The sequence below is a fragment of the Lygodium microphyllum genome, chromosome 28 (assembly GCF_053477565.2).
Source record: "Lygodium microphyllum isolate KBCC chromosome 28, Lygodium_microphyllum_v1.1.10, whole genome shotgun sequence".
Classification (NCBI taxonomy): Eukaryota; Viridiplantae; Streptophyta; class Polypodiopsida; order Schizaeales; family Lygodiaceae; genus Lygodium; species Lygodium microphyllum.
In genome coordinates this window covers 31,685,671-31,757,759 of record NC_141162.1, presented here as the reverse complement: position 1 = coordinate 31,757,759, position 72,089 = coordinate 31,685,671, and the positions used below count along the sequence as shown (strand labels likewise).

The 72,089-nt window shown below is 42.0% G+C and overlaps 1 protein-coding gene across 2 annotated transcripts; it reads left to right on the top strand.

Moving 5' to 3' along the window:
* The first annotated feature begins 22,076 nt into the window (after positions 1 to 22,076).
* Positions 22,077 to 49,830, top strand: LOC148011316 (uncharacterized). 2 transcript variants are annotated; one of them, XM_087670462.1, is made up of 8 exons: positions 22,673 to 22,839; positions 22,947 to 23,052; positions 23,216 to 23,298; positions 47,020 to 47,118; positions 47,205 to 47,303; positions 48,764 to 48,862; positions 48,958 to 49,056; positions 49,142 to 49,830. In XM_087670462.1, the coding sequence occupies exons 1-8, from the start codon at positions 22,813 to 22,815 to the stop codon at positions 49,262 to 49,264; spliced, it is 735 nt and encodes a 244-aa protein (XP_087526588.1). In that variant the 5' UTR covers positions 22,673 to 22,812; the 3' UTR covers positions 49,265 to 49,830. The 2 variants fall into 2 exon arrangements, with proteins under 2 accessions (XP_087526587.1, XP_087526588.1); XM_087670461.1 differs by having other exon boundaries at positions 22,077 to 23,052; positions 49,142 to 49,782.
* The last annotated feature ends 22,259 nt before the right edge of the window (positions 49,831 to 72,089 follow it).

Genomic DNA, 72,089 nt, shown 5'->3' with positions numbered 1-72,089 from the left:
AAGAAATACTATTCTCCCACTCATCCTTTGCATGAACCACCAATGTTGGAACCACCAGTCAACGTCCGAGTAGCCACCATCACCAAAATCGATAACGAGGATGAGGAAATCGTGGAACCTGCATACCTGCACATCACGGTCACTGCCGTCTACAATGCCTTAGTTGACGAGGGAGCGGACTTCAATGTCTTGACTCACGATCATTGGACCCAACTTGGCAAACCACCACTACAACCCACTAACACCAGATTAAATCCATATGGGGGCCGCTTCTATGCACTTCTCGGTAAGTGCAGGGCCGCCGTTTCTATCGAGTCTGAAACTTTACCAATGATCTTTTGTGTGCTGCCAAACACCAAGGACGCAGGCACGGAGATGCTACTAGGGCGAACCTTCAAGAAGCAAACTCGTTGCCACGTTGATTATGAGTTGCAGCGCATTCACCTCGCCATAGGCAACATCCACATTGATACACCTGTCGGTAAGGGTTGCTCGAAGGAACAATCCGCACGGCCACCAATAGAACTATTAGCATCCAAATCTAAGGAGAAAGGTAGTGCTCGGCCACCACCCACCACTCTCAAGAACCACTGCTCGTGGTAACAGAAACTAAGGCTCAACAACCTAGTTTCCAATGGAGGCCTAAACAGCCGCAACCGCCGCCTAGGAGTCGTTGCACACGACCTCATAAGACTCAAAGCTCTAAACCTAGGACACCAAGGCGCAGTTACAGAAATCAATGCATGATCAGGTGAAGGTGGGTCCCTAAAGCCCTCCTGCACGTGCAAAGCTACTATGAGGGGAATGCCTGGCTATGAATCCCTAAAGCCCACACGGCCAAGACCACCACTCGTATGCTACCCCCAAGCCTGATCACCCCCAGCCCCATAAAGCCTCAAAACCATAAACTGCAGTGCTCCCCAGCCCCACATCCATCAAGCCCATCCACACATATGCCCGAGAGAGTCGAACAAGCCTACCGGCCCAAACGACAGACATCATTGCGTGACCCATCACCCACTAGAGCCCATCTGACTACAATGATCCACTCTGAAGGCAGCAGTTCATCAAAAGTAGCTGCTGCTTCCCCAGCCCTAAGCCAAGAAGCCCAATCGCAACCTAAGGCACACCCGCAACCACAACTATCCACTGTCAAAGGCTCTAGTGCTCTCAAACCCCAACCACCAACACGTCTTAAACCCTCCTACGAGTGAAAATCATTTTTGACATTGGCCTCAGATCTAGCTGAAGATACAGAGGATGACATGGTTGATTGCATTAGACGGCTCGATGCCACCTTCAGAGAGCTAGCTCTGAGCTATGACTACTTGGAGTTAGGCTTGTTGCCCGAGCCTTTTGCAATCGAAATTTGTACGATGCCTTGTTCTTGGGAGACGTTTGAACTTGTCTTCGCAAAGGCAACAAACTCCGCTCTACTGTATTGCTCAACAACGAGGTCTCTAAAGAGTAAGCTCTCAAATATCGCCTCATAACGTCATACAATCAGTGAACCACTTCTGCCATCACCGACCAAGAAATTGCAGAATTATCCAAACTCGCTGGGAGGACTGAATCCCCATTCTTGTCGCACTGGTGCACTCTTAGGTTGCAATGGGAAGTAGTGGGATGCCGAGTCATGACCAATGCGGAGCAGTGCCGCACAATCAAAACAACGGAGTACGACCCTACTTATTGAAAGGTGAGAAGGATCGAAGCTTGCACGCGAGCTATGGCGGGAGAGCAAGAGCAAGAAAGAGAGAGACAATAAATGGGAACTCCAACAGTCACAATGTGTGACCGGGCCTTCCTTTATTCAAACTGTCACTAAAAGAATAAAGAATAAAGTGACGTGACGGGCGCCCGCCACCTGCAGTGTGCAGTGGTGGGTACTGTCAGTGTAGTAATACACGGGGCGGCACGGCGGAGGCGCCTTTATCCCGAACAACCTCCCACTTAAAGGCGAATCTGCCCTAGTGAGAGAGAAAATAAAAAAGAAAAGACAGTACAAATGTACATAGGTACAAGGGATGAGGAAAGGCGACATCTTATCCAATGCCCATCAACCTCCTGAGGAAGGCAAAGCGCTCAGTAGTGAGGCTCTTCATGAGCAGATCTACAGGATTCTCGTCAGTGGAGATCTTGACAAGGTCAATAGACCTGTCCTCCATGACACCACGTATGAAGTGATACCTCACCTCAATGTGTTTCGTCTTCGCATGGAAGACCGGATTCTTAGCCAACTGAATAGCACTCATAGAATCCGAATGCAGTGTAGGTGTAGCATCAATCCCAAGGTCAGCAACTAGACGGCCTAACCATATGGCCTCCTTGCAAGCCTCAGTGGCTGCAATATACTCGGCCTCAGTGGTAGACAAAGCCGTACACTTCTGAACCCTGGACATCCAAGAGACAGCCCCTCCAGCATAGGTGAATACATAGCCAGAAGTGGACTTCCTACTATCTGCATGTCCTGCATAATCGGAGTCAGTGTACCCCACGACCCCTGTATCCTGGCTGCCATAGCAAATACACATATCTGCTGTGCCCTTCAGGTACCTCATCATACCCTTCACGGCATCCCAATGTCTGCTGCCAGGTGTAGCCATATAGCGTGCCACAACACCAACTGCATGCGCAATATCTGGACGAGTGGCTATCATGGCATACATCAAACTGCCCACGGCTGAAGCATAAGGGATCTTGGCCATCTCGGCCCTCTGCTTATCTGTCTGCGGACAATCGGCCTATGATACCTTCACATAAGAAGGTAATGGACAGCCAATAGGCTTTACGTCCTGCATGCGGAAGCGCTCAAGGACTTTATGAATGTACTCCCGCTGTGAGAGATACAAAAGCCCTTGATGCCTATCACGCTTAATGCGCATCCCAAGTATATATGAGGCATGTCCCAAATCCTTCATCTCAAAGCTCTTCTTCAGCTGAGATTTAAGAGCATCTAGCTTATCATGAGCTTTCCCTGCTATCAGCATATCATCAACATAGAGTACCAAGATAAGCAAACTGCCATCACGGGCTTTCTTCGTGTAAAGACACGGATCCATAGCACTCCTGCTGTAGCCCTGTGACTGCATAAAGGCATCAAACTTATGATACCATTCCCTAGGTGCCTACTTCAAGCCATACAAGCTCTTCTTCAACTTGCACACTAGGTGCTCCCTGCCAGGTTCTGCAAAGCCCTTAGCCTGATCCATATAGATCTCATCATGCAAGTCCCCATGTAGAAAAGCCGTCTTGACATCCATCTGATATAGATCTAAGTCAAGCTGTGCAACCAAAGCCAAAACTAAGCGCAGGGTGGTCATCTTAACCACATGAGAGAAGACCTCATCAAAGTCCACACCATGTTCCTGCTTAAAACCCTTTGCTACCAATCTAGCCTTGTATGCCGGCTTGGGGTGTCCAGGGGTACTTTTCAGCTTGTACACCCACTTTCATGGCAAAGCCTTCTTGCCCTTAGGCAAGGCAACCAAATCCCAAGTCTCATTCTTATGCAGAGAGTCTATCTCAGACTGCATAGCCCTCTCCCAGGAGTGACTGTCACCCCTGCGCATAGCCTCATCATAAGTGAAAGGCTCTCCTGCATCTGTAACCAAAACATAATGCATAGAGGGCTGAAATCTGCCAGGTGGACGTCTGTCTCTAGCAGACCGTCTCACCGTAGGCTCTGCTGCCTGTCTAACTGCCTGTCCAACACCCTGGCCCTGTGGAGGAACTGCTGCAGGCTGTACTACTGGCTGTGCTGGAGCTCTAGGCTCCTCCTGAAAGATCACTCTACGGATCTCAACCACCTTCTCAGGCTGCCTGTGCATCTTGTCTTCATGGAAGACAACATCATGCTGCGTACTATTTTCCGCGCCTGCAGATCCCATAGGCGATAGCCCATCTCTCCTGACTCACCATAGCCAAGGAATATGCATTTAATGCTCTTTGGATCCAATTTACTCCTCTCACCCTTGTGCACATGGCAGAATGCCTCACATCCAAAGACACGGAGATGCGCATAAGAGGGTGGCTTACCAGCCCAAACTTCCTCTACAACCTGGAAATCCAATCCACTGGAAGGCGATCGGTTTATGACATGCATTGCCGTACTAACTGCCTCAGCCCAAAAGCTCTGTGGTAGGCCTGCATGGCTAAGCATAGAGCGGACACGCTCCTGAATAGTCCTGTTCATGCGCTCAGCCAAACCATTCTGGGTGGGGGTGTAAGGGGCGGTCAACTGACGCTTAATACCCCTGTCATCACAAAACTGCTCAAAAGCACGTGAGACATATTCTCCCCCATTGTCAGTCCTAAGGCATTTCAGCCTATACCCAGTCTGGTTCTCAACAAGAGTAAGCCAACGCTGAAAGACTGCCAAGACATCAGACTTTTGCTTTATGGGATAAGCCCACACTTTCCTAGAAAAATCATCAATGAAGGTAACAAAGTACTTCGCGCCACCCATAGACATACACGGCATGGGCCCACAAACATCTGAATGCACCAAAGCCAAGGGCTCATTCATGCATGGCCTACCCGATTTCTTATGCGTAGACCTATTCTGCTTACCATAAAGACAATGATCACACGAGTCAAAACGTGCATAGTCCAAAGGCGGAAGATATTGCAAACCAGATAACATTTTCATTCCCTTCAAAGACATATGCCCCAAACGGGCATGCCAAAGTGATACATGTGGGATAGAGCCCACTGCCAAAACATGGTCTACAGAAGACCCAGATACAACAAGAGGATAGAGGCTGCCAGCCTTGGCGCCTCTAGCAAGCACAAGTCTGCCTTTGGTAATCTTCCAGGCAGAATCCCCAAAACAGACATGAAACCCTGCATCATCCAACTGTCCTACAGACATAAGACTGCACATAAGCGCAGGTACATGACGTACATCCCTAAGCAAAAAGGAACTGCCAGTGGAAAACTGCAACTGAATATCTCCACAGCCCACAATATCAAGAGACCTATCATCTCCAAGTCTAACTGATCCAGATACAGTACGATAAGAGTGAAACCACTCACGGTAAGGTGTCACATGGAAGGACGCACCTAAATCCAATAACCAGCACTGTGCATACATACTAGGTGTCTCAGTCAAGTGTGAAGCATCAGAAGAACTAGCTGCAAGTATGAACTCATCACTACCATCGGAATCCTTGGTCTGCATGACATTAATTTCTTCAATCTTGATGCTGGACTTCGCAGGTACTATGTTGCGATCAGAGGACTTCTCCTGCACTTTCTCTTTGCCCTTATCCTTGCGCTTCTCATTGCGCAACTCATGACACTGTGGTCTGGTATGGCCCTTTTTCCCACAATGATGACAAGTGATATTAGCGTTGCGCCCACGCGACTTACTATGTGACTTTCCACGAGATTTAGACCGACCCTTTTGCGAGTCACGGCCTCGGCCATTACCACGGTCATACCTGTCATTCCTGCCTCTAACTGTCAAAGCATGACTACCACGAGAGGCATCCAAGTTTTTGCGATTCACCTCTTCCTGAAGAAGAGCACTCTCAACATCTACCAATTTTAGAGTAGCACTAGAGGCACATAGGGCAGTGCGGAATACATCCCATGACTCATTCAAAGTCCCAAGCAAGAAAAGAGGAGTTACTTTTTCTCCAAAGGTAATATCCTGCGAAGTCAGGTTCTTCAGTATAGCATGGAACTGGCTCAAGTGAGCAGACATAGTCGCATTATTCTTCATGCGCAGATCCATAAGCTGCTTCAACCAGTACATCTGACTTGCTGGACTTTTCTTATCATAAAGATTCTTGATCTTATTCCATAGATCCCATGCACTCTGTGCTTCCTCAAATACATTATAATGTACATGTTCAGTGAGAGACAATACAATCGTGGACTTGCATAGCTCATCAAGTTCAAGCCAGTTGTCATTGTCCATAGTTTCAGGCTGCTCCCCACTCAATCGAAGTGGCTTAATCTGAGATTTCTGAACCAAGACCTGCCAAATTTGACTCTTCCAATAAGAGTAGTTGGTACCATCCAACTTTGTAATGTTAAAGATGGCACTATCATGCGAAGATGACGCCATTATGCAGGCTGGAAATGCCCAAACAGTCCAAAACTGCTTGCTGTTTTACTGCAGAAACTGCCCAAAAATGACCAAAACGGGGTCCAAAGGGCGAGCAAAGTGTGCCAAAAGTTGCTGCCCACTTAGTACTAGGTGCGCTACACCAAATTAGGATATTTCAGCATGAAAAGTACACCTTAGTCCACCAATAGCTGCTTGCTATAATAAATTGCAGGTATGCAGTCTATAGAGCAAATTGTCCCAAAATAGGATCTAATGTCAAGCAAACAATGCTAGGTCCAAAGCCGGCATGAAACGGACATAAGCAAGGCCAATGACAGTGAAAAGAACATGAGCTCAACACTGAAGCATGTCAAAATAACATCTGCCAGTGAAAGGCACACCCCCAGACACTCTAGGCAAAGTGTTCCTGTAACTGCCAAAACCTGACACAAATAGGTGTTTGCTCAAAGAGAAAGATCCAAATATGAGACTCAGCTCATAAGCATCCTGTGAACCAAGAGTACATCAATGCATATCCATAAAAATTGGAGTATGATCCCAAAGTCTCAATGCGTATGTAGTTGCTCAAGACATAAACTGCTCCAAATACATGTAAGTGCTCCAATAGCATGCAACTGTCAAAGGTCAAGCAAGCATGTAAAATGCTCCCACTGGCACAAAAGGCATACAAAGCGAGCTCAGAAGCTCAAACAACCCAAGAGAAAGCACTAGTGATAAGTGACCCTGTCAATGCATCAAGCGCATCCAAGAGAGCATGACATACATGAAGCACCGGTCGTATTAACCATGAAGCAATACATAAGCCCAAATAAGCTCTCGGTCAACTCAATGACATCCAAATAGCAACCAAGATCAGTGATCAAGTAAGCCGGGAATGCTCAAATACATCCAAATCCAAGCTCCAAATGTCGATATGGCATACACGAACCAAATAGCATATGTCACGAACCAAAGCATGTAATGCAAAAGCCTAACTGTCAAGCAGAGACATGAGGCATAGGCGGTCCACGAGCATGCCAAGTCGGTCCAAATGCCAGTGAAGACGGAGCTAATGCAAAGCTCAAAAGCATTCCATAATCTCATACATATGCTCCAAGCCGTCCCCAAATGTCAGAGACATCATGCCAAAGCTCAAAGCATACATCCGGTATCGGTAGGTAAGTGCCAAAGCATGTAAAGTACCTTCAGCCCACTATTATTCCAGCATGTATTTACTGTTCTAAACAGTAGATTTCAGCCCCGAATTCAAGGCAAAATCATGGTCAAAGCAAATGCATACATCCCCAATACATCCGGGTAGGAAGTAGACCGCATACGGGCATCAAATAAGGTAACCGGAGTAGAGTATAAGCATCAAATGCCAATGCCAAGTGTGGCTGCCCTGTTTCCAGCACTGTATAACAGTAAATAACAGTCCCAAATCAGCCAATATTTCAAGCCAAAATCATGGCATAATCATGTGCATACATTCCCAAGGCACTAGGCATCATGTAGACCGTATACGGGCATCAAATAGCACAACCGGAATGGAGTATAAGCAACAAATGCTAATACCAATGGTGCTGCCCTGTTTTCAGCCTGTTATGACAGTTTATGACAGTCCCAAATCTGAAGAAATCAGCCCCGAATGATCAAGACCAATGCCCAAAGCTTGAATGACATCAAACATGAAGTCTATAGCCCTCTTGATCAAGGTAGAGAGCAAGAAGCAATGGCCAAGTGTGGAGCTAAAGTAGATGAGTACTCACAGCCTGGAAAAAAATGATGCAATCTGCCCTGTTGGTGCTGAACTTGCTGCTGCTCCACATGGGCTGAAAAGGGGGTAATGGGGGGCTCAAGAAGGGCCTATCAAAGGCCTATGACAAGCCTCTTTGAGCCTTGATAGGTGTAAGGCACAATATGAGGGGAATAAGCTTCAAGGGTTTGAAGCCATGGCTGCCCTTGCTGTTTGTAACCTGTAGACTGAAATAAAACCCTAAAAGAATGATCAAATACCTCAGTATCAATACCTTGAAGGTGCCTCAATAGGCTGGGAAGGTGCTCGGGAAGCCGGGGAGTGACGGGAGCTCGGGGAGATCGGATATGGCTGCCGGGATGGAGATCCAATGCGTGAAGCGAGTCGATGCGAAGGTCGGGAAGCACCGAGTCGAGCTCGAGCAAGAGAATGCCAAGCTCTGATACCAGTTGAAAGGTGAGAAGGATCGAAGCTTGCACGCGAGCTATGGCGGGAGAGCAAGAGCAAGAAAGAGAGAGACAAGAAATGGGAACTCCAACAGTCACAATGTGTGACCGGGCCTTCCTTTATTCAAACTGTCACTAAAAGAATAAAGAATAAAGTGACGTGACGGGCGCCTGCCACCTGCAGTGTGCAGTGGCGGGTACTGTCAGTGTAGTAATACACGGGGTGGCACGGCGGAGGCGCCTTTATCCCCAACACTTATATCGTGCCAACCTCGTATAGAGTGTTAACCACTCTTCGCGACCGCCCTCTAGAAGAGCACATCAAGGGACACCCTTACCTTGATCGCCTACTAACTGAGGAGGAGCTACACATTGTTAGCCGTGTTGCCTTCGGTGACTTCCTAACAGATGTTCTCACTTACATAACACACGTTGGCACTCGCCGTTTTGATCTCGATCACGCAGCTCAGTTAGTGTACAACCCCGATTTCTACACTTGGTTCCTACACCGGTAACTCCTAAGACCCATTGCCAAAGGTCCTCAACCTCCAAATCCTTCAATCCTAGTAAAGATTATTCTCAAGCTGGGAAGGGAAGGGGAGTGAGGCAAATCAAGAGATCAATTAAAACCAATGAAAATCAAGCAAAGTGCATAAGCACGTAGACAACGAGCGAGGTAGGAAAATGTCAAGAGAACTTTGAAATAAAGGGCAAAAAGTTAAAGCTGAAAGGGAAGACTCCACATTGGATAGGATTTTAATGCTTTCATTCAATAAACACATAGAGTCTTTCTTTTTTAGTCTATGACTTTTCTTGCAAATTGTTAATTTGAAAGCACTAATGGAAACTGGGGTTTATGACAGGAACAAAAGATGTCGCAACAAGACCGTGCCCACCGACTTTCGCTCACGGAAGAGAAAAAGCGCAGTACAGCATCACTCTTGAGTGCCGCGCCTACAACCAGCTAAAGTTCTGAACCATTCACAACATAGAGGGTTTGGTGGCTAAGGAGGAAGCGGCCAGGAGAGTCATTGAAAAATGCAACTTCACCAAGTACCTTGAAAATTTTGCGCAAGAACCTGACCACACAAAGTGTGTGGAGTTTCTCAGGTCTTACAACCCCAACAATGAGTGCGACACTATCACGATAGAAAGGGGTCAAAACACCAAACAGGTGCATGTTCGCTTGACCCCTGCCTTGGTGGAGAAGGCGTTGGGACTGGAGCCAAAAATAGAGAAGAAGCAGAAGAGGGATGTGTACGCCATGCTAAAGATGAGAAAGGAGGACATGCTGACAAATGACGGCATCAGCATCCAGGACATCCTTGATGCGGAAACCAGATTGCAGGCAAAACTAGTACACGCGCTTTTCTCCAGTTAGCGCTACAACACCTTGATGCACCGAATCAGTGTGCCTGTGCTGGAGAATGTAGCGGCTCACACCCTGCAAGAAGTAGACTAGAACGGCTATGTGCACAAAACTATTGACCAAGTGGCTAAAGCACTGGCTTTAGGAAGCACACCCACCCCGCAGGAGGAGAGTCTCCAGCTTGTAGGGCTACGGAAAGAAAGAAGGCCTCGTCCAAGGCCTCGTTCATTGCCTATGGAAGCATTTTGACCGCGCTCATCCAGGAGGCAGTAAAAGAGACGCAAGATGCAGATGAAGGGGAAGGAGAAATGCCCGACAGTTCACCCCCTCATCAGGACCAAGAGAGGTTCACAATAGGACCGAGACTGATAAGGAAGGGCAGGGGCAAGAAGAGCAATCAAGCAAAAAGCAGGCCAAGGAACCCAAGAAGAAGACAGTGCAGAAGAAAAAGAAGCTCTCGATTTCTTCAATGTGGCTCTCGATTCTCTTCATCCATTTTTCTCCATTCAAATGTCCTTGATAATATAGCATTTTCATTCTATTAGGTTGTAATGCCTACATATTATCTTAATGTTTAACCCATTCTTTGAAGCCTCTTCAAAACCTCTGCCTCTCAAACAAATGGCCTCTACTTTGTATGTGGTAAATATGAGTAAATTCCTTGTATTTCTTATATAACATTTGAACCTTATTAATCTATAGTATTTTTTACATTTAATAATGTTCTAGTACCCCCTAACAACTTCAGGATGATTATCCTTACATCCTTTAAGAACAAATTCAATAGTCACTCACACATTCCTCATCAAAGTGTTAGTCATGATGTCACAAATTGAGGTCTCACTAGTGTCTACCTATTCACATTCATACACGTATATCAATAGTTACCCAATGTATATGCTAGGTAGATCATGCATTAGATTTGCATGGGCTTTTAAAGCAAAGCCCTTGAATTTATGAGTTAAACAATACATGTGTGCTCTTGTAGTACTTAACATTGCAAATGTTAGAATCCACCATGAATTGCATGAAATACTAAGTAAGAATCATGAAAGGAGGCCACCCAATAATAAAGAGAGATGACCAACAACAAATAGAAAATATAAAGCCCAAAAACAAACCATAATTCAACACAAGTTTCAACAAAGACTAGGGGCATAAAAAGTTGTGCCATGCAAGCAAATGGATGTTTAGGTTGCTCTCTCTAGTTTAATAAAACACGTTTGAATAGACAATACATGTGTGCTCTCATAATACTTAGCATTGCAAATGTTAGAATGAACCATGAATTGCATAAAATGTTGAACAAGATTCATGAAATGGACTCCGGCCAACAATAAAGGGTGACTAGCAACAATAAATAGAAAATGCAACGCACACTAAACACAAGTTTCAACAAAGATGAGGGGCATAAAAGGTAATGCCATGCAAATAGATGGACCTTTAGGCTACTCTTTGTAGTCTAATAAAACATGTTCGAATAAATCATTGCAATGGTTTTAACTTCAACCAACTACTCATATAATCCCTTCTTTGTTTTCCATGGTATTGCACAACTACTAACTCTAAATCTATTTTTTAATTTTGTTATTGAGTACTAGTCTTGAAAAGATCTAATATTTGTAAAGGACCCTAAATTTATTCATTTGAGTATCAAACTAACTTTATTGCTTGTCCATGTTCAATGATGGGTAGATTTTCTATCATATCATATTTGCTAGCTTCACACTACCAAAGGATAAATACAATCTTGAGATGCTCTACCTTGGTTGAAGGTTAGGAATTGTTTTTGGAATTGTATTGTTCATACTTCTTATTGTAGAATTTAATATAATTGAATAGTATATATCCTTCTTAAAAGCATATGGGGGAATGACACTTTCTCCCTTGATTAGAAAAAACAAAGAGACTTATCCCAACTCTTTGCCATGCTATTTTGTAGCACAATTGTGTGCATGTATTTATTGTTGTACTCTTACAATGTTGCAATGCAAAGAGACTTGATTAAAAAAAACAAAGAGACTTATCCCAACTCTTTGCCATGCTATTTTGTAGCACAATTGTGTGCATGTATTTATTGTTGTACTCTTACAATATTGCAATACATTACTAGTTTTAAATTTTAAACTATAAGGTCAATTTAGTTCAAGAATAAAATGCAACTGGCTTCACTTTTGAAGAATTTCATTAACTAAACTACTAGCGTTCCGCGCGCGGAATGCTAGGCCTCTTCGCGGCAGCTTCGCTGCCTCGAAGTGGCGAGCGAAGTAGCTGTACTATCACACGGCAACTTCACTCAACAATCTATTCCTCATCTTTCTCTTTCCTCTTTTTCCTCTCTCTCTCTCCCCCTCCAAATTCCCTATGTCTAACTCTCTCTCTCTATTCTCTCCCCTCTCCTCTTTTTTCCTTTTTTCTTCTTCTTCTTCTCTCTCTCTCTCTTCATTCTCTTTTTAAAATTTTTATATTCTCTCTCTCCTCTCTTTCTCCTCTATTTTATATTTTTTCTCTCTATAATTCTCTCTACATGTTCTTGCTCTCTCTCTCCTTGCTTCATCCACCCCGCCCCACCCCCTCTTCTTTCACTTTCTTCCCCCCCTCAGTCTCTCTTAAAATATGTAAATTTTATATTTTTCCTATATATAATTCTCTCATTATGTTTATATTCTCTCTCTTCTTCTCCTCTCTCTCTCTCTCTCTCTTCCCCTCTTTCCTTCTTTCTCCCTTCCTCTCTTTCTCAAAAAATATTTAAAATTTAAAAAGACTTTTCTCTTTTCTCTTTTTTCCCCATCTCTCTTCCTCTTTCTTATTCTTATTTTTATTCTCTCTCTCTCTCTCTTCCCCCTCTCCTCTCTTTTCTTTCTCTCTCATATTTTTTCCTTTTTTTTCTCTTTAAATTTTTTCTTTTCTCTTTCTTTTAAATTTTATATTTTTTCTCTCTATAATTCTCTCTCTGTGTTCAAATTCTCTCTCCTCTTCTTCTTATTTTCTCTCTCATTTTCTTCTCTATCTCTCTTCCCCCTCTCTCTCCCTCCCTCTCCTCTTCTTTCTTTTTTGCTCTTTGTATATATATATATATATATCTCTCTCTCTCTCTATTTTAATTTAAAAAAAGTTTCTCTTTTTTTCTCTTTAATTTTTTTCTTTTCTATTTATTTTAATTTTTATCTTTGCTCTCTCTATAATTCTCTCTCTATTTTCAAATTCTTTCTCTTGTTATTGTCTCTCTCTCATTTTTTTCTCTCTATCTCTCTCCCTCCCTCTCTCCTCTCTTTTACTTTTTTCTTTTCCTCTCTCTCTTAAATTTTATATTTTATCTCTCTATAATTCTCTTTCTTTCTTTTAAATTTAATATTTTCTCTCTTTATAATTCACTCAATGTGTTCAAATTCTTTCTCTTCTTACTCTCTCTCTCTCTCTCTCTCTCTCTCTCTCTCTCTCTCTCTCTCTCTCTCTACAAGGATATCAGGCCATAGCAACGACAAATAGCGGCGTCGCTATTGCGATGCTATTAGCGCCGCTAATAGCGATGGTACCCAGAGAAAAAAAAAGTGAGCCGAAACCCGAGCGCGTTTCATTTCGCGCATTCACGAAAGATTTTGAGAGGGAGAGCGAGAGAGAGAGCTGAGAGAGAGAGAGAGAGAGAGAGAGAGAGAGAGAGAGAGAGAGAGAGAGAGAGAGAGAGAGAGAGAGAGAGAGAGAGAGAGAGAGAGAGAAAGAAGGCTTCTCATCGCCACCACCGCCACTGTCGTCGTTCGAGAATAAGAGGAGGTATACGGAGGGCGAAGAGGAGCCGCCAAACCCTTTTTCGAGTCTTTACGGTGAGTGCATTCTCTCTCTCTTTTACTTGTTTTTTGTATAATTTGTGTATATTGAGAGACACAGAGAGAGAGAGAGAGAGAGAGAGAGAGAGAGAGAGAGAGAGAGAGAGAGAGAGAGAGAGAGAGAGAGAGAGAGAGAGGAAATGAGAGAAAGAGAGGGAGCGGGAAAGGGAGAGGGAGAGGGAGAGGGAGAGGGAGGGAGAGAGAGAGAGAGAAAGAGAGGAAGAGGGAGGGGGAGGGGGAGGGGGAGGGGGGGAAAATGAGAGAGGGAGAGGGAGGGAGAGTGCATTCTCTCTCTCTTTTACTTGTTTTTTGTATAACTTGTGTATATTGAGAGAGGGAGAGGAAATGAGAGAGAAAGAGAGGGAGAGGGAGGGAGAGGGAGAGAAAGAGAAAGAGAGAAAGAGGGAGAGGGGGAGGGGGAGAAAATGGGAAAAGAAGAGGGAGGGAGACATTAAACATAATAGGAAAATGAGAGAGAGGGAGAGAGAGAGAGAAAGTGAGGGAGAGGAAGAGGGGGAGGAAATAGGAAAGGGAGAGGGAGGGAGAGAGAAAGAGAGGGGGAGGGAAAGGGAGGGAGAGGAAATGAGAGAGGGAGAGGGAGACATTAAACATAATAGGGAAATGAGAGAGGGAGAGGGAGGGAGAAGAAATGAGAAAGGGAGAGGAAGAGAGCAAAAGGAAATGAGAGAGGGAGAGGAGAGAGAGAAAAATGAGAGAATGAGAGAGGAGAGAGAAAATATCTTAAACATAATAGGGAAAGAGAGAAAGAGAGGGTGAGGGTGAGGGAGGGAGAGGAAGAGAGAAAAGGAAATGAGAGAGGGAGAGGAGAGAGAAAAATCATTAAACCTAATAGGGAAAGAGAAACAAAGGGTGAGGGTGAGGGAGGGAGAGGAAATGAGAGAGGGAGAGAAAGAGAGAAAAGGAAATAAGACCTTACAATAAGCTCATCCTAAGCTCATAGGGATTAGGCCGATCCTCAACAAACCTAAGGGATATATGGCTAGAGAACCCTAGCACACTTGTGCCTCCTAGCATAATGTTCTTCCTGCAAAGAGACCTCTCATACATGGGGCTTGTCCTAGCCTTCACCACGCAAGTATACAACAAAGGCAATCAGCCTATCAATTAGAAAAACATTCATTTTTCATAACGTAAATCCAAAAATAACTTTGGATATTCCATAAAAATCAATGTCTTCTTAAAAAGACAAATACAAAAAACTAAAACAACATCATTCATATGCTTCACAAAACTAAAACAACATCACCACAAGATCTCTTAGGAAACTCATCTTCAACTATCAATTTTAATAAAAAATATAATATAAAATCACTTGCAAGGAAGGACACTCTTTTATCATTAACCCTCTTTCTTCCTTAGAATAGTCTTAGGAATAAATTTTTGCTCTAACAAGCATATATTTGAGCATAATAACTATTTTAAGGTTTATTCCATGAGTAGTAGTAGTATATATGCAACCATCAAGCTAGAGATCATGCTTTGGTATCTGTGGAGATCCCAATCCCATGCCCTCATAGAGATTGTAGTGTGCAATAGTGTGGAGAGAAGGTAGGTGAGTTGTAAATGGTAAAGGAGATTTCTATTGATGATGGAGAGAAGATGAGGTGAATCGCCAGTTCTATTCTTAATGAGTGCAACCTACCCATAGTATGGCATCCATGACCGATTGAAATCAGTAAGACTTTGAAATCCTACCTCGAGTATTATAACTATTGTTTTGTGGTGGATTTTCTTGCCATAATTCAATGTCAACTTGTGCTTGTGTTTTCCACGATGTGTTGACTATGGGTGTCAAATGCTCTAGTCGGATCTCTCTCTCTTTCTCCTCTCTCTTCTCTCAACCCTTCTCTCTCCCTCAATCTTCCCTCTTTCTCTCTTCCTATACTCTCCCTAAATCCTTCTATCTTCCCCTATCTCTTTTCTCTCTCTATCTCTCTTTCTATTTCTACCTCTCTTACTTCTCTCCTCTTCTTCTCTAATTTTACTCTCTCCCTAACTCTTGTCTCTCTCTTCATCTCTATATAAGTAGTCGTAGTCGTGGTCGTGGTCGTGGTCGTGGTCGTGGTCGTAGTCGTGGTCATAGTCGTGGTCATCGTGGTGGTCGTGGTCGTAGTCGTTGTGGTCGTAGTCGTGGTCGTGGTCATGGTCGTAGTCGTGGTCGTAGTCGTGGTGGTCGTGGTCGTGGTCGTGGTCGTGGTCGTAGTCGTGGTCATCGTGGTGGTCGTGGTTGTAGTCGTTGTGGCCGTAGTCGTAGTCATGGTCATAGTCTTAATTATGGTCGTGGTCGTGGTCGTGGTCATGGTCATGGTGGGCGTGGTTGTCGTGGTCGTGGTCGTGGTCATGGTCATAGTTGTGGTCATAGTCGTAGTCGTGGTCGTGGTCGTGGTGTAGAAAAAGAGAGAGAGATGGAAGGAGAGGATAACAATTTAAGAAAGAAAAAAAAAGAGAGAGATGGAAGGAGATGAGAACAATTTAAAAAAGAAAAAAAGAATGATAACAAAAACAAATTGTTTGTCATAACGTAGACAAAATGGAAAACGATGAAGGTCCTGTTGTTCAAGATCACGAGGCGTATCTTAATCAGCGTGTCCCATATCCTTGCTCTCAATGCAAGCTGGCAATTAGACGAAAACGTCGATTGTCTATAGAACACGTACGACGATTTAGCGAGTTTCAATTTGAGATTATTGATCAGGCGATTGCGGATTTTCAACAAACGGTAAGAAAAGTTAATATCAATCATGCATTGTACTCGCAAGCTAATTGAATACCATATACAATAAGATTGGGTATGGCTGGTAAATTTTCTACCCAGGGAGGTGACGTCTCGTCCCAAGGAGGAGTGCACCCTTTGCAGCCAATTAGAAGAATTCGTGGGTGTGCGATGGATGGAGTGCATGAGCCAATCCACCACTTGCAAGGCCAATCTATACCGTCAATGCCAGACGAAACAAGAAACCTTCCAGACCTACCTACAATCTTGGAGCCTGAGATGGAGGCAATGATCAATGCATTGATTCCCATGGATGTCGAGACTTCTGATCCGCTTAGAGAGGAAGCATCCATACCATTATATGACGGGTGCCAAGTATCTCGCCTGAAGACACTGCTTGCACTCTTTAAGTGTGCAAGCAAATACGGGTGGAGCGATACGTGTGTGACCGAGTTGTTTAGGTACCTTGTACATACGCTTCGTTGATTTCTTTTCAGCACTATTATTAAAAACATTTGTGTTTTTTCAAGGTGTTTTATAATTTTTTTCAAGTTATTAAAATATCATATATTACCACCTGCAAATACCATGCCTGAGTCTCGTGATGATGCATGACATGTTTTACGAAAGCTTGGCATGGACTACAACAACATCCATGCATATATCAACGATTGCATACTATTTCGAGAAGAATACGAGACTGGAGACATATCCAAAGTGTGGTGCTCACAGGTATCAATAAGACTTGCAAGGGCAAACCATCCCTCAAAAAGTTCTCAGACACTTTTCGTTTATCCCCCACATAAACCACATGTTTCGTACGTCCGGCATGGCGAGCTTGACAACGTGGCATGTGCAGAATAGGTCCACGGATGGAGTTCAATGAATATCGACGGATTCACGCGCATGGAGCCACATTGACTCTACCTTCCCGAGAGCCAAGGAATCTTCGGCTCGGCCTTGCAATGGATGGCGTGAACCCATTCGGTCTGCGCTTAACTTCTTACAGTGTGTGGTCTATAGTCCTTATCAACTACAATATCCCTCCATGGCTTTCTACGAAGAAAGGACATCTCATCCTTAGCTTACTCGTCCCCGGCCGCTACAAAGCAAAAAATATGGACGTATATCTTCGTCCATTAGTCGATGAGCCTAAGATTTTGTGGAAGGAGGGGGTCATCGCGCAAGATATGAGCAAGCGCGATGGTCGACGGTCCGCCAATATTCAAGCCATTCTCATGTGGACGATGCATGACTTTCTGGGATTTGGCAGGTAAATAGGTTTCCATTCTCTTTGGTAATATCTATATTTTATCTCGTTCAAGCTTGTATTCACTGGGTCGTGTTGTTGGAACAGGTCTGGTTACCTCAGGTCATCATGCATGTCCATTGTGCGGGCCACAGTTAGACTCCCGAAGGTCACAAACCATGAAGAAGATGGTATATCAAGGACACGCCACTTTTTGCATCATGAGGAGTTTCCGATTCCAACCTTAGTAGATAGATTTTCTACGGGCTTGATGATGGACTGCATGTGTGCATATATGTCACACAAACAATCGGACGCATGCAAGGCACTCAAGAGTAGGGCTGTAAAGCCCGAGTGGCTAGACGCGGATGACTAGCACCAACTGAGGGAGAAGGCTACAGATTCTCTAGGATGTTGGAGTCAGTAGCGCGAGGCGACGAGGGCATGACTAGAGGCCGGAGTGGTCCATCATCTTGGGAGTGGCGGCCACAGGACATATTTGGAGGACTTTGTAAGTTTTTCTTTTGTTTTGCTTGTTTATTTTTTTGCAATATCCTTTGTACTGACAATCATGTTTCTAACAATTAGTATTTTGTTTTCTTTGCAGCACTCCATTACAAATCGCGATCCGACCGGCCTTGAGACTCGATATGCAGAGAGGCACCGTCTCACTACATTGATTGACCGATTGTATAGACGCGGCGGCCCTGTAAGTCACTCATCTTTCTTGTCCGTAGTTACCATGTTTAATTAGAATGCATCATTGTATGGTGGACTAATGTGTTGTTGTTTCTTTTTTTGCAGAGTCCGTTCGATGCTCCTTTGCGGAGAGATGAGCTTTCGGATGGTGAGGATATATAGCTCGCCCTTGGATCCTTGGAGCTCACACACCTTTCTTTTTTGGTCACCTAATCTGTGTAGACATTTCTATGTAGTAGTGATATCTTGTCATGATTGTACTAGTCGCTTTCATTATGTGATCATGCATTTATTTCATGTATCAGTGTTATGATTTCAGCATACTTTGTTTTTGTTTACACGAGCATTGTACACAGTTCAGAAACTATTTTGTATGGCCTAAATAAAGCACACAATGCTATATGTGGTAGGGTAGCTTGCTGCCCTGCCACAAAATTTTGTTCCCCTGTTACCGTCACTAATTTACTGCTCACGTCGTTATTAGCGTCAGTATCAACGTCATTATTGACGTCGCAGAGCGTCGGTATCGACATTTTGCAACGCTGATACTGACGCCAATAACGATGCTGATATCGACTGTTCTATGGCATCGCCAATAACGATACTTTTTGCGACGACGGGAGCAAATTTTGTTATTTACATTTTCGTTGCTTTTAACGTCAGTATAAGGCCTATATCTTGTAGTGTTTTTCTTTTTTCTTTTCCTCTCTCTCTCTCTCTCTTAAATTTTATATTTCTTCTCTATAACTCTCTTTCTCCCTCCCTCCCTCTTCTCTTCTTTTTTTTTTGCCCTTTGTGTGTGTGTGTGTGTGTGTGTGATAAAACTTTTAAATGTAAAATTTTTGTTTAATTAAGAGAGAGAGAGAGAGAGAGAGAGAGAGAAAGAGAGAGAATTTAGGCCTTGCACATGAGCGAGAGAGGGGGGAGGAATTTAATTAAAAAGGGGAGGGGGAAAAGAAAGAGAGATATTATAAGTGAAAGAGATGGGCGGGGGTTTTAATTTAAATAAGGGAGGGGAGGGGGGGGGGGAGGGGAGGCTTTAATGAAAAAAGGGAGGGGGAAGAGAAAATTAGATATTACACATGAGAAAGAGAGAAGGGGAAGGGGAGGGAGGTTTGGAAAAGGGGGTAGGTTCAGGAAGTCCTCTGGAGGTTCGGGGCTTTCCGAACCTAGCTAAAATAATATAGTAGTAAGATACATGTCCTATTGTCCCCAAAGTGATGGTCTAGTAATAAAGCTTGTGATTAATAGCCACCCAAGGTGCATCATGGGTGGGGACATCCATGCCCCTAATTGGCTTGGCTAGAGGATTATCCTTTGTCAATATGAGATGCCTAAATTGTCCTCATGGCTAATATTTGAAAGGGGGTTATTTGCTTAGAGTGTGGATTATCCTTGGTGTCCACACAATATGCCTAAATTGTTTCATGGCTAACATTTGGAAGGGAAGTACCCTCTTTTTGTGAGTGGGGTGTGTGGGTCTAATGGAAAAATAAAACTATATATGTCTTACTACTTTTGAATTTCAAAGTATAGGGTCGATTTAGTCCTAATACATGACAAAAAACGCACACAATATTTTTTAAAAACTCCAAATTGTCAAGGTTGATGGTTTTTCTATGGATTTTTGAGAGTGTTCTCCATGAACTTTGCTCCACCTTCTCTATTTGACCTTGTTAAGTGTCAAGTTTAGTAAAGATAAGGGCAATGTCTCCCTCCATGGTTAGTGTCAAGTTTACCGAATGAGGGCAATGTCTCCCTCCATGATAAGTGTCAAGTTCAACATAGATGAGGGTAGTGCCAAGTTTAGCAAAGATGAGGATAGAATCCCCCTCCATGGTTAGTGTCAATTTTAGTAGATATGAGGGCAATGTCTCCCTCCATGGAGTGGTGTAACCTCTCTCCTCGTCCCTTTTGATAAGAATGATCACTTTTTACACCTCAATGTTCACAAAAAAATGAGGTTGAATATCAAGTGAACTATTGGATTTGAAAAAAAGAGCCTAAATTTTTTGAATGTATAAATTGTAAGATATAATGTCAATTTAGTTATAATATACTAGAGTTCCATGACCCACTTTGCTAGGTCTAGACTCTAGAGGAGAATGGTTGTTTCTAAGGTTGGCTCATTGCCTACCATAATTCTTCTTCTATTTTTTGATAAGACAAGACACTCAACAATAATACTTTTAATTGCTAGACATTAATAAAATCACACCTATAATGCACTCAAATGTTTGAGAATATGCTTGCACTATGCAAAAATGAGAATATTGAAAAGGACAAAAGAGATAACTCATTGTTCAAGATCTAACTCTTCTTCATATCGACCTTATATAAAAACACAGAGACTATGATGTCTCTAAGATAACATAACAAGTAACATTAACATGCATGCCATGTTTGAATTCCTTGTGTTCTTAAAATTGAGTACTTATAAGGGTTTAACTTGGACAATAATATAGATGATAGAATTATTATCATAAGATGAATTGTTATCTGGCCCATTGCAATTCCATATGCAAGGATATTAAACTAATTGTAATAAACAAATGAACGACTGTTTACATAGCATTAGGATAATGAGTTGCTTTTCCTTATAATGTTGTAGTTAACTCTGCCTATTTGCCATGCCTACTAGCAAGGCTTGACTATGCAACTATGTGGGTTAATGGGCAGGCAAGCCTACTATCATCTAGCCATGCACACTGTCACTACTGAAGAATCTACATGGACACTTGCTGTTGGTGGACACATCTTGAATTGCATGGTTTCTTTTAGAGGTGGGGTGGGTTTTGGAGATTGTCGAGGTTGCTAAGGTCAAGCAAGACGGAGACTTGAAGCTCTACCTACTTCTATTTTTACGAATGACGGTCGAGGTTGCAAGGTTAAGTGAGATGAAGACTTGAAGCTCTACGTGCTTCCATCTTCACCAATGGGAGAGAAGGAGAGAGATAAGAGCTATAGCCATCGATTATATCAATCTAATGTCATACCATCTACCTCTCTTGTGAGGCGTAGCCACCATTGAGAGGGAAGGAGCACTAACATTCGATCAAGGAGAGGGTTTGGAAGGATAATTACCTAGGCAACAAAGTAAGGCTTTTGTGACAACCACATGTGTGGTGGGAGAGTGGTCCCTGTAGTCAGAATACGAGGGAGGGTAGCTAATGATCAACAACATCAATGATCCCCTCGACATCATCTTTAAGCACCCTAAGAGGCATTGTCTTCAAGCATTGTGGGAGATTGGGATGTATACTCATAGGGTGTTGATTCAACATACACGGTAGGGAATCCCACAAGCAGCAAATTAACATGGCTTGAGCACTAGCACTTAGGCCTCCCACGCCAATGCTCTAGTCACAACAAGCTTCTATGATTGGAATGGAGTCTCCCTTGTCAATGCTTCATTTTGCACCTGCTAATAAAAAGGTTGTTGATTATAGCAATCAATAGGTAGATTCGTGAAGAGTCTTGAGTGGGAGTTGCCATTTACAGCATGGTGAGGGCCATTTGTCCATGTTCTTGGTAGAGTCATAAATGGTCACATATTGTGAGAGAGAGAGAGAGAGAGAGAGAGAGAGAGAGAGAGAGAGAGAGAGAGAGAGAGAGACCCATACAGGACCGCATATAGTGAGTTTTATAAATTATTTGATCATCTGGTTTATTGTTAAGTACTTGTGATATCGTGGATCAACAAAGCGACGCTTGATATGTTGTTGGGTGTTCATGTGGTTTTGAATGTAGAGCTTGAATATATGCGTGTGTAGTTTGGTGTGGTTAGTTGAATTTATCTCATTGGTTTTTTGAAGGTTCTGGGTAATACTTTTTGTGTTGTCTATCGTTCTTTATCTCTAAGAACGAGAGAAAAGTTATCTTGTTAGTTACTAGTATGTCCAAAATGATATATATCAAAAGTCCTCATTAGGTGTACGTGTAAAAATCCTCCAAATTGTCAGGCGCACCTCCTCCCGTCTTCGCCATGCGACTGGGAGTCTCGATTCGACTCTAGAGTCTGTATTCCGTGACAAGTTAGTTCAACAGGGACGATGACGGCGCTGCCTCCCTCCATGGAGCAGCTCAGCCCCCCTACCCATCCCTGTCCTGCCTTCCCGAATACGCTCTTCCTTCTCAGAAACGCCCATGGTGCCCTGTCTGCCTCCCGGCTACCCTGTCCCAGGGCTTACCGCAGGCCGCCCAGTCGTACCGCAATCCCCCTGTCAAAGCAGAAGACAAGGAAGCAGCCTTTCAAGAGGATAGCCTTTGAAGACGGCATTTTCGAAGACATACGCAGTGATGACGGACAGGACGACGATGGCGAAGAAGGAGGAGGAGGAGGAGAAGAAGAGGATTCTGAAGAGGAAGACTCTCAGAAGAAGACTTTTGACAGCGCGAGTCGTGCTGAGATTGACCTGGAAGATGGCTTGGTACCTCGGGAATGGAAGCCTCTGCAGATGGAGCTGTACATATCGAGGACCGACAAGAAGAGGGAGATACGCATGCTTGAAATCGCGAATAGGAGGCGCAATGCCAGACTAGCTGAGCAGAAAAGGGAGAATATCAGAATTATACAGGATGGCTTTGGACAGGCACATATCGATAATTGGACTGTCGGTTCTGACGGGAAACCGGGATATACTTTGATTCAGGGGAGAGAGGAGGTCATAGTCAAGGATGATGTTGTACACCGAACATATCCAGGTGCAAATACAATCAGAGAGGAGGAGAAAGAAGTTAGAGATGAACAGGCTAGTGCCAGCTTATCTTCTGGCTCAGAGATAGATAAATTCCAGACGTTGTCTTTGCAGGAAAAGAAGGATACAGTCACACAGTTACCTTACAGTGTGGCAGCATTGCTTTTTGAAAAGAAAGCTCAAGCAGACAAGGCTCACGCTGACTGGAAATCTGAACCTGGTATGACAACCATGCCAGCAAGTATTAATACAAATGGGAGGCTTGCAACATTGTAGATCAAAACTGGAACACAGAACCATATTTTCAATGATGAAGTTTCTTTTCGATTGTTGGTTGTTTGAAATCTTTCACTCTAAATTCTGGCTTGTCGTGTCATAGGTAGACTCAGGTCTGGATCTGCTCTTCACAGAGGAGGAAAAGTTGCGGCTAAAGGAGGCTATGCCAGATCTCAGCAAACTGCTTAGTGTAAATTCTCGTATTTTGTACTTGTCTACATATCAAATTGACATAATCTAAATAAAATATTTGTGGGAGTAACACTGCTTGTTGATCAACCATTGGATGGTTAGTTGGCTTTTTCTTTCAGTGATTGACATGCTGTGGGTTGCACACATGTAGGGACCTTATTTCAACAATTAAACTTCTATTTTTGGGAAATTCGAAGCAAGTTTTTTGTCATGTGCACATTCTAATATGGTGTGCCTAAACATCTAAATGTTTTGAGTAATCGAAACCTTTTAGGTGTTTAATATGGAGACCATGGGGTTTGATTTTCCTAGGGTGGTTCACAGAGCATGATGGGCTGCACCTTGATTTAGAGTATTGAACACTACCCAATTGTAAGCCATATTTGAAACCAGAAAACCACTCAATGAGTCCACAAGTTACTAGTCGAGGTAAGTGTGTTAGCCCCTTTGATATAGGGGACCGAGTGATAACTACAGCTTTGAGATGTTGGCATGCAACTTTGAGTGCTACATGCACCAGTCTCTTGGTCATGCATTTATGATGGTTCATTATTTTGGCTGTATAAAAGAATAGCATATGCTAGCATCTGTTCTATCTTGGGTTCATCATGATTTGTGGTAAAACTCTTAGCGAGTCTGCTCTTAGCACATGCTAACACTTAATATATTCATTGGCTCTATTGCTGGGATGTGAGCTCCCATATGCTGGCATGGCTTGTGTCATGTCCTGTATATAGATTGGATCTATGTGAGCATTCCATCAGCACCACAGCAGAAATTTCTCTCTACCATGTGTTGGCAAAATTGGATGAAACCACAGGATGTTCATGGAACCATGATGGTCCAACCCAATGGGTGCCTACTCCACTCCTGAATAGAATTTGTATGGGTTGTTACTAGTAGTAGGAGGCGGCATGGGGGTGCATGCTAGTAGGTGGTAAGGATTCTGAGATTCTTTTGGTTGATGCTGGCTGTCAGTGGTCATGTGGTGGTGATACTAATTAGAATGCATGCAGAATTCCTCTTTATCTCATGTGTGAAGGTGGCTTGGTGGGATTGCCACTCTAAGTCTGTGGCAGAACTTTCACACAACTTTCAATGAGGCTTTGCCTTTCCTTTCTCTCGTTTGAGTAGGCCCCATCTCAGGCCAGGCTTGAAATGTGTACTCCTTGATGGCCATAGGCCCAAGGGCAGCCCAAAGGCTGAGGGTAGTGCTGCCACCAATAGTCTCAAGAATCACATGGCTTGGGCAAGAACCCTTGTGGTGGCCTGAGGGTCACATGCCCCAAGGTGGTGTAATTTAAGGGTTGCCTAGGGGTCATCGAGTCTAGGGTAGTGTCATGAAGGGTTGTGTGAGGGTCATGGACCCTAAGGTAATATTCTCATGTGCCCCAAGTTGGTGTGACATGGGGTAGCTAGGATGCCGTGAGACCAAGGTTAGCACTTTGTTGGGCAAATCGAGGACCACGTTGTTGATTAGTTTGAAACCCATGTGCTCTTTATTACATGCAAAAGGTTGATAGGCAATTCGAGTGTCCCTAGTGGACTTAGTTACTTTGCTTACAAGTACACCTTAGAATGGCAAAACTAAAAATAAAATTAGTAGGGATATGAGAGTTTCTTGGAACATTGCAAGGAGTCCTAACTCTTGATGATTAAACACCCCTCTCCCCCCAAAACAAAAAAACAAGAAATGAAATGGAAAAAGGGGGAAAAATACCCTCTCCTCCACGCGCCATGTGTACTAGTTTCTTTGTGTGTATTGGTTTTTTTAACTTCTTGCAATATTAGTCACAATGACATTATTAGTATTTTTGCTAGATTGGATGGTAATTGGCATGAATCCTCTGTCTTGAGCTTGAGGAGTGTTGGAACACAATTTGCAGCTGACGTGGGATTGTGGCAATGTAAGGAGTGTCAATTAATGAAAAATTAGGGCTTATGTATTTATTAAGTTTCAATTAACTTATTCACTTTTTGTATAAGCCAAAAAAGACCAAGTAATTATTTCTTTTATTTAAGTTTTGGTTGGAGAGAATTCCTAGAAAACTCAAAAGAGTCCAAGGGGGAACAATGACCTAATGGTCCATGGCATTCAAAGTTGTAAGGTCCCCAATAGGAGGAGAAGCCATTTGCGAGTTGTCATAGGGCTGTGATTTATCTTTGGAACTCTCTCTTTGGCGGATCTAGGACAGTGCATGAGTTGTGTTGGACATGGGTAGGTCCATTAGTAATCAAGGTTTTGTGAGTAAAAACAAAGTTAATTTATATGTAGGTTTTGTGCACATATTAATTTATTTGATTGGAATGAACCTTAATAAAAGTTCCAATTAATTGATTAAGTTTGGTATGGGCTAGAGTTTTGGATTGTGATAAGTCACTTTAATGAGTTAAAGGCTGAAAAATTAAATTTTATCATGTAATTTAATTATTCTTGTGAGAAATTGTCTAAATATAGGAAAAGCTAGAAAATTCTATGAAAGGTTAAAAGACAAGGTGTGGGTGCTTGGAATCAGTTCATCACTTGCAATTGCTGGTGGTTGATCCTTCTTTGCTGTTTGTGCCAGATTTGGCCAGGGCGAAGTTGTCCTAAACTAGTTGTGGCTATTTGTGTCAGAATGACAAAAGGCAGAAGTGGAACACAAATCCAAGAGCATACTGATGAAGCACAAAACACATGAAATAATAAAAAACAAATGAGAGGAATGGAACTGAATCTAGAAGTGTGCAACCAAAGCAAGTACAACAACCATCACTATAGTGAGGAGAAAGCAAGAACACAATAGCCTCTCTCCATATCCAAGAGCAAGGATCTCAAGCCCAAGGATATCTACAATGGATCATAGAAGTATAATTGATCCCCCAAAGGGGAAAGGACACATATATATAGGCACAATCCAAGTATGGATGCTACACAAAAAGGACACAAGTGGCCGACAAGAGTGGTTGTCCAGTCCTCCTAAGGTTGACACACGAGGTGCAATCATAACTTCTAAGAGTTTGAAGGCTGGGTAGAACAGTCCAAGGTTGGGTAGAGCTGTCTAGGACTAGATGAAGTTGTGCCAGGGCTGGGCGGATATTGCTAGAGTGAGAAATGTAAAATAGCTTTTAATGACTTGACAATCACCTAATATTGCTCATTAGAAAAAGATCTAAATCTGCTGTTGTTTCCACTCTCACGTGGTATCATGATTCACCACCTTGCAATCATTGTGAGCAAGCTACACATATTTGCCAGCTCTCTCCCTCTTTCATCATAGTCGCACTTTCAGCTGCAGCTCTTCAAGATGTTCCAGCTTTTTGCCCAGCTTCTCCAGCCCTTTGCCCTGCTGTTCCAGCCATGTTTCACCTATCCTCAGCATTAAGATCTTGCCTAACACAGTTTCCCATGGTTCATGACTGCTGGTCACCCCTGTTTGAGTTTTCTGCTGATGTGGAGTTCTGTCCAGACCTGCGTTTTGCTGTTCGACTTCCTGCCAGTCATCTCTTGGAGGTTGAGAAGGTCTGCATTTTGATGCTGGACTGCTCGGGGGACATCTGTCAAAGGCTGGAGGTTTGTGTCTGTTTCATTCTGGACAGGCTGCTGGGTGCTGCATTTTGGTTTGGAGTGCTGGTTGCTATGCTTCCATGGACAGCAGTCGGGGGACTGAAGATCTTGTCGCTGGTCTTCATCCATCTTTCCATTTTCGATGATTCACTCTTGTGCGAAATTGAAGGAATATTTCTGAAGTTTTTCCATCATGGATCTTTTTGATGTGTTGTCTTCTCCTCCTACTATGATTCTAACTATTCCTTGTGGAAGGTTAAGGCCTGTTGGATTCTTAACACTCTTGAGACATGGATATTGATCTCCCAGCCTATTCCTTGTGAGAGTGCGCAATGGAAGAGAAACATGAACATGGAGAGAAAGGAGATGCTCTTGCTGTCAAGTACATCCCTGATAAAATGATGCTTCACTTATATGTGCTCTGTCTTTGTATGAAAGATAGGATTTCGTGCTAGCATTATAGCACTCTAACTATCATAGTGAAGGATAGGAACCTCCGTAATACCAAGCTCTCTCACTAGACGTGAAAGCCATAAAGTCTCCTTGCATGTCTCAATGGCAGCCACATACTCTGCCTCTATAGTAGACAATGCAACACACTTCTATAGCTTTGATATCCAAGGGACTGCTCCCCTTGTGAACGTGAACTCATATCCTAAACTAGACTTCGTGCAGTTAGGATGACTAGCATAGTCTGCATCCGTGAAGCCAACAATAGATGACTTCTGCTTTCCAAAGCAGATACGCAAGTCCTTTGTGTCTTTAAGGTATCTCATGATACCCTTCATTGCTTCCCAATGCTTTTTGCCAGGATATGCCATGTACTTACTAACCACTCCCACCGCAAATGCAATGTCAAGACTGTTGAGAAACTCTTCACCCTTCACCCGCAGTTTGTGTTTTTGCATTTTTGCGTTTTGCGTTTAGGGTTTGCAGCCCCAAAAAGGGGCGCTATCCTAGACTGACAGTGCCTATTTATAGGTCACTTTCTCATTCATTCCTCACAGCTGATTCATTCAGTCCGTCACCTCTTCTCTCCAGCCTTTCCACTACCCTCACACCCCTTCAGGAGGACATTGCGGTTCGTGGTTCATGGCTGTCTTCATCATTTTCCTTGTGCTACGGCACCCTTGTTTCCTTGTATCACATTTACTCCATGATTTGGAACTTCATCATTCCATTCATCAGAGTTTATTCTCTCTTCTCTTCTCTTCTCCATGTTTGCCGAGTTCACTCTGTGTTCCTCTCCGCAAACCCTACTGTCTCGCTGGTATGTTATCTTTTGACATGGTATCAAAGCTGGATTTGCTCAAACAGTGGCAAAGATCCTCCACTCTAGTGAAGGCAAAGACCGGTGGCGGGTTCGACATCCACTTCTCTTCTTCTTCTGCTGCATCAAAATCTCGTTTTTGCAGATTTCAGGTGTTTCAGCTTGTTGCCCACTCCCCGTTCGCGGAGGACATCTCAGCCGAAGCTGTCTATTGCTGTCTCCATCAGTTGGCGCCTGATTTCTAGCCCTCTTCACGTAGTTTGGAGTTGATTCTAGCCAAGCGACTGCTGTTCCTGTGCAGACCTATTGCTTTACAACTTGCCACGCCATCACAGTCTTGCTGCTTGCGTTTTCAGTCTTTCTCTCTCCTGCAGGCTATCTTGCGTGCGTTTTAGTCTTTCTCTCTCCTGTTGCCTGCGTTTTTAGTCTTTCTCTCTCCTGCAGGCTGTTCTGCCTGCGTTTTTAGTCTTTCTTTCGTTTGCTGCTTGTGTTTTTAGACTTTCTCTCTTCTCACCTGTGTTTTTTTACTGGTTGCAACCTCTTATTGCTGGTAGCATCCTCCTCCCACTAGCAGCTCCCTTCCACTACCCTCCCACCCCTTGAGGTGGACATTGTGGTTCGTGGTTCACCTTGCCCTCACACCCCTTGAGGCGGACATTGCGGTTCGTGGTTCATTGTGACTGGTCTCTTCCTTCTTCAGCAAGGCACACTGCTATCCATGGCTTCTTTACCAATAGATGATCGGACTACTGGGTGCTCCTATTGTGGCATCACCAGACACACCACCAATGCTTTGCTGACTTTGACCTTTACTCCCTACCCCCTCGGAGTATATGCGTCTTCCACCAGGCACTCCTTGTGCCACCTCTCCTTTCTGGGCCACAGAAAACGTTCTGCATCGACTATCAGAGTACTATGCTCAAGGCAATAAGACGCATCCGATGCGCACTAAGTCCTTTCGAGCACATGGAGGATCGATTGGTACTACGACCTCCTGGAGATCGTCGCAATGCCAACAACAATCTTCTCCCACTTCTTTTCAGGTACAGTGGTTTCCAGGACCTACGGATCTGCAGTCCGCTCCATCGAGAGACAGTGATTGCTTGATACTGTCTCCTCATCAGTCCGCTCCTTCAAGAGACAGTGGCTGCTCGACTCCTTCCTCTTCTTTGGCTACCCAGTCTACTCCACTAAGAGACAGCGACTGTTGCCCACCTCTTGCTCATTTTGAGCCCCACCCTTCCCCACCCTCGACTACTTAGGTTTGAGTGGCTACCTTTGGGAGCTCTTTGGCACCCTAGATACCTTCTTTGGTACCACCGGCGGCACTTCCTTCGTCATTAGACATTTTGGTGTCCGTGATCCATGCGTTTTTGGATTCCCTATCTACTTCAGAGAGGGATGTTATTTCTTTGCCCTCAGAGGAGGCATCTACTTCTTTGACTTCAGCGGGGGCCCTCCACCTCCCACCTTAGAGGGGGAACGAAACCAGCCTTTCTTCTTGTCCACCTCCCACCTTAGAGGGGGAACGAAACCAGCCTTTCTTCTTGGAATGGGTGGTGATAACCTAATTTAGGAGTTATTTACAGCAATAAATAAATGCACATAAAATGAAATACACACTTTACCATAACATTCTTGGACAGTAGACTCCTTGTTGGCCCCAAAACTGGCGTCCCTTGCGGTATTTCTTTAGCTTTCATTCAATTGGAAGGAGTACAACTTGAGATTCTTCAATCCCCTCCTACTAACCAATTGCTCTTGCTGTCATAAATGACCAGCAAGCCTTTTGGGTCATTTGCCCCTTGATTCACTCACGACTTCTTCTCCAATTTGACCCTTGGCTGGCCAAATGCTGCCCCAAATCAATTCGGGATGGGCTGGCTCCTGAAATCCCTTGATAATCTTTAATTATCAGCTGCTGATTTCAGCCCCTTGAGCCTTCAATCTTAGGCACAGATCCCAAGGTGGGTGCTAAACCCTAATTTTTGCTGTAAATTAGGGTTTAGTGCAGAAATTACAGATCAGCCCACCAGAAATGACTGAGATCTCATCCTAGTCTGACTGTGCCTATTTATAGGTCACTCTCTCATTCATTCCTCACAGCTGATTCATTCAGCCCGTCACCTCTTCTCTCTAGCCTCTCCACTATCCTCACATCCCTTCAGGAGGACATTGTGGTTCGTGGTTCGTGGTTCGTGGCTGTCTTCATCATCTTCCTTATGCTACGGCACCCTTGTTCCCTTGTATCACATTCACTCCATGATTGGGAACTTCATCATTCCATTCATCAGAGTTTCTTTTCTCTTCTCTCCTCTTCTCCATGTTTGCCGAGTTCACTTTGTGTTCCTCCCCGCAAACCCTATTGTCTCGCTGGTATGTCATCTTTTGACAAGGACGTGTAGCAACCATAGCATACATGAATCTACTTCCATGTTTTTGCTTATACCCTTTAGCAACCAGTCGTGCCTTGTACCTTGGCAAAGAACTAGAAGCGACTTTCATTTCGTAAAACCATTTGCATGGTAGCACTTTGGGGTGGATTGTGAGGGGCGGTGAGCTCCCTTTTAATCCCTTTGCTATCAAAAATTCTTGAAAGGCTTTGGACACATACTCCCTACCATTGCTAGAGCGAAAACACTTTAATGTCTTGTTGGTCTGATTTTCAGCAACTGCCAATAATTTTTTAAATTTATCCAAGGCCTCGTCTTTATGACTTATTGGATAAATCCATACTTTGCGTGTGGCATCATCAACAAAGTAATGAAATGCTTATTTTCCCCTAGAGATAACCCTGGCATCTAACATACATCTGAATGCACCAACTGTAAGGGTGAAGACTTTAGAGAGAGATTTTTAATGTGATGCTTGAGCATGCTTACCATAAATACAATGATCACAATGTTTAAAATCAGCATACCTCAAAGACGGCAAATAACCCAAATGTGAAGATTCTTTCATTTCAGTTTGACTCATGTGTCCCAATGGCTATGCCACAAAGAAACACTTGGTTGCTCGGTTATAGTGACTATATGTTCACACATGCTAGATACATGCCTTTCTGTAGCCTTGCTCTGAAGATTACAACACTGAGATCGCCAGAGGCCGAGGAATTTGAGATATCTCTGCTGTAAACCATAATTTGCAAAGTAGAAATTAAGGTTTAGTAGCGGCCTCGAGAAGTGTGTCAGAAATTGGAAGCTCCAAGACTTGGATTCAACACGGCTGAAGCTGTTTTCAGTTAAATTCAAGTGGAGGGACTAGCAAATCATGGGAAGACCTCGCGATTAAGGTTGTGAGTTTGTAAAGCCCATCCTTTTGTGATCCTGTCCAAAGAACGGTACCTATAGAAGCATCCTCCATTGTCACTGCCTTCTGTGTAAATACCATGTGGGTACCAAGCCGTGTAAGACCATGAACAAACAATAGGTTAAAACCTAAATCTGGTACGTAGAAAACTTTGGTTGAAGAAGACTGCTTGTTTGGCAATAGAGAAATAGTCTTCACTCCTTCAATAGGAATGATAGAGTTGTCACCAATGATGATTATGTCCCCTTTGGCACTCAGATCTTGAAGCCAATCTGGTTTGTAGGTCATGTGAGAAGAGGCCCCATTGTCAACGAACCAAGGCTTCTCCTAAGAAGAAAAAGCAAGAGTTGTATCCTCCTCAGCTAATATTTGCACAAAGACAGACTCGGTCATTGTTGGGGCAGCCTTTGTATCCTTTGAATCCTTCTCCTTTGGCTTCAAATGAATGTACTTTTGCTTCCCTCCACATGTACTTGTAGTAAATGCCTTGGTGGAGCTTGAACCAGTGGCCCTAACCTCTTTGAGTTTGCTCCGAGACAAGCGATGAAAGCTCTTTTCATAAGAGTATCTCGTGGGTCCTCGATGTGATAAGGCTGGTGTATAAGACATCGAACTGAGGAGATGGCAACCGAGCCAGAAGGATCATAGCCATGTCTTCAGAGGATATCATCTGATCAAGACAGGCAAGCTCACCTCTCACGTTCTCCATCTTCGTGATGTGCTCCTCTACAGAGGAGGAATCATTAAGCCTGAGCATCTACAACTTCTTCTCAAGGGAAATCTTGTGGGCAAATGTCTTTTGTTGATACAAAGACTCTAGCTTCTTCCACACTTCTACCGTAATCTTCAACCTGTGAACATGCACAAGGATAGAATCCTACAAACTCATAAAGAGAAAGGATCGGCTCGAGAGTTGAGCCGATCCCACAAGGCTGCTTGGTCCATAGAAGTCCATCTGTTGGATTCTTCTTAGGATAGGGGATGGAATTTGAAACAAGAGCCCAAAGATCGAAGGTGCCAAGTATGCACTCCACCTTACATGACCACAACGAATAGTTTGAACCATTGAGTTTGTCTTCTTTGGGTAATGAAGGTAAGACATGCACCTGTATTGAGGGTATTAAGGACGGCATTTTCACTTCAGACGGAGCCTTCTGTGATAGATGAATAGAAGGGGAACGACTGTGAATAGGAGACTCCTCTTGCCAACTATAATTGCGATAATCACGTCCCCGCTCAAGAGTGTCTGGAAAGAAGCTCCTCCTTTAAGTCATCAAAGCTCGTGAATTGGTAAGACATCTTCGATCCTAGAATCACCTAGAAATCTATGTTTTTTATGAAGATAGCGAGAAAGATAGAAGGCAATCAACTATAGAGACTGTAGATGTGTCGTTTGTCACGGAAAAGCTGTTGCCTGCACCAAGATGTGGTCACTTGCAAAGCACAAATTTGTGTTTTCTGCAAAACACAGAAATAGATGGCGCTTGGTGCCTGAATGTTGTCACTTGGTTGCCATGAAGATCAAATACGTAGTGGACCACCTCTACAAGCACTGAATGTAGCAAGCATAGGCTGATAATCTGCGTTTTGAAGATTTGGGCTGCTCCTCCATGATGAAAACCTACTCTTTTGCAAGAAATCTCCAAATTGTGTCCTCACTTAGGCAATGATACCATGTGAGAGTGCAATAGAAGAGAAACACAAATACAGAGAGTAGTCGAGAGAGAGAAAGAGAGGAAGTAGAAGATGAAGGAAGAATACTGCACGGACTAAAGAAGAATGTTGATACAATGATGATGGATTGACCAATCCCTGCACGCCTCAAGTGTTAGTGAGGGCACCAGATCGGGCTTATGAGGATGGCAGCACCAAGCACGGAGAGTCCAAGTGTTGGAGTGTGCACGTGCAAAGGGAAGATTAAAGTGTGTGTGTGTTTGCCAAGTGGGGGAGGGGGGTTGGCTATAAATAGCCATTAATGGCCAAGTCTGGCTGACCTACAGTACTAGGTGCCAAAAAAGCTGGCCGACCAGCATTTAATGTTGGCCACTGAAGAAAAATGCTAGAAAAAATAGGGGTGACCCTAGAAAAATCCCGGATGACAATGACAATGTATGGGAGGTGTAGACAGACTGCACTTGGGTTGTTGCATATGGGCATTACGGTGGTGTATTATTGAAGTGGGAGTTGTCTTTTATGCATACTTAAATACATTTTGTGCATGTATATGCTGTAGTCAGCCTATTTGGACTGAAATTGCAGCAAATTATTTGCTTCTCAAGCACCTTGGAAGTGCATTTTGTGTACTTGCTGTTATATTCAGCAACCTTGCTATTGACCGACAGTATTCAGCATTTTATTGCAGAAATTTATTGCTGAAAATGGCTGGCAGTGCATCCACTTTTGACACAAAGAATCTTTTTGAGATTCGGAAATTTGATGGCAACGGCTTTGATCTTTGAAAAGATTGTATGCAAGCTATCCTGTTTTTGAAGGATTGTGATAATGCTTTGGAACAAGAAAAGCCTATTGCTTTGTCAGATGAGGAATGGGCTAAGGTGAATAAGAAGGCTATTGCTTACATCAAAATGGCAATCATAGATGATACCTTGGTTGATATCAAGAGACTCTCCATTGCATGTGAAGTTTGGATGAAACTCAAAGCTTCATGTGGAAGTTGGTTAACTTGGAGCTTGATGAGTCCAAGCCCGCCTTAGAGCATTTGAATGCATTTATTGGGATTTTGAGCTAGTTACAAGATACAGGCTTACCGCCTTTTGATCCCAAGTTGACAGCTATCTTCTTGCTCATGGCTTTACCAGATTCATGGGAAGCATTGGTTCTCTTTGAGCAACAACCCCAACTTGACTTTTGATGGTGTGTGTGGTTCTATTCACAATGAGAAGATTAGATGCAAGGCAAGTGGGGGCAACACTGGATCGGCCTATAATGTAAGAGGAAGGATTGAATAGAAGTCAAATGCTACAAATAAACACAAAAATCGCAGCAAAAGCAGGGAAAGACAGCAAGATGTCACTTGCTACTGTCAGAGTGCAGCGGTGCGGAAGCGTAGGACTGAGAGAGAGAGAACGCAGAGAGAAAAGGGAGAGAAAGAGACAGTGTACAATGAAGATCTGCTGTATAAAGAATGCTGAATACAAAGATATACACTGGCGCAGTGCGCTGGACTGCGTGTCTCCACCTCGACGATGCGACCTGCTGTCCACCTCGAAGTCTGCTGCAGTCTGCACTATCTGCTGTCTGAAATCTGTGAACAGAGACAGAAATCTGCACGGCACCGGTCTGTAATCTGCGACAGAGAATAGTGGCCAGACTGCTGAAAACGTCAGCAATAAATAGGCGAAAAACCACCTAGAACGGGGCGCCAAAATAGGGCGCAGCCAGGAATAAAATGGCTGCAGGCAGTCGGACTGCCACGTGGCAGTTCGACTGCTGCAGGTCCGACTGCAGCAGTCCGACTGGACTGCACCTGCCTGGCTGTACCTGCCTGGCTGTGATCCTCTCTAACACCCCCTCTCAGAGCCTGGGCAGGGCAGAAGCCTGAGGGATCTGGAATGTTGCCGAAGTAGAGCCTGAGGAAGCGCCTTCGTAAACAAATCCGCAAGATTATCCTCCGTCTTGCAATACTCCACAGTGATGGTCTCATCCAGAAGCTTTTCTCGGATGAAGTGGTACTGGATCTCAATGTGCTTCGTCCGGGCATGAAAAACAGGGTTCCTTGCCAAGGCAATGCAACTCTCATTGTCACATCGCAGCAATGTAGGACGAGTCTGGGGGCACCCAAGCTCCTGCAACAATCTCCGAAGCCACACAACCTCGCATGTGGTGGAAGATGCGGCCCGATATTCCGCCTCAGTAGACGAAAGGGCTACCGTGGGCTGCTTCTTGCTACTCCATGAAATAACACCTGCACCCAAAGTAAAACAGTAACCTGTTGTAGACCGCCTGTGGTTCACGTCACCGGCCCAATCCGAGTTGCTCCAACCTGCAAGTACAAGATCTGACCCATCTGTCCCTGCGGGGTAATGAATCCCCAAATCAGACGTCCCCCTCAGATACCGAAGTATCCTCTGAGCAGCCTGCCAATGCACCGTCTTAGGTTCACTCATGAACCCTGCCAAGAGCCCAACAGCAAAACATAGATCAACCCTGGTGTTGAGAAGCCAAATCAAAGACCCGATCAACTGTCGATAGCGGGACGAATCCGCCAAAGGAGAAGCTGAGTGGGAAGTGGCCTTCCAGTTCGGATCCATAGGAGTAGAGAGGGCCCGACAATCGTCCATCTCAAAAGACACCAAGAGCTCCTGTACATATCTCTGTTGGGAGAGAAAGATCCCCCTCTGAGACTGATAAATCTCATGGCCTAAAAAGAAATGGAGTAGCCCCAAATCCGTCATCTCGAACGTTCGATGTAAAGCTGACTTTGTCTCCTGGACCTGTTGTGCATCATCACCTGTGACAATCAAATCATCAACATATAATACAAACAGCACACAACCTTCCCCGGAAGTGTGAACATACAGCTGCGGATCGGCCTTGGACCGCCGATATCCCAACTGAGTTTGGAGGAACGAATCAATCTTCTCGTTCCAAGCTCGCGGGGCCTGCTTGAGACCATACAGGGCCTTCTTCAACCTGTAGACTTTCCCATCTGAAGAACCAAAGCCAGGAGGTTGCTCAACGTAGATCTCCTCCTTCAAATCACCATTCAGGAAGGCCGACTTCACATCCAGCTGATAAACAGGCCATCTCCTATGGCCAGCCAAAGCAAGAACAGCTCTAATGGTTGCCATACGAGCTGTAGGGGCAAAGGTGTCATGACAGTCAATCCCTGGGCGCTGGGCAAAACCCTTAGCAACAAGGCGAGCCTTGTGCTTATCCAAAGTACCATCACTGAGATATTTGGTCTTGAAGACCCACTTGACTCCAATCACCTTCTTCTTCGGGGGACGTGGTACAAGTGACCAAGTGCCATTCCTCTCAATAGCCTCCAACTCAGCTTCCATAGCTTTCTTCCATGGGGCGGACTGTAAAGCCTCCTTCACGGAGGTGGGCTCTCGATCCTGCATAACTCGGGACATCAAACAATAATTGGAGCAAACAAGCTCCGAAGAATGCGCCTGGTGCCTCCGTGACCGCCGCGGACCATCCTGCGGTTCCCACTCCTCAGGAACCCCCTCGATCCCTGAATCACGGAGTGTGTAACGGGCCCAGCGAGGAGGAGGCCGAACCTCCCCTCGTCGTTCTCCATCAGTAGAAGACTCTGGAATGTCCACCGGTGGTAACTCCTCAGAAGGATCCGGTGGAATAGTAGACTCTGTGTCAGAAAGAGAATCATAATCAAACGGCACAGGCTCCAATGGAACTGTAGAAGGAGCCAAACTCTCCCCTGGATCTCCAAGAACGGGATGCTCCTCACCCGTTGAAGAAGCCGGAACCTCCACAAACCGCACATCACGGCTAGTATATACATCCCGCTTGACGGGGTCATACAGTCGGTAGCCTTGGGACTGGGAGCTGTAGCCAACAAATACCTGTTTTCGGGAAGCCGCTTCAAATTTGTCACGGTGAGCCTTGGAAATGTGAACATAGGCATCACACCCAAAGACCCGAAAGTAAGAAACATCTGGCTTCGTCCCAAAATAAGCCTCAAATGGAGTCATCCCTTCCACGGCCGAAGTAGGGGATCGATTAAGGATGTGGACTGCAGTAGCCACAGCGTCGGCCCACAGAACCTGAGGGGTCTGTCGGTGCTCCATCATGGTGCGCGCCATCTCGATCACACTGCGGTTCTTCCGTTCTAGAATACCATTTTCTTGTGGAGTATTCGTATTGGCAAACTCCTGGTGAATTCCTCTATCTGCACAAAACCGAGCAAATTCATTAGAGACAAATTCACCTCCCTTGTCGGATCGCAAGGTCTTCAACTTCCGGCCTGATCGGTTCTCCTCAAAGAGAAGTCAATCCTTGAAGTGCGAGAAAGCTTCTGACTTTAGTGCCAAAAAGTAGGCCCATGTCATCCTGCTGTGGTCATCCACGATCAGCATGAAGTACGAGCTCCCACGCAGGGACTCATTCCTCATAGGGCCACATAGATCCGTAGATACTAACTCCATCGGTGAAGTAGACCGCCGCGAAGCGGTGTGGGGAATGGCATCCCTATGCTGCTTCCCCCTTATGCAGGAGACACATGGCTGCTGGCTCACCACTATATCCGGCAACCCTCGAACAAGCTGTCCCCGTGACGCCTTCCGAAGATAGTCATAGTTCAGGTGACCAAACCTAGCATGCCATAATTCAGACTGTGACTGTGAGGTAAGAAGAAGAGTAGAGAGGGCAGTGGAAGACTTCAGTTTGTAAATGCCGTTCTCCTCATATCCAGATGATAGAACCTTCCTCGATTCACGATCAAGGACTCGCACTGTAGAACTGTCAAACTCCACCAGAAGACCAAGGGAGCAAATCTTATGAACTGAAAGGAGATGGTACCCCAATCGTGGTACATGCAAAACCTCTGAGGTATGGGTGCCACCTCGTCCATCCGGAATAAGCTGCATCTTACCCCGACCTGCAATAGAAACTGAAGAGCTGTCTCCAATGAGAACCTGCCCACGCGAAGGTCGCAACTGGGCAACACCATCTGATGAAGGAGTCATGTGCCGTGAGGCACCACTATCAATAATCCACTCTCGAGATTGGGAAGCCGCCATCGCAACATCAGAAGCATTCGGTGAAGCGTCCTCAATGACAACTAAGTGTAGAAATGCAGCTGATGAGGGTGCAGCCACCGCTCCAGAATCCTTGGTTTCCTTCTTCTTGGTGTCCTTCGAGTCTTTGTCAGGGCAATCCTTCTTCCAATGGCCAGTCTTTCCACAAATATGACATGTGGAGTCTTTGTCCTTGTTCTTCTCCTTGTCCTTCTTGGACTTGTTATCCCCCTTCTTCTTCTTTTGGTCCTTCCCCTTCTTCTGAGAGGCTTGACCTGTCAACGCCTCCGTCTTGGAAGCATTCTGTCCCTTTAACTGTTCCTCTTGGTCCAAGACCATAGGAACCAACTCTTCCCACCGAAGAGTAGACTCTCGCCCCGAAGCAATAAGGGCAGAGTAAAATGTACCGAATTGTGGCGGCAATTGGGACAAGAGTGTAATCGCCATGTCTTCGGAGGAAATTGGCTTCCCCGCATTCTGAACCTGCATCTGTAGCTGCCTTAGCTTGTTAATGTGTTCCCTTAGCGAAGAAGACTTATTGACGGACAAGGTCCGCATCTGTATCTCCAAAGAAACCCTCTTCATCAGGGTCATCCGATTGTACATTTGATCAAGCTCCAGCCATATCTCACGAGCCACTGTCAAGTGCTCGATGTGAGCGATCACGGCTGTAGTGCATGATAGAAAGAGAAAGGATCGAATCCTGGCATTCAGTTTGTCCCAATGAGATTGGGCCCTGGCCAACTCCGCACGAGCATCGGAAGAGAGTTTAGACTCATCTCTTACCGAAGGCCGGTCAATATCCTCCTGTACCAACTCCGCCAAATCATAGGACTCTAGAATGGCCAACATCATAACGCGCCAAATGCGGTAGTTGTCGCCGTCGAGCTTCTGATCTGTAGGAAGAGCCGGTAGGACAGGCACCTTCCGGTCCATAATCGCCTGGAACTCCAAGTCCATCTCTGAAGACATCTTCACCTGCAATGCCTTCTCAAACGCAAAAGCAGCCCCCTCTGACTGGGTAAACTCAGCTTGCTAAGGCTCTTCCGCGTCCCGAAGCTCCTTCACCCGCCGGAGGCGATGAAAAAGCAAAACCTGCACTTTTAGGTTGAAAACTCAAACTTTCTCCGCGACAAACAGCAGTAAACAGCAGCAAATCCACCACCTGTACTCCTTTCCTGTGCGCCCACACTCGTTTCAGCCTTGTTCCAAGGCGCAGCCCTCCTGTCTGCCCTTAAACGCAAAAAACGCAAATTTGTGTCGCGATGGAAACTCCTCTCTAGGTTGATTCTGCGCTCAGTCAGCCCTCAAACACTGCTCTGATACCATGTCAAAGTGCAGCGGTGCGGAAGCGTAGGACTGAGAGAGAGAGAATGCAGAGAGAAAAGGGAGAGAAAGAGACAGTGTACAATGAAGATCTGCTGTATAAAGAATGCTGAATACAAAGATATACACTGGCGCAGTGCGCTGGACTGCGTGTCTCCACCTCGACGATGCGACCTGCTGTCCACCTCGAAGTCTGCTGCAGTCTGCACTGTCTGCTGTCTGAAATCTGTGAACAGAGACAGAAATCTGCACGGCACCGGTCTGTAATCTGCGACAGAGAATAGTGGCCAGACTGCTGAAAACGTCAGCAATAAATAGGCGAAAAACCACCTAGAACGGGGCGCCAAAATAGGGCGCAGCCAGGAATAAAATGGCTGCAGGCAGTCGGACTGCCACGTGGCAGTCCGACTGCTGCAGGTCCGACTGCAGCAGTCCGACTGGACTGCACCTGCCTGGCTGTACCTGCCTGGCTGTGATCCTCTCTAACAGCTACCAGTGTGGACACAAAGGGCATAAAAAGCCCAATTGTATGTATTTTAAAAAGGAACAAGAACGCAAAAAGTAGATAAATGCAAAATGTAAAAAGGATGAGAAAGATAGCAACTCTACTCCTAAAGAAACAGAGAAGGCAAATGTGGTATCTAGGCTTGTCATTGAAGAGATAAAAGAAAATGAAGCTATTGCAGATTTGTTGGTTGCATCTTCAGACCCATATGCTATGACAATAGAAGATATGTATATCACTAAAAAGGATGTGATAGATGCTTTGTCGGCTCATGATGGTTTGTCACAATTGTGGATTGTCGATAGTGATGCTTCATTTCATGTCACTCCATCTTTGGAGTGCTTTTCTTCTTATGTAGTAGGTCACCTTGGGAATGCTTACCCAGGGAATAACTATGCATGTGACATAGAGAGAGTTGACACCATACATTTGGCTCTTGAAAACGACTAGGAATTTATTTTTCATGATGTTAGGTATGTACTTGGCATCAAGAAGAGTTTGCTTTCAGTTGGGTAGTTAGACAGCAAGGGTTACTTCACTATCTTTGGTGGTGGAATGTGAAAGGTGCAGAAAGGATCCATGCTTGTTACTAGAGGCAGTAAAAAAGGAACTTTGTATTATTTGCATTGTAAGGTACTTCCTGGAAAGTTTATTGTAGTTGCAGAATTGTAGTTACACATGGAGCTATGGCACAAGTGTCTTGGACACATGAGCCAAAAGGGTTTGCATGCACTCTCTTCACTTGAAAGAGTTGAGGTGAAAGATTCAAAGCTTGACTTTTGTGATGACTATATTACTCTCATGGAGCCTATAGAAAGGCATGTATTGTGGATTTAGTTCATTCTGATGTATGTACTGTGCTAATAAAAACTCATAGTGGTTTTTGTTATTTCGTGTCTTTTATTGATGACCATTCTAGAAAGCTATGGGTTTACTTGCTTAAGTAGAAAAGTGAGGCATTGGATGTTTTTAAAAGGTTTTATGTGAAAGGGTTTAATGCTAAAGTGTATAAGAACAGATAATGGGGGAGAGTATATATCAAAAGAATTCAATCAATTTTATGATGTAAATGGGATTAAATGGGAGGTCATTGCCCCTTATAATTTGTTATCTAATGGTGTGGTTGAATGGATGAATCGCAATTTATGTGAAAAGATTTGGTGCATGCTATCCACAACTAATCTCCCGTAATAGTTTTGGGGACCTTAGTGCATATTCGCAACCGATCTCCACATCATGTGCTTGATAGTGACATCCCCGAAGAGGTTTAGTTGGTCAAACCTGCTTCGTATGACCACTTATGGGTATTTGGATGTGAATGTTATGTACATATACCTATTGATGGCAGAACCAAACTTGACATGAAATCCATCAAAGGCATATTCTTGGGTTATGGAGATGAAGGTGAAATAGGTTATAGAGTTTGGATTCTAAGCATAAAAAAGGTAATTCGCAAACTGAGATGTGGTATTTAATGAATCAAAGTTGCTGAAAAATGCCACATCTAGTGACTTAGACAAGAAGAAAGTGAAAATTCAGCATGTTCGGCCACTTGAATAGCCATCAGCCCCACTAAAGATTTAGCCTCGTTTGATGTTGGTTTTGATGATCAGTGTGTTATCAGTGAGCCAGATGAAAATGGGCAGCAAAGGGATGCTGAAAATTATCTTGGGCAGCATAATCATTATGTTGAAAATGAATTACAGCAGCTTGAAAATGTAGTTCAATAGCCAAATAATGAGGTTATTGACATTCCTTTGGGTGTAGACCCATTGCTTGAGAATAAAGATCATTGGGTGAGAAGGTCTACACGTGTCAGAAGACGTATATAGAGGTTTGATTCCTCTTTGGCCTGCATTTTACTCACAGATGAGGGTGAGTCTCTCACATACAAAGAGGCATAATCTTGTGAGATAAAGAAAAAGTGGGAGCTAGCTATGTAGGAAGAAATGAAATCTTTATATCAGAATGACACTTGGGATTTTTTCCTATTAGCCAAAGATAGGAAATCCATTCCTATTAAACGGATCTATAAAATCAAGTGTGTAGATGGCAAACCCAAACACAAAGTCAATCTTGTGGCTAAGGTTTATACACAAAAGAAGGGGATTGACTTTTAGGAAGTGTTTTTACCTATTGTCAAGATGACCACTCTCCGTGTATTGTTTGCCATTGTAGCATCTATGGGTGTGGAGCTTGGTCAGATGGATGTTAGAACTGCATTCTTGCATGGTGATTTAGAAGAAGAGTTGTACATGAAGTAGGTAGAAGGCTTTGTTATGCCAGGAAAGGAGCATTTGGTGTGCATGCTTAAGAGAAGCTTGTATGGTCTAAAGCAGGCTCCTAGATAGTGGTATAAGAAATTTGATGCCTTCATGCTCTCACATGGATTCAAGAGAAGCAATGCGAATCACTGCATATGTACAAAGAAGACTGATGATGGAAGCCTTATTATTCTTGTGCTTTATGTGGATGATATGCTTATTGCTAGTAAGCTTAAGAGCTAAGCTAATGCATTGAAAAGACAATTGAAATTAGCTTTCTCCATGGAGGATTTGGGCGCAGCTGAACACATTTTGGGCATGTGTGTAACAAGAGATAGAGAGTAGCAGCTCTTATTTCTCTCACAAGAAAAGTACATAAGCAAAGTACTTGACAGGTTTCTATGGCTGATACTAAGCCTCAGGGTGTACTGTTACCGCTGTACACTAAGCTTAGCAAAGCAGATTGCCCAAAAGGTGATAAGGTAGTGAGTACTATGAAGGATGTTCCCTATGCTTCAGCTTGTGGGTCACTCATGTATGGTATGGTTGCCACTAGACCTTATATTACTCATGCAGTAGGAGTCGTGAGTAGGTTTATGTCAAACCTTGGCAAAGTGCATTGGGAGGTAGTGAAATGCATCTTCCGGTACCTTAAGGGGTTCACAAAGAAGATGTATATGCTATGGAAAGGGTATACCAGATCTGTAGGGATATTGTGATGTAGACAGGGCAAGTGACTTGGATACCCGCAAGTCTACTAGTGGGTACATTTTCACCTTGATTGGTGGGGAACTTTCATGGTGTTCTAGATTGCAAAAGATAGTAGTACTCTCTACCATCGAGACTGAATATATTTCAGCCACTGATGCTTCGGAAGAAGCTATTTGGCTTGGCCGTTTGGTCAAGGATTTCAGGCTGCCCTCCAAAACACTTGTACTTGGATGTGATAGCTAGAGTACTATATGCTTGGCTAAGAATACCATGTTTCATGCACGTACTAGACATATTGATGTGTGGTACCACTTATCAGACAGGTTTGGATGATGGTCTAGTCACATTGACTAAGATTAAAACACAGGATAACCTTGTAGATGGTCTCATTAAGAGCCTTGCAAATGCTCAACATGAGCATTGCATTTGACCAGTGGGAGTTGGTTAAAGGTTCGCTCCGGACCTTTAAGTGGGAGGCTGTTGGATGTAAAGGCCCTTTGTTACGCTTCTCGTGTGTATATATATATACTGGTACATGTGAATGCATCCCTATGGGCGTAAGTGTACCGTACCCTAAGTATAAATACATTCTTTTATTCTTTGTGTGTACCACATGCGAACACACCCTACTCACGTTTTTGCTCTCTCTACACTCTGTATTGCTGCACACACAGCACTCCTGCTGCGCACACCCCCCTCGTGAACTCCCATGTCTATGAAGGATTGGGGTAGAGAGTAAGAGCTGGAGAGAGTGTCATACTTTGTACAAATCCCGAAATGCAGAAGATAGTCTCTATAAGTGATCTGCAACAGCAAATGCAGATCAGGATGATGTACCTGTTTGGATCAGGCTGACCAATGGCTGCAGCAATAGGGCAGCCTGAGCAGAGTGAAGTCAGGTCGAGCAGCAGCTTAAACTGCAGGTCTGGCTGAAAAACACAGATCAGATTGCACTAGTGACTTAGGAGAGAGAATATACTGGGTGGCAGTAGACTGCTGCAAACACAGCCCTTTGGCTGCAAAATCTGGTGTCTATTTGGGATAGAATCCTCCAGGCTGATCAGTGTGACAGTATGCACCAATAAACACAGATCTTGAACAGCTCTTGGATGCAGTAAGAGTGATGGTGGCAGCTGCCAAGGGGTGCTTCAGTCTAGGAAAAACACTTTTTCCCAAATTGAGATATTCGCAAGGAGGGGTGTAGAGAGCAGTGTAGATTGGGTGCTAACTAATAATGGACCTGCATTGATGAGATGGGCTGAGTGGACAGACTGCCTCCTTGACGAGTGGATCCTCGCAAATTAGGGTTTGGCTTATGGGACACACATTCTCTAGGAAAGTCTGGTAATTTAATGAAACTTATGTAATAAACATATTTTGGGGCTGTAATAAAGAGCTAATCAGTTTATACTACTGTTTAAAGCCCAACACAAATATTGGGTGTAAACACTAGCGGTGTTGTCTTAAGATCCAAACTAGCAGTTGAAGTAGTTTGGAGAGTTTGTACTTAAGTTAGCTCCATGGAAGAAGGGGTTTTTCTACGTTAAGAAGTTGGTTGGTGCACATCAATTGGGGTTGCCCTCTTATTGGATAGTGTATGTAGTGATTAGTGTCGATAACTTTGTGGAATATTTTTTGTGAAGAGTTGTTATTAGAGGTCTCTATGATTTGGTGTACTGCCACAAGATTGCTTGTGGTTGCTGGTCATTGGGTCTTTGTGTTACATGTGTGGAGATGATGCTTCCATCTTTTCATTTCATGCCTAGTAAGTAGGAGCAGGTTCCTTAGGAGCAGCTGCAATGAAACAAAAGGATGCATGTAGTGTCATGTTGCTACATAGAAAGAGGGGCTCATTGGGAAGTAAAACTAAAGCTGTAAAATACTAAAATATGGGCTTGTATGCAGTATTGATTTGTAACGTTAAAATACATTGTTGTTTGTGGTGTGGCTCCTCTATGACTTGAGATTATTTATAAGTTTAATCAGTAATCATGCATGAGCTTACATGGTAGCCAGGATTGGTAGACATGTATTGATGCAGGAGGACATGGATTGGGCACCTTCGCATAGCAAATATTGGGTGGAGCACAGCATCATGGATGCCTTCCGTCGGACCTTCTAGTGTTGCCTGTGGGACAGCTAGAGACCGAGGAGGGTGTTGTATTTCCTTTGGCTTTTGGGACATGGGGGTTTGGTTGTTGGGAGTTGGTTGGCTTGGATGGAGCAAGATGGAGGTTGTAAGCGCTGCCCACAACAGCTCTTGGAAACTCCAAAGCATTGCCTTTGGTGTTGCGAGGCGGCACAACTCGTGTGGAGAGGAGCCTGCCGTATTCTCCACTGTGTGGCACCCAGCCTTGGCTGTATATCGTGGGGAGCTTTTTGCCACAAGGTAGCTAGCTTGGGCCGTCACCTTTTGTAACACGATCTTTCTCATCGAGGTTGGATCTTGTGCAGTGGTCGGCTTGGAGGCTCTACCTAGCCACCAAGTATTGGAGCCCACAACAGAGAGCTTAGAGGTATGGGAGATCATAGGGAGTCTTACAGTTACAGGATGGCACATTTGGAAGGCACGCTGTCAGGTGGTTTTTGGCAAGGAGTGCCTTTTAGTATATGTGACTTTGGCAGAGCTTTGGGCCTCCATCATCCACTTCCTCCGCGGCCGTTGGGACCCAGGTGCAGGGCGAGTCTCATGCTCATTAGGAGCTCCGTCTTCACTTTCTGCTCACTTGGGGTGGCCATGACCTGTTCTTCATGATGTAGGCAGGCAACCCCAGATGGCGATATGCCCCCCCTCCATGGCTTCTTGCTCCCCCCTCCATGGCTTCTTGCCCCCATTCTCCTCGGACCTCCTTGTATACATGATGGACTTGTGATTTGCATAAGCTCCAGCTAGTTTGTTGAGCACGTACATTTCGTTGTAATCGGCCTTTTGAGTAATATAATTAGCCACATTTTACTTGCAAAAAAAAAAAGAGCTTACATGGTGCAATGAAGGCAAATTATGGAGTAGAAGGAAGTTTGAGGAGTTAGGAAGGTATGGGCAGGGTTGTCTCCATACGTAGTACGGACTGATCCATATGGTACGGTACAATATGTACCCATACGATTTAGTACAAAAAAATGGGCACTTTTTGGCTACTCTCCTCTAAGTCTACAACTTTCTTTTTTTTTTCTCCTTTCTTCTTTTTTTTATTTCTCCCCCAAGCGCCTCTCTCTCTCTCTAGCCTCTTCCTCTCTCTAGTTGCACTAGTACCACATACGAAAGGTTTGATACTATACCATACTTTAGATACCGTACCTTACGTATTAGTACCATAAGGTACCAACTGAATGGATACATCTTTCCCATTCGAATTGCACTTTGGGACAAGCTGAATGCTCCTTATATTAATATGAATCTCCCATGAGATTAGGTTATTTGAGATTCAAAAAATCTCTCTCAACCTTCTCTCTCTTAAGCCCACACTTCTCTTATTTGTATGATCATGTGTGTATGATGTTTCCACTCCCATCTATGTAGTTATAAGTTGTAGGTAGTAGTAGTGCATGTTGCACATTTAGCATTAGGTTTTGACATGTTACTCTCAAGTACTCATCTTATATACTCTAATCGCATTGCTATTTAGACTTGAAATATCTATTCTATTATCTTTAGTCCAAAATAATCAAGTTATTTTTTTTTCGTACTAATATCGTACCGTACCTTATAAAATCTTAAGGTACCATTTAGTACCGTATTTTAGCGTACCATACCATACCGTACCTTTCGTACTTGACAACTATGGGTATGGGCACTTTCTAGTAGTCTATTGGCTTTTTAGCTGTTTTGCAGATGGTTTGCATGACCTTTGCATGCTGGCCAGAAGGCTAATCACAACAGATAGAAGCAATGGAGGAATGGAAAGTGTGCTTTGAGGATTCTTTCTTTAAATGTGTAGTCTGTAACTTTTTTTATGTTTCTATTTGAAGTCTCAAAGCTGTAAAAATGCCTGAACGAGTTAAGAGTAAAATAAAGAATGTGTTGGTTTATGTGGGGTATTGACATTTGTGATTGGATTTCAGGAAAAGTGGCCAATGCTTCACACATTGGTGTCTGCAGGCCAGTTCCTCTTTGCTGATCGCCTTCTCAAACTAAATTTAGATGTCAATGCACGTGATGAAGTGAGTTACCTCTTTTCAGATTATGTGTTGCAAGATCTTAGTCAATGAATCATTTTTACTACATTTTAACACCTGCATTTTTAAAGGATGGCTACACTGCCCTACAAAGAGCAGTACTAGGAAGAAAGGAGACTGCTGTAACACAACTGCTTAGGGCAGGTGCGGATGTTCAGGTTTTTGATAAGGTATGCAGTGTTTTGAGATTTTTATTTTTATTTCTGCTGTTTCTCTTTTGTTCCCCCTTGCATTCTTGTTTGAGACCAGGGCTTGTATCTATTACGTCTTTGGGCTTCTTGGGATGTGGCTCTCACCTTCTTTGAGGCTTCCTGTAAGTATTAGGAAGTGTTTTTGAAAAAAGTGTTGGCGTTTGTTGGGTTGGGGAAATGACATGAATTCATCCGAGGGCAGGTTGTAAGTTATGTGTTTGAACTCTCATTGGCATGCATAATCTACATAGATCTTCGAGGGATTGGAAGAGTCAGGTGTGTTTGTGGGCTTTAAGTGCAGATACCCTTTGAATACAAATGGATAATGCACATAGTTGTCTGTATGTTTTGTATCATGAATCCAGCCACTTATGATTAGAAGGGGGAAACATTAGGGATTTAACCCTCTTACAAGGGCTTAGGTGTGACCGTACCTTCTAAAGGAAGGTACAGATTTTCTACTTTGGTTTTGTTTCCATTGTGCAAGTTCTCTCTCTCCCTCTCTCTCTCACACACCCACCACCAAAACAAAACCGGGGGGGGGGGGGGGGGCGGGGGGAACCCTTCTTGTTTATGAGACCAGGGGTCTATCTATTATGCCTTTGGGCTTCTTAGGATGTGGCTTTCACCTCCTTCGAGGCTTTCCATAAGTATTAGGAAGCATTTTTGAAAATTTCAAAAGTGTTGGTGTTTGTTGGGTTGTGGAAGTGGCCTTTGAGTAAGAATGGGAATATTTCATAACGAGATGCAATGCTACAGACCATTGCTACCCGAGAGACTCTTTCGCAGATTATCCATACTCTTAAAGAGTGATTGGATACACTCCATGGAGATTACAAGTAGGGAGATGGTATGAGTGCAGAGAAAATGGGAGGTTATTTTGGCCAGCTGGATTCTAGCACTTCCTTTTAGACTTACCTTTTATGTGTTGGTACTATAGACCCTTCTTGTTATTTGCATATTTGAATTGGGTTCTGTTTTATTTTCTTTACCTTGGCCCATGTCTTACCGTGCTGGAGAGTTGTCCTTTACGTTGACTGCCTGAATTGATTTTCTGAGTTTGGTGATTCTTGCTAGTCATGATTAGTCTAACATACACATCTCTTGAATGTCAAGCTCTGTAGCCTCATTATGTAATGGCAGGATTGAGAAGGAAGAAATCCTTTGCCCTAAGCTTTGGTACAGTTCTGATATTCTTGGCACTGAGTTCCTAGTCAGTCTGACCTTGCTCTTTCTCTCCTCTGAAATGTTTTGCTGGTACTGACCTAGTATCTTGAAATGCTCACACGGGTGCAGCATGTGTATTTATCTGCTGCAGTCTGCAGGTTCTACCAAGTAATTTACAGGTTCTGTATTGGACTCTGAGTTACTGGAGGTGGTTTTTCTGTGAGTCTTGTTTGGCAATAATGAGAACCTGATCTTTTGATGCTTTTCTGTAGGATGGTGCCAGCTTGTTACATTTAAGTGTCCAGACTGGTTCTCTAAATTTGGCACGATTATTCATAAAGCATCGAATAAATATCAACCACGCCGATGAGGTTTGACATTGAACTTTGATGATGGGGCTTTCATTTGTAAACAAACATCTTTGTACTTATGACAGTGGCTAACTCATGCACATGTTTGGAAGTAGGCTGGATGGACTCCTTTACATCTTGCAGTTACGACTGGAAGGGATGATATAGTGCGACTTTTGCTTGTTAGTGGGGCAGATGCCTCCTTGCGAAACAAGGTTGGGTGTTGTCTTTTGCTCAATGTGCATTACAGGATTGTTAGATTAAGTGCTTACTTCTGATGTTTGGGTTACATTTTTGCAGGATGGACAGACGCCTTTTCACATGTGTTTAGCATTAGGTAGAACTTTTAACTGCATTCCAATAGCCAAAGCCCTGAAAAAGCATGGCAATAACTCTTTACTGGATGATGAGTTGTATTTATAAAAGTTTCCTGTTAGTAATATGGGTTGGAATCCGTGTATTGCAAGTTGGACTGGTGTGTACTGTACTGTTCTAAATAGGAAGTGTGAGTTGTGCATCAAATGCTTTGTTGATACTGCATGTTTTGATCCAAGCTCATCACCAGCTCAAGCTTTATCCATAAAAAAGCAAGGGTACGCATATTTAACCCAAATTTGATGAAGCCTATGGGGGAATGTTCTATCCTTTTTTGTGGACTGCTATTTTTGGCCTTTTGATGCTGGCCTACCTGACCCAGATCTAGGCATATTTTTGCTTATTTATTTATGGGCTCCCTCCTCCAGAGGCATTCTGAGGCATTCATTGTTTGTACGTTTCCATCTTAGTAATATATAAACAAAATGGCCAGTCGGCTTTAGATCTTTTGATGCTTACGATAGCACCGAAATAGGCTTGAGCTAATATCACAAAGTGATTTTAATACTGTATCAAACTTTGTTGCAATTTTGAGATGGTTGGCTGATTGCAAACAAAAGATAGAGACACTTATTGGTCTTCTAGGCCTGTATCATGAATACTTATGATGCCTAGTGATATCCTGGGTTTTCCTTTTATCACATTTTATTTAATTGAGTCTCCACACATTGCCCTAATGATCTCTTTTTTTTTCATCATGTGTGTTATTGGCAATGCCCTCAACTAACAAGAAAACCTACTTTTTTGTTGTTTGTGTTTTCTCCTTTGTTGCAATATTGACATATGGTTGGTTGGTTGCAACCATAAGGGTAGAGACATTCATTGGTCTTCTAGTCTCATATTATGAGTATCTAAAATGTGTGGTGATATCTTGGGTTTTTCTTTTATAACCTTTAATTGACTTGAGTCTCCACACATTGCCTTAATGATTCTTTATCTTCAGGAGTGATCACGAAGGTGGGATGCCACCTAAATTGCTTGGAGTTGAGTCTTTAGATTGGGTTTTCTTGCTATGAGATGAGAAGGTTGTTAAGAATAACTTCACCACAATTGGATAATGCCAATGGCTCACCATGAAGAAGGCCAAGGCTAAGGTTGTGACGATCCAAGAATTCATATTTCTAGTCTTAGTGATGCCATCATTCCTTGCTTCCCAAGTTGGAGAGAGACTATAGATGGTGTTGGGGCTTGGTAGACTCATCAATTTCTTGATGCAGTGGATTGTGAGGGAAACTTGTTACATGTATTAGATTAGTTTTGTAGCTCAAATCTTGAGTTGGTGTGGTTTAGGTACACGATGGGAGGTTTGGACCTTGCTCCTAGCTCGTTCTTACATGGGGAGACACCTTTTGGCTACTTAAAGTTGTTTTGCAAATTTGTATATGTTACATATTAGCTCAATGTGAATCAAACAAGTGAGCCATCTCTTTTTCAAGATAATTTGGATTTAGTAAAACCTTAAACAATGTGGTATTGAGTGTCACTCTATTGATCCCCCATTGTTCCTCTTTTATGAGCTTCTCATTTATAATTAGGTCTACTTGATAAAACTATCAAATTCCCCCAAATTCTTTAATTTAAATGCCATATGACTACTAAAATTGCTTTAGGCTCAGTCACCTTAAAAAAGTATTTAATGGGAAATTATTAGATGACACTTTATTGGTCCCTTTGTCCTATTGAGATTTTTCATTTATCCACTTTTTCATGCTAGCTAGAATTATGCAAACGATAGTCTCTCTACCTAAAGAATACTAAGATTGTGACACCTGGCTTTTAGTTGTTCTTCACTATAGATGGGGTCCTCATATTAGACCTACTTGTTGTATGTGGTTTAATACATTCCATCCCATGATGGTGCTTATCATGCATAAGCTATCTTATGTTTTTTAACAAATCAAGCTGTTTATGTGCACGCTAGTTTGCTCTACTTCATTGATGATGTAACCTTTGTTGATGCATTGGTAGTGATGGTGTGACCCCTCTTATTTGTTTTTTGAAGCCATTGCCCATATTAGAGTGGAGACTCCTACTACAAGATTTACTCTTATAGTTTAGAATACCAAGCCAACTCTAAATGATAGCTTCTAGTATAGCATGTATTACTATACTCTAGTAGCAACTTTGTGGTTCTATAGTTTAGTGTGAGCCTATGAATGATATGGGGATTTGAATCTAGTGTTTGTTCATATTTCTTATAATTAAAAGTTTTATTTGGGGATTATTAGTAGCTCTTTTCTTGGAAAATAGGAAGTTGATCTAAGTGCTTAAGCTTGTTCTTTCCTTTTGTATTATCAATCGAAAGACCCCCTTTGCTTATGGTCCATAGGATTCAAACCTAGTACACCTGTTTGAGGGGGCATCACGGATAACAATTCAGTTGGGCTTTTGACACTTGAAACACATGCTTATTTGTTTAGTTCTTACTAATTGAATGACCTTTCAAATTTGCAAAGTAATATTACGAATGATAGCTTGAATGACTTCTAGCTTGGCTTTTGAGTCAAAATTTTGTAAAGCACTATTGCATTAATAAAGGAAACCCTTTATAGTCTTGTAAGTAACATGTGAGATGTAATAATGCTAAATGGTTGGGTGATTTTGATAAGGGTGTGGTGAGGTTTATAATATATGGTTGATTTTTGAGATTGTATAAACAATATCTTATCAATTAACTACGCTAGAATTTTGAGAGAATGTTATGATTATCTTAGAGAAAACACAAATTTGGACTTGTCTTGGTATAAAAAGAAGCTATGGTTGGAGGGTGATGTGGGAAAGGGCAGATTCTTACTTCTATATGCATGTAAACCTTCCTAAAGATTTGGGGAACCCATCTGAAGCCGTTACAATGGCTTGAAGACCATAAGCTAATTGGAGATTATAAGTATGATGATCTTTGAAAAAAATGTAAATGGGAAATTTGTAGGAATAAGTCGATCTACGGAATACACCATTGTTATCCCTCTTGATAGAGTTTTCTTCATAGGGAGAACTGAGTCCAAGTGTTATCAACTCCGAAGTTCCAAAATTTTATGAATTCTTGGGGACTATGTTTAGTCCCTCTCCTTTGTTAACCAAAGAACTCAAAGAGATACATTGTTGAACTTCTATACTTATCGTAATGAAGAAAAATAAATTTACATTCTTTATTTCTAATGGGTGCATTATAGTCTTACAAAATGAGCATACTTACTCCCAATCCATGGTGTTCAAGATAATATACTAGATTGCTTGCTAATCCTCAAATATAGAATTTTGACAAATGTAATGATGATTCTCAATAATCTTTTGAACTTGTATAATACCCAAAACCAATGAGGATCATTTCAAGAAATGCCATGGAGCATATCTCGTCACTTTTTCATGATTAATCCTCACCACATTGAAAACCTCCAAGTGTATCTCGAAAGAATTTGATGGATAGGAGAACAAAAGCTAGTCCATTACGTGAAGGTCAAAGGACTAATGATATTGTAATTGCTAAGGGTAAGTGAATAACCTTATTTTATTGGCCTATTATCAAATCACACAAGTTTTATCTGTTGATCGTATTATGGTACATAGGAGAACTTTCCAAAATGGATATGCCATTAGAGGATACCCTTCTTTATCACTGGCTTATAGAGCCATAGAGATAATGAAGAATGTCCTACTTTTGCACCAATGTCATTACATGAAGTTCATGATTAGAACTCTAGTGTATCTAGATGTCAATCCTCTTTTGATGTAGCAAAATATTATTTTTCCATTATCAAACTTGAGTAATAGAGTAAGGTTTACATTCTCCAACAACTGAGTTCTAAAGTATGGACTTGTGTGATAACCAAAATCACCAAGGTATGAGAAAGGATAACACTTACAAGGAGCTTCAGGAAAAGAAATTCCTCTTGAAGTAGACCACCACCGAATTTTAATGAATAGGGATCCAAGGTGTAATAGGATACAAAAGCTTGGATTACAACCACGAACGGCACCCTCGTGAATCGATTTATGGTTGTACACCTTTGTCTCATGGATGAGGGCAAACTGTGGTAAAAACAATGATGTTTAGATTATGGGGTAACAAAAACTCCCTGAATTTGGGAGTAAATTAGACAACTTATCAAAGGTATGATACTTGCCCCTATCCTTTAAATGCATCGAGATGAATGAAATACAACCTCTTTTAGCTAAACTTGACCTCGGAAGGCTACTGCTCAAAATGTGTGAGCTTTTGAAAGTATGAATTACCAGTGACGACACCTCAATAGATTATGAGATTCTACCTAGAATTGAATCCTCACTTGGACACCCATCTTGAGTTGATGAGGCTCACAACTCTCAAATGTGCCCTCATGCAACTCAAACCTATAGCCAAGGAGATTGCCACAAACAATCATAGGAATTGAACCCCAAATATAACTTGGGAGGAGTCATTCAAATCGAGGTGGTTAGATTAACAATGCCAAGACTAATGGGTAGGCCCATGACATTTCCCAAGATCGATGAGGGTTAAGCAACAAGTAGTGCTACAAATGCACAAAGACTAAACAGTTGGGAACTAGTTGCTTGGACCATCCTTAGAACCCCAAGTATAATTAGCTACAAAAAAGGCAAAGGAAATGGAAATGATATCGAGGCCATGGATGAGGGAGAGTAGTTAGCCAATTGGAAGAAGAGGAGTATACCCCAGGGGAATAAGTCAAATGAGGAGCCATTCATGTGATAACTAAGAACAAGAGAGTTCTCTCATCTAGATGCCACCAACTTAAATATATAAATCCTTCAAAATCCTGATTCATCATGGAAGTGCTAATTCCTTTCTATCTCCAAGCATAGTTAAGAGGTTTTATCTAGATTCCAAGTCTACAAAGAAAATGATTGTAGAGTTGGATAGTGGGAAGGAAATCATGTTTAAAACATTAGGGAAAGTTCAACTTGAATTAGATAGGCAAAAACTAGAAGCTGATTCAAGTCCTACCAGTAGGATATCATGACTATATATTGGGCTTGGACTAACTCAAGTAGAATTAAGCCCAAATCCTATATGTTGAATAGGAAGTTATCTTCCAACTCTTGGAAAGCAACATCGTGAAGGCATGAAGGAAAGTCAGAAGGAGGAGAGTGTAGCTAGCCAAAGCCAATTGACTCTGGAATGGGTTAAGAAAGGGACAACCAATTTACATAATCAAACCAAACAAAGTTGTTAATCCCAAGAAAGACACCTTACCCTCACGGATCAACAAATCTAATGATGTTTTCCCAAAAGAGGTGATGTAATTGCTTCCAGATAGGGAAGCTGACCATGAGATAGAACTAATTCCTAGAGTGGAATTCGTATCGAAAAGATTGCACAAGATAGCTATGCCTAAAACTATTGAACTCAAGGAATAACTAAGGTAGCTAATTGAACAATAGTTCTCCCACCCAAGTAACTCACCTTGGGGAGTGCATATTCTTTTCTAGAATAAGAAAGATAGATCCCTCACACTTTTTATTGACTTAAGAGGACTAAATCAAATGATAGCCAAGAACAAGTGTCCTATACTCAAAATTGACAAACTCCTAGACTGATTACATGGGCCCATAGCCTTTTCAGAGATAGACTTGACCCTCCTAGAATGGCTACATGGGTTCAAAACCTTCTCAAAGGTAGACTTGATGTAAGGATACTGTCAAATTTGTATCAAGGAGTAAGATATCCCAAAGATGACCTTTAACACTAGATACTGACATTATGAGTTCATGTTTATGCCATTTTGATTGACCAACACCTTACCAACATTTAATTGATTGATGCAATATATCTTTTGCCTCATACTTAGATGAATTTGTGCTAGTATTTGTTGATGATGTATTGGTATATTCCAAATCTCTAAAGGACCATGAGGTTCATTTGAAGATTGTACTCCAAGCTCTTCATAAAAATGAGCTCCATGCCAAGAAGAGCATGTGCACATTTTGCATGGACAAAATGGAATGCTTGGGGTATATTGTTCTTTGCTAAAGAAATATCATTTGACCATGGAAAGGGGAAGGATATCATACATTGACCAATTCCCAAAATAGTCTAGGAATTTTGAGGATTTTTAAGACTACCAAGATGGTACCAGATTTGCATTAAAAAATATTCTCTCATAGCAATACCCTTGGCTAGTCTCTTGAACAAGAACACTTTGATCACATGGATATTCGAGCACTAATAAAGCTTGATAAACTCAAGGAATGTGTAATCACAATAACACTACTAAAACTCCTCAACTTTGACCAATAATTTAAAGTGATCACTAATGTACATGGACTTGCTATCATCGGAGGAGCCTACAAGAAGAAAGACCCATAGCCTATATCTCGTGGAAGTTGAAGCCTTATGAATCTAAGTATGCCACATTGACTTGGAGCTACTTGTTGCTATCCATGCCTTGAATGTATGCAAACATTGTCTACTTGGAATGAAATTTACTCACCCATGTAGACTTAACTATGAGGCAACTAATATGAATTGAGACACTATAAGAGTTTGAAATTGAGTACAAACGTAGAAAGAATGATGTGGCGATGCATTTTTAAAGGTGAAAAGTATTCCTTAATAGCATGACTTATTTCAAATCTTGGGAACCATATCCATGCCTCATAAACCTATCCTAGAGTTTGTACTCCAAGCCATTCCCATAAGAAACTAATCATAGAAAAAATGATCCAAGACCAAATCCAAGACAAGGAATGAGCCAAGATAAAGGATTATCATATGAGTAATGGTTGTCTTTAGTATCAAGAGCATCTCATGTTGGAAGCTCGTAGTAGCCTAGTAGTTGGACACCTGGGTTATGGAAAGACTCTTAACATCATTCTCAAGAGCTATATTGGATTGGAGTGAAAAGGGACATATTTTGATATGTGACCCAATACCTATCTTGCCAAGAGTCAAGGCAATTAAAAAAAACCAAGATGTAAGGAGAACTTCAAAGCTTGGATACTTTGCAAATGAAGTAGGAAACTATAAGCATGGACCCTATAGTCAAATTACCCACTGTTTTTGTTGGATATGACTCTATCATGATAGTGGTAAACTAATTGACCAAAGTCACTCAGTTGATTTTGGTCAAGACTACCTACAAATCCTTTGAAATTACTAAATCTTTATCAAGAAGATATATAGACTACATGGATTGGCAATATAGTATAATTATGGAAGGAAGAGCATAGAAAAAGAAAGAAATCATGTCATGCTATTCCCCCATTCCTCCTCTAAATAACCTTTTATTGTTGGGAAAAATCTCATATACACCCACACTTGGAATCAAGGAAAATCGTGCAACCATGCGATCTTGAGACAGAGAGGAGTTAAATGTGCCCTTTGATCCAACTCTCACAATGGTTCTTGGAATTAACATTGTTATTAAAACTATGTTTGTAGTAAACAACAATAGAAACTATTCTAGTGGATAGTAATTTGGCAGCTAATTGCACTTGAATGATGACGCTACTAGGATGGGTGACCTCCCAAGAAGTTTTTCCTACAAATGAGTAGTGGCTTCTTGAGTGTAGAAAATGGTGCCAATGAAGCCTTCAGTTGTAGCTTGTTGCCAAGTATGCCAAGGCCAAGATGCCAAGGTCTATGCCTTGGTCACCAGCTTGGAGGGATGCCAAGGTTTATGCCTTGGTCACTGCCTTGGAGGGATGCTAAGGTCTATGCCTTGGTCAACTCCTTGGAGAAATGTCATGATGTAGTGCCCTTGCTTGGATGGGTAAATGATTTTTCTTTTTTGGAGACAAAAAGAGTCCACTTTCCAAAAATAGAGCCCCCACCCTGACATCAATGATGACATAAGCTAAAATGCTAAAGGAAAAACCTCCCCCCTCTCCCTCCGTACTATTTAAATAGGGTTAGGGGCACCTTGAAAACAAAAAAATATTGCAAGGACTCCATCTTGCTGAGAGTAGGAGGAAATTGCTCTCTCCCCCTCTCTCTTCTACAATCACCTAGAAGCTCTGCTGAAATCCTTTGAGCTCTTCTCTCTTTTTTCCACATGGTGCCAAAGCTGCCAAAGCTATATAGGATTTTGCCGAGTCTATTCCATGGCTTCGAAGAGGTGCAGAGATGCTATGCAAGCTCCCATATACAAGGAAGGGATCGATGATGCTAAAGTTCAATATGAAGCTGAAGCACACCCTACAGTCATCCCTAAACTTGTCCAACATGAAGAAGTGATCGTCGCATTGGCAACCTAAAGTTGTAGCCATACCTCATAACAATGATGGTTGGCCTATAAAGGACAATTATGTTTGGTGAATGAAAAAAGAGTTATTTCTAAATCTTTAAATTTTTTCACAAAGGATTTCATTCTTTAATGAACTTGTGTGGTTACTTTATTGTAATTAAATAAAGAAGCTCAGAACTTTAGAAAAGCACGTAGGATGAGTCTTTTGCTTCATAAATTGTATATGGCTAGAATTACTCAAATTTACTATTAGAAAACATAAAAACATACTAGGATCATGCTTTACATTTAGGAAATGATATGTGAATTGATGAAGAGATAGACTATATGCATCACATATGTTAAGAAGTGTATAAAAGACAATGGTTCTATGGTTATATTTGAATTTGGATTTGAGAATGATAAGATATCTATCTTATGGTTTTGAGCTTGTTAGAGATAGAAATATTATGGATTATGGTGATTAAGGACACAGAGATCCCCAACCTAGTGTCTATAGTATAAAAGAACAACAAGAACTAGCCTAGTGGATAGTTTGTAGTATAAAATAATAACATGATTAGTATAAAACAACATAGTATAAGACTATGATTATAGTATAACACAACAACTAGTCTAATAGTCATTTGGTAGTTAATCACACTTGAGTGATGACATTGTCAGGATGGGTGACCTCCTAGGGAGTTTTTCCTATAAGTGAGTGGTGGTTTCTTATGCAAAGTTTATGGTGCCAATGAAGCCTTCATAGCACATTGCAAAGTATGCCAAGGCCAAGATGCCATGCTCTATGCATTGGTTGTCTCCTTGGATTGATGCCTCAATGTTGTGCCCTTGCTTGGATGAATAAATGCTTTTCTTTTTTCTGAGACCAAAAGAGGGCACTTTCTAAAAATGGAGCCGCTTGCCTTGACATCAGCAATGATGTCAGCTAAACTGCTAAATAAAAATTCCACACTCCCTCTCTCTCTTTTGCAATCATGTGGAAGTCTTTTCAAAATCCTTTGACCTCTTCCCTCTCTTTCCCACATGGTGCAAAGGCTTTGTTGAATTTCACTGAGTGTATTTCATGGCTCCCAAGAAGCATAGAGATGTTGCATGGGCTTCCATGCATGATGAAGGGATTGTTGAATTGAAGTTCAACTTGAAGTTGAAGCACAACTTGAAGTTGTCCCCAAACCCATCCAACTCAAAGAATCGGTCTTGTTGCATGTCAATCTAAAGTCTGTAGTCATATCGCATACCAATGATGATTGGCCCGTGGAGGATAATCATGTATGGTAAAGGAAAACAGAGTTGTATCTAAATCTTTAAGTTTTATCTCAACAAGGGATTTCATAAATTCTTTAATCAACTTACGTGGTTACTTCATTGCAATTAAAGAAAGAAGCTCAAAATGTTAGAAAGGCACCTACGATATGTCTTTTACTTCATAAATTGTGTATAACTAGAATCACTCAAATTTACTATTAGGAAACATGAAAGCATAGAATCATGATTTCCTTTTAGGAAAGAATACATGAATTGGTGAAGTAGATTCTCTACATCACATACATTAAGAAATATATTTAAAACATTGATTTTATGGTTATATCTAATTTTGGATTTGAGAATGATGAAATATATATATTATGGTTTCATGCTTGTAATAGTTGGTTGTATTATGGAATAGAGTGGTTCAGGACATTGGGATTCCCAACTTGGTGTTTGTAGTATAAAACAACAACAATAACTGGTCTAGTGGATAATTTGTAGTATAAAACAACAATAAAACTAGTATAGAATAACATAGTATAAAACTATGTTTGTAGTATAAAATAACAACAAGAACTAGCCTAGTGAATAGCCACTTGGTAGTTAAGCAGCATACTTGAGTGATGACATTGTCAGGATGGGTGACCTTCCTGGAATTTTTTTCCATAAGTAAGTGGTGGCTTCTTACTCATAGCCAATAGTGCCAACAAAGCCTTGGTAGCATGTTGCCAAGTATGCCAAGGCTAAGATGTTAAGGCCTATGCCTTGGTTGCTGACTTAATTAGTGCCTTAGAGGGATGCCACAATGTGGTACCCTTGCTAGGACATGTTAATGCTTTTTCTTTTTTAGAGATAAAAATGTTTGTCTTACAAAAATGGAGCCCCTTTTTCCACGATATCATTGATACCATAAGCTAAAATGCTAAAGGCAAAGCCCCTCCCCCTTCTCCCACTATGTAAATAGGGGTAGGGGTGTCTCAAAATAGGCAACTCCTATAGAGGCTTCATCCTATTGTAGGGAGTAAAGCTGCGCACATGCGCACGCGTGCACACACACACACACACACACACACACACACACACACACACACACACACACACACAGAGTGTGTGTGTGTGTGTGTGTGTCTCTCTCTCTCTCTTTCTGTCCCCTTTTGCAATCAGAGAGAAGTCACTGAAATCCACTGAGATCTTCCCTCTCTTCCCCATGGTGTTGAAGCTTTGCCTGATTTTATCAAGTCTATTCCATGGCTCGCAAGAGGCATTGAGATGCCGTGTGGACTCAAGCATGAAAAAGGGGTTGCTAGTTACTAATCCCCATCCATGTTGTAAGTGTTGCTCATATAACAAAGAGTTCTATTTCAAATATCATTCTCATGTTGGTACTACAAATTTGAATATTACTCGTGACTCCATGTTAAGGTCACTACTATCCTTAGGTATGAACCACATACCTTCTCATACATTCAACTTATAAGAAGTAAAGGATGCACTCTTGAATGGTTTCATCTCCCTTTTGAGTATTCTAAAAGTAGATGCTCATCTCTTTGTTTTGAAGTTTGAATGCTACATCACTTAAAAACTTAAGCCATCCATGGATATTATGAACTCATGGAAGCTCAAGTTTTCCCTTCCCAATAGTCTTGCAAGGATACTCAATGATTTTTTTAATTGGGGGTATTGATGAAGACCCTAGCCCCCAAATTTGTATGATCTGAGGAATTGGTCATTGCATGGCAACTTGAAGTTATGGTTATACCCCGTAACAATGATGTTGGCCCATGGAGCATAATCAAGTTTGATGAATGAAAAAATAGTTATTTCAAAATCTAAAAATTTTATCTCAAAAAATTATTTAATAAACTTATGTGGTCACTTCATTGTAATTAAAGAAAGAAGCTCGGAATGTTAGAAAATTATGTAGGATGAGTCATTTGTTTCAAAAAGTGTGTATATCTAGAATTACTTAGACTTACTATTAGGAAACATGAAAACATACTAGAATCATGATTTGCTTTTAGGAAAGGATATGGGAATTGATGGAAGGGATAGACTTGCGTCACATATGTTAAGAAGTGTATTAAAAACAATGATTTTATGTCTAATTTTGGATTTGAGAATGATGAGATATGCATCTTATGGTTCCATGCTTGTATTAAAAGCTGAATGTGTAATGGAATATGGTGGCTCAAGATGTTAGGATCCCTAGCTCAACACTTCTAAGCACTTTGTCTTCATGGGATTTAACGGGCTGAGTCACCCTATCCCGTGGTCGCCAATGAGAATTGGATTTTAGGGCCCGATTGGATCTCATACCTCTTCCTTCTCTCTCTCTTCCTACATTCTTTCTCTCTCCTCCTTTAGCAATCTTTTTCTCTTCCATGTCTATCACACTATGTATTTGATCTCACACTTGAGGTATCTCGGCTTGATCTTGTAGCATTTGTTGCATTGCACATGTTCATAATTATACTTTTCAACTACTTTGTTTTGGTATCCATCAATTATTTATTGATATTACCCATTGCATTAGACAAGTATTTGTTGATATTCTTGCCACCTTCCCTATTAACTACTATAGATAGAGTGCAATCACATGCAACCCAATGTTGAGAGATTGAAAGGTCCTATAGTGTCTTTCTATTGAGAGATGGACTTGCACCACTCTATGGAGTAAAGGTTTTACTTAGTAATATGAAATAAAGAAACCAATTGTTAAATTGTTTGTTATATTCTAAAGATTGAGCTTAACAAACCTTGTTTAATGAAATAATAAAGGGAAGTTGCTTTTACATGTCCAAAAAATGTGGTAGTATACTTTTCTAATTAGAAAACTAAAGTAAACCCAATTGAGAAAAGTGGGAGGCTTCAATTATGATGATTGAAAACCTATGGCTAGGTGGACCCACCAATAAGTCAAGTGGCTTTCCAACACTAGATAGAGTTGATTAGATTCTGACCCACCTAAAATTTTGGTAGGACTAGTTTCGAGTTTAACATTGTTTTAGGGGGCCAGAGTTGAGATTTTACCTTATAAGCAAGGGGATTGAGTTATACTCTCCCTTCTCTCTCACTCTCCTTTAACCAAGTGCAGTGTTACCCTTATTCTTTCCTCTGATTGAGTACAAAGTGAAAATTTTTAGGTGGATGCTAGATTGCTGTTAGGGATGACCTGTCCATGCTTCCATTGTGTAGTAGAATTAGAATTCCTATGTTCAACTAAGTCTGACAATTCCTATGGGTAGATTGGGTAATGTTGTACATGGACATGAAATTTGATTGACTATTACTAGAGGGCTCCTCTAGGCTTGATGGAGGAGGCCCCTCATACACTTTACCTTTTCCAATAAGAGATTGACATTTGGAGGTTGCATCCTTGCATGCATATAGAAGACATCCTAATGACTAGTTGTTATGGCCTTGAAGCGACATAAAAGAGATTGTGTGAATGAACCCATAAGAAACAGATCTTTGGCTAAAGTTGAGGTGAAAATAACCACGTTGGGATAACATTAATAATTTATTTGTGAATTTCACTTCTAAATCCTCAACTTTTTATCTTAATTAATACCATTGGTCACAAGCATGTTCAACAAATGAAAAAAGCGAAAATATAAAATTGGCTATAAAAATTGCAACAATAAGACTGAAGATCAATTCAAGTAAAACTCAACAAATTCTAAAACCACCTTCTCTTTTTTCATATTAATAATGAAAAATGGCTACAAAGGTAAGGGTAGGTCCATGCATGACATAGTTAGTTAAGAAATAATAAATGCTTTCCATCTCTAGTTTGACTACTCTTGGATTTGTTTATGCTTGAGGTTATCTTGCATTGAATCCATGTTTGTGAGAATTAGACTGAAAGAAGGATACATTAGTAAGGACCATTGGGATTTCCACATGAATGAATCTCGATCATCTTGTAGGATGCTAGAAAAACCCATCTTATGGAAGGGTCCTCTACTCTTGCGGGAGTAATAGGTGTCCGATTGTTTTTGATAACTCGATTAGTTGTCACGGCAAAGGATTGTGTGATAAGTGCCCCCATGATGTAGAATAGCTTTGGAGGCACGGGAGATATTTGTATGGCTCAGAGCTCATATATCTCTCATGATCATGGAAGGTGTGTGATTACATATAGCCTAGCCTTGTGGAGTTGGAAGGTCCCATCCCAAGTGGGACAATTTTGGCCTCTTGTGAGAGTGATGGTTTTGTAATGAACTATTTTGATTCGTATATAATTATTTCCAAAGTGTTCATTCATGTATGTAAAGGTTGTGTTAATGAACCCTATGTAAGAAATTCAAAAAAGGAAGGTGCTTTTATATGTTCTGTAGTGTGATAGGTCGACCTAATAAGCCATGAAACTTTTCTAACATTAGACAAAACTGTTAGAAAGCCATTCCTAATTTTAGGTTGATAAGATTGGTTGAACAATGTTTTAGGGGAACGGAGTGTAGTTGAATACTATTCTTAATGGCCATGGAAGTCTAAAAGAAAACTCCACTCCTTGTGAACCAAGTGTGGTGTTAGGTCACTCTCACTTTTGATTGGTTGCAAAGTGACCTCTTAGGTGGGTGTTAGACTACTATTAGGGATGATCATCCCATGCTTCCATTGTGAAGTGTAACTTGAATTGTCATGTCCAACTAAGTTTTCCATTTCTTAAGGGAAGACTAGATGGTGATTCACATGGGCTTAGGCTTTTGATTGATTGCTAGAGGACTTCTCTAGGTTATAGAGGAGACATCTCACATATTCTCAATGGCCCATCCTCTTAAGATGCCACCAATGATCCATGGTGATCAAAGTCATAAGGCCCCGTTTATGAAGAGAAGCCATGTGTTTGCTCTAGTGGATCTTGGCTTACATATCAGATGAGGTCTATGAGAGTAGATGGTTAAAACATGACCTATGTGGGTCTAGCCTATTGGTTAGATGGAGATGGTAATATCCTGAGACACATTGCATCGATTTGCAGGGCATGTGAGTTATCACAGATCCTTATTTTGACTCCTAGGGGTCACTTTGATTAGGGATTTGCAAGGGAACTACCATTCTCCCTTGGAGGCAATGCTCACAATCCAAAAAAAGAGGAAATATCCCTTGAAATATTCCTTGGGTGACTATAAAAGGTAATTTATATGACATGTTTGTCAAGATTACATGACCATATTCTTGAGCTATAAAAAGGAGAATCTCTAAGAACCATGATGATCTATCATTCACCCAGTTAGAGTTCATCTCACTAGCCTTAAGCTCTTCACCTAGAATCTATTTGTTGGAGCATACAATGGATAAAACCATAAATTTATTACTTTGTTTGAAATTAGAAAAATCTCAGTTCTTCCCTAAATGGATATATAGTCTCTTACTTAGATTTTATTCACAAATTGTTATGGCATGTGATTTTTATGTAAGTGACACAACTAGGAAAGGAATCATAGATACCGATGTGGGTGTAATAATTGTGACTCAATGATACTCCAAGGATGGGATAATTGATTGATTAAGAGTGTTCACTTCAATTATATGTGGTTAATAGTTCTAAAGTTAAACATGTTGAAGTCATTTAGGAATCTAGATACTATATGTGGTTGATAGACTCTAGGTGAAGAGCCTTTGCTCTTTACCTAAAATCCATTGGGTGGAAGCACATAATGGAAAAATCTCTCATTGTATCACTTTTTTTTGGAACTATAAAAATCTCCATTCTTCCCTAAATTGATGTATAGTCTCTATTCTTTGCTTATATTTTATTCATAAATTGCTAGGGCACGTGATTTATACACATAAGTGGCATTACTAGGAAAGGAATCATATATGCTGATGTGGGTGTAAGAATCTTAACTCAATGATACTCCAAGGATGGGATAATTGACTAATTGAGAGTATTCACTTCAATTATATGTGATTAGCAATTTCAAAGTTAAACATGTTTAAGTCATTTAGGAATTGTTGATCAAAATTGGAGTGTAGTTCCATGTAAAATGGGGTGTTTCCTTTGACAATCGTATATATGTGGTCCATGCCAAATTGTAGACTTGAAAAAACACTAGAGTAGACAGATGCCATCTTTAAGTACTAAAAGGTGACTCAAAATGCCCTCCTAGCCATATGCCACTTGACAAGTACACCCCTTACGCTAAGGATGAGAAGGGCTGAATGCACATGCTTGAAATCTTGGAAATAGAGACCGTGCCCTCAATATCCCTTCTTATGATGCTAAGTTGTCCATTGGATAATATGATGTTAGTGATGCCTTTTGAGACACCTTGCAATAAGTTTGAACTAGTAAGAAATGTAGAGTTTGTGTGAGAGAATCATTAAAGGACAATCAATTTTCCTACCTCAATATTTTAAAGGAGATCTCTCAATATTTTATATGAAGTTGGACCAAGGTGCATGATCCACACTTTATGTGCAATAGTGGCATTGTTGGCAAATTTCCAAGATTTAGAAAGGCTAGTAGGTCTATCTAATAGCGAGACTTCATATGAGAAGCTATCCAAAGAGGAAGGGACCAACAATAAGCATGAAATAGGAAGAATCAGCTATGACATTGATGAACAAATCATGGAGTGAATCCTAATTAATCTAGCTTTGAAAGAAGCACTGAGATTTCTAGGCAAGGTAGTTGATATTAAATGAAATCTACAATGATTAGAGTTCTTAGAAATCTTAGATTATGAGAAATCATGACCACATAGTAGAGTTCACTAGTTTATTCAAGGTGGAAGTAAATGGAGAAAATAGTGCTCATAGATTTGGACGAGTCTACAAGCCAAAATCAAAGTTGAAATAGTGACCCTCAAATTTCTCCATTTGCTAAGTTTTATAGAAAAAAAGGGACTTCCTAACCCACTTATATTGCAAAAAGCTATAGTGGACATAGAAGGATAAGGATTGATCTAGAAAGGGGAAACCCTGGTATAGACAATCCACGAAATTTAAGAAAGGATACCATATAGGATGATACTAGGGGCTAATAGAAAAGGCAATCCTAGTGAACCCACCCATGGAAGGACAAGCCAGGGTGAAGCAAGTATATTTGGCCCAGGAGGGCATACCATCTAGATCCATATCTATAGTCAATTTATCAAGGATAAAGTTGCTAGATTTCTCGATCTACTTAGGAGATTCTCTAACATATTTTTTAGCCATGGTTTCACACTTAATGTATTATTCCCTTAGCATATTTTTACCTTAGTCATGTTAGTTCTATATGTGAGGTAGCCCTTAGATGCCTCACGAAGTGGATGCCTCATGAAGTTATGGTTATGATAGGCAGTTTTCAGCATGGCCTAATGAGGCAAACTTGTGTCATTCTTATTTTTTGGATAATTTCTGATGTTAAGGACTTGTGTATGATGGATTCTCATTATTATATAGCACATTTGACAGTTGGTGCCATCATTCATTGTGTTCTTGTTTCTATTCTCAACATGTTCTATGTGTTCTACCTCTCATTCTCTAATTATTAGTGTTGAAGTATGTGTTCTTATGTCTCTATGTGATTATCTTTGAGTTTCTTGATATAAGATTAGGTATTTTCCCTTGAGACACTATTTGTCCTACTATGCATTCTGTATAGATTAGAGCAACAACACTTTAGTGATCTTGCCATTGCATCCATATATCTATATGTTAAAACACCATTAAAAATAGCAAAGGTTGAGGCCAACAATTCAAAATTTCTACATGAAGCATAGGTTTTTGCATGAAGCAAATTTCATGTATAAAGTAGTAGTTCCTGTATGAAGCAAAATTCGTGCATGAAGCATAGATCATGTATGAAGCAGAATGCACTGTATGAAGTAGTAATGCATTGCTGAAGCAAGATGATACAACCCTTCTTATGCTATTCTCTATTTCTAGATTTAAAGCTTAATCAATATACTCTTCTTTGATGTCAAAAATCTAAAATATTTGTCAAGACCTTAAGCAATGTGGTGGTAGACTGTTTGAACAAGCAGGATGCTATAGTTTAAAGGCTTAATTTTGTATTTTTGCATTTATATTAGAGAATTACCTGCATCCATCAAATGTTATCCCGACCCAAAGCACATCCAGAGAATTAAGATAATTATTGACAAGACAACAGTAGGGGTTGTTGTAGAATGATGGCAGTGAAGTAGGAGGAATTGGCATCCTGGATGAAGAGGAGTTTCCACCATTTGAAGGGGAATTTTTGGGATGCTAGTACCTCTACTGGTATTGTTATAGTGTATCATTCCCCTGCTACATCTATAGAATCTCCTCCAAGTACTCTCGAAGGTGAAAATGAAGTGCCTAATTTGGATGATACCTCAACTCCTCCAAACCATGTAATGGAAAGATTACAACATTTGGTGCTAGGAAGTGTAGTGCTATTAAGAAGTAAAGTAATCACTGCGAATAAGTCTCTTAGTTTTGGTCCATCGCCTTCGTTGAAGAAGAAAAATTTGAGAGCCATGAATCCCAACCCACCACTCAATCCTAAGGTCAAGGCATCTAAGTTTTCGGGTAAGAGGAAAGAGGACTTGGATTGCCATGTGGCGCACTTTCAGACAAGGTGGGTTACTTGCAGTTATAATAATATGTTTGGGGATATGCTTTTCTAAGCAGATTTAGAAAATATAAGATAGCTACGGATGTGTTAAAGAAGCTAAAGCAAATCAAGCAAAAGACCATGTTGGTCTAGGACTATGCATAGAAATTTAAGAACCTCGTGAACAAGCTGAATCAACAAGATAGGATTTCTTTGGATTTACAATATTCATACTTTGTTAAGGGGTTGAATAAAGCTATTGTAGGAGCAATTGCTAATGTAGAAGTTGGAAATAATAACACCATAGATGCACTATGGTTGAAGTTGCACAATGGGTGGAAAAAAGACTTCGCATGAGTATATCTAAGAAGCCATCAAACATCAAATTAATGCAAATTTCCTTGTAAAATTTGAGCATATTGCTTTTTTGCATGTTGCGTGTTTTTATAAAATGGTCTCAAGCAGTCAATGGACCCATCATTTGTTCCTTGACCATGTTGGACATTACCTCTCATCCTCCTTTTGATCTTGGAGCAATCCGGTCCACGCCGGGACAAGCATCCTTCATCGCATCCTCTTCTTGATTTTTTGCATGTGAAGTACCTCCTGGAGGAGAGAGGGGGAGGAGAGAGAAAGACTACGTTTTGGTCTTAGCCATCAGTCAACCATTCCACGAATGGATTGCAGCGATCGGAGGCAGAAAAATGAGGAAGAGCATTGATGTGATAAGATTGGGGGGTTCTTTGTAGCCTCCCTAATGCCCCTCATCATGATTGTCGCCAAAATGGAGGGGGTGGCAGGTACTGTAGGCCACCGTTTCAAATGGTGCCCCCTCCCCGGGCCCCCCAAAGGCATGCCCAATTTTTTTTAATTCTTGCCCCTTTTGCCTTAGGCACTGCTCGGCCTCATATGTCTATCATGGCTTCCGATTTAACTTCTGAAAATTCTTGCCTGCCTGACTCGAGGTCCCGCACTACCGGTCACTCACTCTAGCTCAATCTAGCGTCAGAAAAAATTATGAAAAATCTCAAGTGCTCTTCAAAACTGCTTTGAAATCTCATCTTCTACAACTCGTGAAAATTACCAAATTTGTCTTTATTGCTTATGACGAGGTCCAATTCCCGCCTTAATGGAGCTCAATATGTTTTGTGTGTGCATGAAACATTGAGTTCCTTACCAAATGTATGCTACTCATATTGTCACAATGAGCGAAAACTCTCTTATCTATCTGTAACTTGAAATCAAGTAGCTTTTGCATCCAAGCTACCTCACATGTTTCCATAGTAGTATCTCTATACTATGCCTTTGTAGCTGATATCAATTTTTGGGTATACTGTAATTTTTCTTGTGTTAGTCATTTATAGGTGCACATATTATGAATTTCAAATCTATAAGATTTCACATGTTTGCCAAGTTGTAGACAAATAAGACATTTGCATATAGATTGTCGATTATGTGATTATTATCGTGTAATTAGTGAAAAAGGCCATGTGTTTAGTTGTGGTGCACTTGGTATTTCCTTGCTTGGAGATTGTATTTTTTTAGATGTTATTCATTTAGTCAAAATGTCTCGCAACTTTTTATGAGATTGTTAGTTAGAAGCTTGATAAGAACAATTATCCTACATGGAAGTTTAGGATGAAAAATTGCTTGGAGGGAAAATATGTTTGGAATTACGTTGAAGGAAATATCGCAATAGCACCCAAAGTTCCTGCATGAAATACTACTATTGTAGAACTGTAATTAGTTTTGAGCATCACCACCATAGGGTAGAGTGTGGTTATACTTAGGGCCAAAACAAGTGGACATTGATATCCTACTCTATAGTCAGTGTTCAGAGTAGTAAGACTAACATCATCAGAAAAAATGAAGACGAAGATGAAGTATGCAAACAAGAATCCCAAGTATATATTAATATATTAAACCAATGCAATAGTCTCCACAGAGATGGATATGAAGTAACTAGATACACAAGGACAATTACTAATGGAACAACATCATCTCATAGACTTAGAGGCAAACAATGGTATCAAAGGAGATGGCAATACTACTACAAATACTCACATTAGAGGACACAAAAAAGTGGGACCAACACCACTACTAGTTAAGCACTTAGGATGCCGATCAAAGAATTGGTTGAGAGATCCCATATGCACATGACGAATATATAGATGACGACCCTAGAAAGATGAATGAATAGTCAGACCCCTTGCTTAGGAGGGCCTTTTCCTTATATAGCTTGGTACCAGCTGCAATATTCTCTCTACCCATTTGTCATATTGGTGGTCATAAGTGCTACTGCACCTGTTTGCTCATTAATGCATCATTGGATGCCTTTCTTTAAACATTGCTACTTGCCACCACTCTTAACATTGGCACACATGGTGGACTTGGACCCACAAAGTTATTCGTTGATGTTGCCTTCATCTTTAGTGGTGGTAGGTGCATTGTCTTGCTGGATTTGGTCATGGTGCAGATGTGGGGAAATTAGGATTGGGCTGGAAGGAGGGATGGGAGGAAGTAAGGGGTGGGGTAGGTTGCGATTTTTTGGAGACTAGAGGTAGGATGCTATCAGAGCAAGTGGGTGGGGTTGCAATGGAGAGAGTGGGTTGTACTGCAAGTGGTGCTATTGCATCTAGAGGTTCATGGGGGGTCCACAGGGGAGGCTGTGGCACATGTTGGAAGATGAGCTTGACGGTGAGCTTTTCCAAGTAGATTGCTCCTAGTCAGATTTGTTGCAATAGTTGGTCACACTTGAATGTGATTTTGGTAAGACCGTCCTATAAACTATCCATCTCATGTTTATACATGGACTTGGCACTCAAGAGTGCATGGATGTCGTATCAGTGCTGCTTCAGAGATAGGGCTTTGAGGTGGGCTCGGGGCTAATTAATATTGGCCAACTTCATGATAACTTGAGTGGGAGTGAAGGGGTCTTCAAAAGTGGATCATCAGGGTTAGGATCTCTTCCTCCTTGATCATTTCTTGGATCATGAGGATTTGGGGATTCTTCTCCTTGATCCATGTGCACTTCCTTCTTGGCTCTAGTAGCTTGCAGTTGGAGATGAGTGCTTCAATGGCATTTTGGTGGAGGGGATGTGTCTACTGAATCTTGATCAGGATTGGGAATGCCAACCTTCTTCATTTCCCAAGCCATTGTAGTCCACTTTTCCTCTAGAATGTACTACCAGAGAAGGTTAGAATCTACCTTCCAATCCCACTAGTTTAGGTCCTCGATTTAGGTCTAGCAGTGCTTGTTGTAAGACTTAGCCTCGACATTTTGCTGCTCCAATTCTTGGTAGTGTTTCACTATCTTCTGCCACTTTAGATATGTAGATCTAGTGCTAGTGGAGAAGTCAAAGAAGTCTATAATTGGAGCCTTTAATGACATATCCTCATTACTCATGGTAGTGATGGACTCTTCTCTAGCAAGCTCTTCCCTTTCCCTAAAGGCAGAGGATGGGAATGCTATCCCTTGATCCTTGGATGACCAATTTGTGAGGATTTGGAGAGTGGGCAAACTAGTTTGGGAGAAGGCCACCATTTTAAACTTGGTGGTAGAGCTAGAAGTAGAGTTTAAGTGAGATGGGACAAAACTAGTAGGGGTGCTCTTGCCTTGTTGTTGGGGAATGGGCAAAGTAGCGTTGGTTCAAGGTTTGGGCAGAGGGGGAAAACTTGGCATCCTGGTCTAGCTCATTGGGTTTGCCAGGTAGGGGTGGGAGCTTGGAGTAGGAGTCCATCATGGCAGCCTCCTAGAGGTCTTGCTTAAGCTTTTCCTAGTGGTTGAGGCACTAATTTTCAAAGTTGCACTAGAGCTCTTTGATAGTCTCTAGTTTGAGTGGGTTTGGCCATCCAAGTGCTCCACTCATTTGGCACACACTTGGAGGAAGAAATTCTCTCTCTAGCTATCACGCTCTACTCTTGATGTCATTTGTAAAGGCCAATTGCACTTGCTAGTATGCCTTAGGCCTTTGTTGATGTTTGGGGAGTGTGACATTCTTCTGCCAAGGCTATTTGGAGAGGGCGATCTTGGCATGCTTTAGGCAGTGGTCCACTTAGGAGGTGAGTCTTATTGTTGGTGTTGATGCTAGCTTAAGAGTTTGTTGATGAAGTCTAAGTTCGGGGCACTTGTTATCATGTGAAGGTTCCTCCTCCCACAAGCACTTGTGGTCCTAAGATTTGCGGAGGCAAGTTTGGTGGAGAGGCTAGTGGTGGCTGAGGTTCCGATCTCGGGTTGAGATTCGGTGATATATGTTGTGGGTAGCAGTGAAAGCTGACAGGATTGGGTGAGGAGAGCAGGCAGGAAAAAGAGCATAGTAAAATGTTGGCTACTCATTACCTTCATGGTTTTCATGTTAGCCATCTTGTGGGGCTAGGCATTTTACCTCGATGAAGAGGTGATCATGGAAGACATAGACCTAGGCAATAGGAAGAGCTAAAGGAGAGAAGAATAGAGAAGCAACCTTTTTAGATACATTGAACACCTTGGTGTGTAGATACATGGAATTTATAAGGTACTTCATGGTATCTTCCTTTGATTTGTGGGTTTTGAGGAGATTGCTTAGTTGGTATTCTTTGTGAAGAGTCAGGTCAAGGAACTCTTGATGGCTAAGGTGGAGAGCAATGGAGGGTTGGGTCATCATGGCTGGGGTAGGTACAACTTCTCCTAGACTTGATTGGTGGACATGGTGTATTTGTGACCTTGGATGTGGATGGTGGATTTTGAGACAAGCTATTGTAGGATGGACTGTGTGTTGGAGGGAACTAGGGAAGTGCTCCATATGGTAGGCTAATGAAGTGGTTGAGTTGCAAGAAATTGATCCAAGATTGTACTTTGATGAGAGTTTCAAGGATAGGAGGGAAACTTCCTTGATTGTGAGTTGGA

Excerpts from the sequence above, each read along its gene's own strand:
- LOC148011316 (XM_087670461.1), top strand. The coding sequence starts at position 22,188 with ATGACGGCGCTGCCTCCCTCCATGGAGCAGCTCAGCCCCCCTACCCAT. Across the intron at positions 23,053-23,215 it reads TGACTGGAAATCTGAACCTG|ACTCAGGTCTGGATCTGCTC; the intron begins GTATGACAACCA and ends TGTCATAGGTAG. Across the intron at positions 48,863-48,957 it reads ATATCAACCACGCCGATGAG|GCTGGATGGACTCCTTTACA; the intron begins GTTTGACATTGA and ends GTTTGGAAGTAG.